This window comes from Coffea arabica, chromosome 10e, assembly GCF_036785885.1.
Source record: "Coffea arabica cultivar ET-39 chromosome 10e, Coffea Arabica ET-39 HiFi, whole genome shotgun sequence".
NCBI classification, from domain to species: domain Eukaryota; kingdom Viridiplantae; phylum Streptophyta; class Magnoliopsida; order Gentianales; family Rubiaceae; genus Coffea; species Coffea arabica.
Genome location: NC_092328.1, coordinates 22986306 through 23058394, shown reverse-complemented (window position 1 = coordinate 23058394; position 72089 = coordinate 22986306).

The following is a 72089-nucleotide window of genomic DNA, read 5'->3' as shown; positions in this document are numbered from 1 at the left end:
AGACTCCTCTTATCACCGAATTCCGTCCACCAAACACCCCTTTACCGGGCCCGCTCACCTCAAACGAACAAAAAGGGTAATACTCGAGTATACCCGGAATCAAGGGTCTCAATACCCAAAATCCCCGAACAGACTAACGTGGTTCGTTATCTAATCGTCCAGGCCCTTGCCGGCCCGACTCGAATAACTTAGCCATAGGATTGAGCTCATAGGTCATAGAAATCCGAACAGAAATCCGAACAGATGCAGACACAGATAACAGATTCAAATTTTTGCATAGTAAATTGGCATATGAGCAGACTAGAGAACGAGTGTGATAAAGTACACCCTCGTCTCGAACAAATAAACAGATTGCAGAGCAGAAATCAAGTTAAATAGCAATGGAGGGGAGTGGTACACTCACCGGCTTAACTTCAAAAGTTTTCACTTCAGATTGGCCTTAATCGCCAAGAAACCCTAAAATAATCAAAATAAATCAATTGAAGGTTTTACTTCCAGAATCGAGTAAACACAATGCACATGAGGCTCGACTACTAGTCGTATGCCTCGCCAAAATAATTACTAATGCAAGGGTGGAAAACATGATTTTCTTGGAAAAAAAAAAGTAACATGAAGACTTAGGCGCAAACAACCCAAAAGCCTTTCATTTCCACCAAAAGGCAAATCTACTTAAAGGAACCAAACGGCCTAGAAAATCGGGCAGCACCGTCCCTAAAATTCTTACTTTTCCAGCCATTAAGGCTTCATTATTTCCTCAAATTAGCCCCAACATTTCACACCAAAGGTCATCTCATTTCCCAAAAGCCGTACAGGGCTCAAAGTGGTACAAGTATAAAAGTTAGCTAGGAAACAACCAAAATGAAAGCAAGCCCTAAGAGAGACTCGACGACGAGTCATAAAACAATGCTGAACACAACCCCAATAGGGTCTCATATGCATAAATAAGCATGGTAGCAAACCAGCAATTAATATATGACCTTAACTTAAGCCTTAATAGAAAAACCGTGTTTGATCTTATAATGCGGTAATGGCGTCAATTTCACTACGGTTATCGGTTGGGGGTGTAAGACCCACCGATTCGAAGCTATGAAACAGGGCTACAACAATGTAGAAGGGCACTCAATCCAGTTCCTAGCTTAACTAGGTCGAAAGTGCCAAATACTATACCAGAATTACCAAAACAGGTTTGCAAAACACAGAAAACTGTAATTACTATAACTCAGTCTATACAAGTCCAAATGCCGAAATTCCAAAGGCATATGATAACTAAGACATCCAGTAACATTTCATCAGAAGACACCAACTTCAAAATCCAAACCAAATCCAGTCAAAATAGGCAATTACTATCGCAGTTCCGCACATTCTGTTCACCAAAAACAGCAACAGTAAAAACGGCATAACTCTCTCTATACTACTCCAAATTCCCTGAAATTTTGCAGGCACTTCTTACTCACCAATACCTACAACTTTCATGTTTTGAGAAAAGTCCAATTCGGCCTCTAGCTATGACCTAAAATTTCGGACAGAATAGGGGATTTAAGAACCCTAACTTTTCAATTTTCACACCAAATCCAAAATTGATTGCATTTAACCACAATTCACACTCACTAGAGTCATTTCCAACCATTACAATCCATCATACAAGCACCCAACATCAAGATCATATTAAACCAGAAAAATCATCAATAAAATGAAAAACTTCACCAAATCACTTCAAACCAAGATATAACCAGAAATTTCAGCACTTCAAGCACTACTAAGCATAATTTAAGCTTCATAGGGTGTAAGAGGGTGTTCAAGCTTCACTTACCAAGAAACAAGAGAGATGAGGTTGTTGAACACCTTAAACCTTCAACCAAGCTTCAATAAACAACTTACTAGCACTAGAAGGTAAGATTGTATGGAATGGAATTGGATGTAACCAATGTTGTTGGTTGATTTGCAACAAGTAGAAGCTTGAATGGTGAAGAAAGTTTCTTCCTTCCTTGCTCAAGGTGGCCGGCCAACAAGAGAAGAAAAATGGTGATTTTTTGTGCATTTTTTTGATATATAATCCTTTGGTCAAAAAAGTCAAAATTGGGAATAGTAATTCTTAAAAAAACTTCCAATCACTTCACACATTCTACTTATCTATTAACACCCGATAAATTTTAAACAGTATCCGAAACTTAACCTTATTGGCCGAATTTTTCCGAACTTTTCGCACTAGTGGGTCCCACGTCCACTATTTACTCTTAATTTTCTAAAAATTCTCCAATGCTAGAAAAATCATCTTAAAACTATAATTGCTCATAAAATCCACTAAGAAAATATTTCTAAACCAGAAAATGCAGAAAACATGCAATTAAAGGGAACTAAACCCTAAGAAAATAATTAGGGTTTTACGGGTTCTCACACTCTCCCCCCCTTAAAAGAATTTCGTCCTCGAAATTTCTTATTAACGGAATCTATCAAATCTAGAGTACCCAACGGACCATACCTTCTCCATCCTCAGACGAGTCAGGGGCCTGATGCTGCTCTAGAGAATATACTCGAGCTGGTGCCTTCGATCCCGTCCCTTCTCCTTTCGTCTGTCCAGGGTTGTTCTTGGCGGGTTGCTGAGAATTGGGCTTGGTCGGTGGCAGAATCCCTCTCCGCTCGCGCAGGCGAGCTGGACAGTTAGCAATCCGATGTTCAGCGCTTCCACAGCGCAAGCATTTTCCTTCTTTCTTCCAGCAATTTGTTTCCGTATGACTTGGCCCTCCGCAATATCCACAGGGACCACGAGTAGCAGAGACCAGTCCTCCCTGAGGGACATCACGCGACACCCCTGGTTGCCGTACTTCCCCGTTTCCCTTGCGAACTTTAGAGATTGTACTATTATCTGCTTGTTCTGAGCTGCTTCCCGGAAAACCCCTTTTTCTTGCTTGGAAGTTTCTAACTTGTAACCCTGCAGTTTCAACGCGCTGGGCTTTTTCCACCGCATCACTAAAGGCATTAAGTTGGGCTACCGCCAGATCTTTTTGAATTTCCACGTTCAAGCCCTGGATAAAACGCCTTATTCGCCGTTGCTCGGTCATGATGAGTTCGGGCGCAAATTTGGATAGGCGGGTGAATTGACTCTCATATTCCGCCACAGTCTGAGCCCCTTGCCGGAGCCGGATAAACTCGTCCTCCTTCCTCTCCTGGACTAGAGGAGGGAAAAACTTTACATTAAATTCTCGGATGAAGTTCACCCAAGTCCTAGGCGTCTGCTCCCGCTCCCATTTCTGTCTAATTACGTTCCACCAGGAACGGGCAGCTCCCTCCAGTTGGAACACGGCAAAAGTGACCTGCCTTTCGTCAGGGTAGTGTAGGGCCGCGAATATATCAACCATTTTCTCAAGCCACTTCTCAGCAACGTCGGGGTCGGGTCCCCCAATAAACTTTGGCGGGGAAAACTTTTGAAAACGTTCGAGAGCTCTATCCTCGCTCTCGACGTGGTTACCAGGGTTCCCGGGGTTAGGGTTTGGGTTTTGGCCCTGTTGTTGTACTACTTGTGCTAGTAGGTTTGTCATTTGCTGCATAGCGGCAGCTATCTGCACATTGGGGTCTATTTGGGATTCAGGATTGGGTCCAGTAGAGGTTTCCCCCGTTTCCCTAACCGGCGTGGGTTGTCTAGTTCCGCGCCCACGTCCCCGACCACTTCGTGTTCCTTCCATAAGTTTCACTCGGTCTAGGCAAGAATGCTAAACCAAAATAAGCACGATACATGTAAGTAACACTCAAAACTTTTATAATAACACACATTTATACATTCCAAACAAGATCAACGCATATATACAAGTCGGTCAAAATTAGGCCGCACACATACATACAGCCAGTTAAGTCAAGTACAAACATAGACGATCCACCGAGGAATGGCCTTTCTAGTTCACCAAATCCTTTCTAACCTAGGCCCTCATATCTTTCGTATCCGGGCGCAAGAATCCCATCTAAGATAATTCACAACTCGAGCCGGCCGGTCCCAAGAGTAAACCATCCTTATTAAAGATTCCTACCCGACATACATACCTAGCTTCCTCGAGTCCTATGATAATGATTCGTACACTTATCACATGCCCGGTTCATAACTTACGCTCAAACGAGCACTTAGACATATTCATGAAATTAGGACCACAACACCACTTGGCCCAGTCTCACTCCGCGCAGAGACCACGCGAAGTGGCTCTGATACCAATTGTAACAGCCCCACTTTCCCCTAAGGCGAACCAAAGGGGTTAGCGGACTGCCTGCCCAGCTCTCGCCAGGACTACGGATCAGATTAGAGCTATCTATTGCGATCCGGAACTTACAAACGAGCGTAAACAGGTCAAAATGGTAAAATAACCCAAAATAAAATGAGATGAAATCCGGAGCCGGCCATGAATAGTAACCGACCCGTCAGAACCCAACCGAAATAGCTAACAAACATTTTCATCTGATCTTTAGCGTTTACAAATCAAAATGACATACAAAAGCTTTCAAAAGATAATACATATACACGGTTTGCCAAATCAAAAGAGAAACGCCCCAAAAGTACACTTAGGGTTTTAATACATGAGCTATACAAAAGATATGTTCAACTAGCTCAAGTCGGCAACCGATTATCAAATCCAGTCCAAAAGTATTTATTTTTCCTGTAAGGAAAACAAAAGGAACAGAACGGGGTGAGCTTGCGCTCAATGAGGTACCAAACAGATAGCATTAAAATCATGGCATTTCACATTTAACAAATCAGATACACATGTCAGATGTAAAGCAAAGGAACCAATGATTCAAATCAGAAGGATACGGGTGGCTCTCAGGAGCCAAATTTCCAGCGCAATACTTGATCCTAACCGGTTGACTCTCCGTCAACGTATATAGAACCAATGCGTCCGTAGACTCCTCTTATCACCGAATTCCGTCCACCAAACACCCCTTTACCGGGCCCGCTCACCTCAAACGAACAAAAAGGGTAATACTCGAGTATACCCGGAATCAAGGGTCTCAATACCCAAAATCCCCGAACAGACTACCGTGGTTCGTTATCTAATCGTCCAGGCCCTTGCCGGCCCGACTCGAATAACTTAGCCATAGGATTGAGCTCATAGGTCATAGAAATCCGAACAGAAATCCGAACAGATGCAGACACAGATAACAGATTCAAATTTTTGCATAGTAAATTGGCATATGAGCAGACTAGAGAACGAGTGTGATAAAGTACACCCTCGTCTCGAACAAATAAACAGATTGCAGAGCAGAAATCAAGTTAAATAGCAATGGAGGGGAGTGGTACACTCACCGGCTTAACTTCAAAAGTTTTCACTTCAGATTGGCCTTAATCGCCAAGAAACCCTAAAATAATCAAAATAAATCAATTGAAGGTTTTACTTCCAGAATCGAGTAAACACAATGCACATGAGGCTCGACTACTAGTCGTATGCCTCGCCAAAATAATTACTAATGCAAGGGTGGAAAACATGATTTTCTTGGAAAAAAAAAAGTAACATGAAGACTTAGGCGCAAACAACCCAAAAGCCTTTCATTTCCACCAAAAGGCAAATCTACTTAAAGGAACCAAACGGCCTAGAAAATCGGGCAGCACCGTCCCTAAAATTCTTACTTTTCCAGCCATTAAGGCTTCATTATTTCCTCAAATTAGCCCCAACATTTCACACCAAAGGTCATCTCATTTCCCAAAAGCCGTACAGGGCTCAAAGTGGTACAAGTATAAAAGTTAGCTAGGAAACAACCAAAATGAAAGCAAGCCCTAAGAGAGACTCGACGACGAGTCATAAAACAATGCTGAACACAACCCCAATAGGGTCTCATATGCATAAATAAGCATGGTAGCAAACCAGCAATTAATATATGACCTTAACTTAAGCCTTAATAGAAAAACCGTGTTTGATCTTATAATGCGGTAATGGCGTCAATTTCACTACGGTTATCGGTTGGGGGTGTAAGACCCACCGATTCGAAGCTATGAAACAGGGCTACAACAATGTAGAAGGGCACTCAATCCAGTTCCTAGCTTAACTAGGTCGAAAGTGCCAAATACTATACCAGAATTACCAAAACAGGTTTGCAAAACACAGAAAACTGTAATTACTATAACTCAGTCTATACAAGTCCAAATGCCGAAATTCCAAAGGCATATGATAACTAAGACATCCAGTAACATTTCATCAGAAGACACCAACTTCAAAATCCAAACCAAATCCAGTCAAAATAGGCAATTACTATCGCAGTTCCGCACATTCTGTTCACCAAAAACAGCAACAGTAAAAACGGCATAACTCTCTCTATACTACTCCAAATTCCCTGAAATTTTGCAGGCACTTCTTACTCACCAATACCTACAACTTTCATGTTTTGAGCAAAGTCCAATTCGGCCTCTAGCTATGACCTAAAATTTCGGACAGAATAGGGGATTTAAGAACCCTAACTTTTCAATTTTCACACCAAATCCAAAATTGATTGCATTTAACCACAATTCACACTCACTAGAGTCATTTCCAACCATTACAATCCATCATACAAGCACCCAACATCAAGATCATATTAAACCAGAAAAATCATCAATAAAATGAAAAACTTCACCAAATCACTTCAAACCAAGATATAACCAGAAATTTCAGCACTTCAAGCACTACTAAGCATAATTTAAGCTTCATAGGGTGTAAGAGGGTGTTCAAGCTTCACTTACCAAGAAACAAGAGAGATGAGGTTGTTGAACACCTTAAACCTTCAACCAAGCTTCAATAAACAACTTACTAGCACTAGAAGGTAAGATTGTATGGAATGGAATTGGATGTAACCAATGTTGTTGGTTGATTTGCAACAAGTAGAAGCTTGAATGGTGAAGAAAGTTTCTTCCTTCCTTGCTCAAGGTGGCCGGCCAACAAGAGAAGAAAAATGGTGATTTTTTGTGCATTTTTTTGATATATAATCCTTTGGTCAAAAAAGTCAAAATTGGGAATAGTAATTCTTAAAAAAACTTCCAATGAGGAGGTGACACTTGTCACCTCCATAAATGCATTCTTATCTTTCTTTCCTCTCTCACATCAATCACTTCACACATTCTACTTATCTATTAACACCCGATAAATTTTAAACAGTATCCGAAACTTAACCTTATTGGCCGAATTTTTCCGAACTTTTCGCACTAGTGGGTCCCACGTCCACTATTTACTCTTAATTTTCTAAAAATTCTCCAATGCTAGAAAAATCATCTTAAAACTATAATTGCTCATAAAATCCACTAAGAAAATATTTCTAAACCAGAAAATGCAGAAAACATGCAATTAAAGGGAACTAAACCCTAAGAAAATAATTAGGGTTTTACGGGTTCTCACATCTTGAATACCTTAGAATTTCTCTAAGTGTTCATGACTTATCAATCTAGAATCGCACTAGGTTGTGGCATCTTCTACCTTTATACCAAGGTTAGTTAACCACGTGATTAATGGGTTGAGGTCATCCGCTCCAAGCTTGGTATCCTCTTGTCGATCCTGAGTCTAATCTCTTACGGGTTTCGTCACAAGATTGGCGACGTTAGTATCAAGGCTAAACATGACAAAGTTCCTACATTTTAGGAACTCTAAGTTCGGCTCTCCTAGGCTAACAAGCTGGCCGAATTATTCCTTTATTTATAATGACTAAACTCGACTCCAACATGACTAGAAGGACGGCTAAGCCACTACTCGAACCATGAAGCCTTCAATCGTGGTCTTCTTGGATTTGAATAACGTGGACAACTTTCATTCCTTCATGCTCAAGTCCCTCAATGACCTTGGGGACAATTTCTTGGCTTTGCACCTCACAAACAAGCCCTTGGAGTTCCTCTCTCATCTTCTTGGCTCGTGCTCGCATCACGGGTCCTAGAGGAACTCGAATTGTATTCAGTGGTGTCGCTTGGTTCGTATCATCCCCCTCCTCTTGAAAATGATTTGTCCTCAAATCAGCTTCGTCGTCTGCAAGAAAGGGAGATAGATCAGAGACATTGAAGGTAGCACTCACATTGTACTTGTAAGAACCTCGAAAAAATATATAGATATCAATGTATATTCCATTGCAATTTTAATTCTTTAATAAATTCTAGCATTATATCTACTTGTTTTTAAATAAGTACGTAGAAATAATTTTATGTGATAAATAATATAATTGTGCCAAAATATTAACATACTTGGTTTCGCTATGTTAAATTAATATTTCTTAAGTTAGAGTAATTTTATTGCCTTAATATAAATTCTTCGAAATTTCGATAGCTCATTTTAATCCCTAATAAGGTTAAGTGTTAATTGGAAACTTAGCATTATAACAAAATCATTATAAGTATACTAAGTATACTTAGGACATAAAAATTTCGATAATTGAACTCTCGTAAGATTAGTACATTATTAGGCATTCAAATTACATTTGGGGTAAACTTTGGAATTAGATTAGAATTGAGGACTTGAGTAGAAATTTGGAGGAAACGTGAAAAGACTAAAATACCCTCCACTATCCCAAAAATTTCCATGCAACCACAAAGTATCCTCGGCCAACTCTTAAAAACACTAACATTTCCATTTCTGCCGAAGTGCATTCCCTTCCCTCTACACACACACTCAACCTCCACTACCGCGAATCACTCCACTACATCAGCCTCAACCACAAACACTCCACTCCATCTCCATTCTCCACCTCGTGATCATCGACGAGAGCAAGAGAGGGAGAACTCCTCGGCTTGAGCAGGAGAAAGGTAAAGAGAGACAGCGAGCCGCGAGCTGTATTTCTGTTCTGTCCGAGGAAGTCAAGCGAGAGAGAGAGCAAGAGGCAGTCGAGCGAGCTACTGATCACCATCTTCACCAGTTCCAACCGAAACACCACAGCTTCAACCATCCGCAACCAGGACCAACACATCCAGTCGCGAGCGAGCCGAGAGGAGAGAAACATCAGCTTTCTGTCGCGTGAGTGAGCTTTCGGTGAGGTAATTTCTGGACTGAAACTAACTGATCAAGGGTAGATTAAGCTATCTATGGCCATGCATGTGAAGCTTAGGCGTTTGGATGATGAATTTAGGAAAAGAAAAATCTGATGTGCGAAGGAATGGGTTTGCCGAGAATTGAATGGGATAATGCAGAGTTAATTTGTTTATTTCTTGATAATCTGAGCTTATAACTGTGATTAGCTGGTTAATAACAAGATGATTAAGCTCTGCATGCAGTTAATTAGTTGGTATAAACCAGAAAAATAAAAATGAAATGGGATGAGCTGGCATGCAAGCCTTGCCGAGAACTTAATCTGGAATGTAGCTCTAATTTTGTCTCTTGGTAGTAATCTGAGCTGATAAACATGATTATCTAACTAAGAACAAGACAATTAAGCCTTGCATGAGGCTAATCAGTTCGGCTAAACAAGAAAAAAAAAATGAAACAGAAATCTGACGCATGCAAGTTCACTCGAGAATAGCTGAAGAAATTCTGGAAATTGTGGATGATTACAGGTGCTGTCCGAACTTTATTTGAACTAGAAATGATGGTAACTTCATTAAGTAGCCTTGCATGTTAGTTTTGGGTACTTAACACACTGATTCAGCCGAAGAAAAAAAATGGATTTAAGACCAATTAGCTGCTGGAAATTTTAGGAGTAACCGAGAGGTTGAGCTGGAAATTTTTTTTTAAATGGAAGCTACTTGGTTGAATTTTCAATTGAGTTGTCATGAGTAGGGATTAATTGATGCTAAGAGCTAATGATTGATGAAGCTCTTGGCTCATTTGTTTAATTTTTGATCAAAAATGAATCTGTTGAAACCTAGGGCTAATGATTGACGAAGCCCTAGTGAAATTGCTGGTTGAAATGTGATTTTACTATATTGGCAAATCTGAGATATAATGTGCATGTGAATCGGAGTCATGAAGTCCGTTTTGATCCTGTGAACTTGAGTATCTTTAGTCAAGCTATTTAAATATATTTTACCCTAGTATTGAACTATAAAATTTGGTATTGAACGCTAACGTTGAGAAACTCGTGTGTCGGGACTTTTAAACTTTGCCAAACCGATATTTCTTCCTTTAGCTTAAACTAACCTTGTTATTGTTAGAAAATGATTTCACTAGTTTTAAAACCCTAGGTTCTACTCTATTCCTTCTCTTTCCTTGAAATTGTCCCTGGTTAGTTGTTCCAGAGGAAATTGTCCCAAAAAAAAAACCAAGATTTTAATAACTTTAACTAAAAAGCGTGGGAAAACTTGTTCGGCAAGAAACCCTACGAAATATTTTAACACTTTTACTAGTTTTGATTTTAAGCAAATTGTTGATTCAGTTTCGAAAGGATAAACTAGTTATATACACAGACAACTTTTCCTACGTAACCCTAGAACTGGTATAGCCAACTTATAGTTTTTAAAATTTGATATTTTAGGGTTTAGCGAGGACGCGGATTTCGATTCTCAACTTAACCTCTGAACTTCACTCTTGGTGAGTGTCCCTGCTTGTTCTATGCTTATTTGGTTAAAGTGCTTTCGTGACTCGATATGCGATAATTGGAAAATGATTGCTGGTCCATCGAAGTGAGCAGTGTGTACTTTATCACACTAGCCTTTCGAGTGGCGACTTGCTTGAAGTGTTTTTCGTGAATATTTTGCTTGCGCTTGCTATAAGTGTTGGACGTAAAGTCGTTGGGTGAATCCCTCGACCAGTCTATAAGTGTTGGACGTAAAGTCGTTGGGTGAATCCCTCGACTAGTCTATAAGTGTTGGACGTAAAGTCGTTGGGTGAATCCCTCGACCAGTCTATAAGTGTTAGACGTAACGTCGTTGGGTGAATCTCTCGACCAGTCTAAGGTATACTCGAGTATTACCACTTTGGTGCTTGGCATGCGGGCCCGGGACAGGGGTAAGATTGGTGGTCGGAGTTAAGAAAAATAAAAAGATCTACACGGACATTAGGTAGTGAAAGTTGACGGAGGGTCGACTACGGAAAATTTTGATCAAGCTCGTGGAGAAATGGCTCCTGAGAGCCCCTGTATCCTATCTTGTGCTGTTAAACGCTTTCCTAATTGTTTACTTTAATTGAAGTTAATACTCGATATTGTTCTATGTGATTGCATGTTTTGGGGCACCACTGAGCTTTAGCTCACCCCACGTTATTTTGTTTTCCTTGACAGGTTCTGGCATGTGAGAAAGACCTGAAATCTACTTTACTTGTTATGAATGTAATTCGCATTAAACAGTGTAGTTTTGTTTTGGGTTGCCACTTGAAGCTGGAGAAGTGCAAACCCTGGTTTTGTTACTTGGCTTGTAAGAATGTATGTGGCTTGTATGACTTTGTTAAATGGGACTGTTTGACTTTATTCCGTGGTTTATAATGCGTAAGGTATTTAAGAATCGACGAGTCGTTATCTTAAGGTACTGTTATCTCTGAAGTTAATGTGGTCTTAGTTATTGGTCTATTTTTGGAGGATCAATATTGTAATAGTTTAGGCTATACTTTGGAAGGATTTGGGCTAGATTTATGGCGTGAGTCCTAGCGAGAGCTAGGCAGACGGCCCGCCAACCCTCTGGTTCACCTTAGGGGGAAGTAGGGTCGCCACAGGTGGTATCAGAGCCTAGGTTAGAAAATTTATTTGGAAGACATATTAGATATGTTAGAAACCCTAATCCTTTCTAGAAGTAAGAAATGAGGCCATTAGATATGTCTTAAGTGATATCTGAACCAGTTAGCCATTATGTTTTAACCTTTGGGTTTTGATTCTTTGGCAGGTATGGAAAATGGAAATGGACATGCTAATGGTAATGGAGCGACTAATGGACACGTAGAGCCGCTTAGATCCATCTCATATAGGCCACGAGGCGGAGGAGCTCGTGTGCGGTATACACCAGCTGATAGGTATCCACGATGCCAGTGTAGGGCTATATACGCATACCCTAATGAGTTAGTGCTATCTTTGGACGATGAGCGCCGCCAGCTGTGGGACGCTAATCATACCTTGACCCAGGATGCTGAGGAGTTGAGCATCATGGTTGATACCCAGTTCGACCGTATAGCCGACTTAGAGATGAGGCTAGCGGCTGAGCATGCTAGGTTGGAGGCTGCTCGTGTGGAGATTGAGCGACAGAGGTCTCGGGTGACTCGATTAGCTGAGGGGATACGTGATAGGAGTGCTGGTAGTAGGGCTGACGCCACTATGATGATGGATGAGGCCACGAGTATTCTTCAGGGTAATGCTCAGGCGAGTGGTGAGGAGGACCCGGAGGAGGACCCGGAGGAGGACGTTGCTCCTGGTAGCCCTGCTGAGGGTTAGGTTAGGTCTGACTTGATAGTACTGGATATGTAGGGATAGAAAGGGGGACATTTGTTAGGTCATCAAATTTTGTCTAGTTGGATGACTTACTTTTAAGGCACCACATCCTTAATTTTTTGTTTAAGGGATTATTTGTATGTATTTTTGTTAAACTCATGTGCCTTACTTTTGGAAAGTGTCCCAACCTGTTATTAAATGACTCTCACGTGGAAATATATGTTAAGCATTTTATTCTTCTTTTTCCCACTTTTGATGTTGATTTTATTTACAAAGAGAAAACCCAAAAAGAAAACTAATAACAAATAATATTCTCGCTTAATTGCCTTATTTCTCAATAATAGGCATAACTAGGCCATGGATCGACAAGTGATAGGTAGGGGACGTGGGAGACCAACTAGACAACACCCCGAGGCGGGTGGTGATAGGGAACCTGAGGTCAATCAAGACCAAGTGGCCACCGCAATTAATCGAATCACTGATGTCCTAGAACGCTTGACTGAGCACCAAGCCTCTGGACAAGTGCATCACCAAGAAGGCCCAACCGATACTGAGGATCGGGCACTGGAGAGATTTTTGAAGTTCGGACCTCCCAAGTTTTATGGAGGACCCGAACCGGAGGTAGCCGAAGGCTGGTGGGAGAGAATCTCCGACATTTTTGCAACGTTAAACTATGTGGATGAAAGACAAGTGACTTTCGCCGCATTCCAGTTTGAGGGAGCTGTTCGTTCCTGGTGGAACCTAGTTAGGGTTAACTGGGACAGGAATCATACTCCCAGGACCTGGGCGAACTTCACAAGGGAGTTCAACGCCAAGTTTCTTCCACCTCTCATCCAAGAGAAAAGAGAAGACGACTTCATCAAATGTAGGCAAGGGGCGATGAGTGTCGCCGAATATGAGGTCCAATTCACAAAATTGTCCCGTTTTGCTCCTGAATTGGTAGCCACGGAGCAAAGGCGTATAAGGAGATTTGTGCAGGGACTAAATGTGGAAATCCAGGAAGGACTAGCTGCTGTTCGGATTGACACATTTGCCGATGCTGTCGAGAGAGCTCAAAGGGTTGAAGTAGCCAGAGCTCAAGTAAAATCTTTTCAGGCTAGGAAAAGATTTGCCCCTAGTAGCAGTTGGGAGCCGACTTATGGAAGTGCTCCACCGGCCAAAGTGGGTCGAGGAACGGGTGGAGTGAATAGTCCTGGAGCACCACGAAGCGCTCTAGCGAGAGGAACTGGGGCAAGAAGTGTAGGGGGAAGAGATAATGGAGCTAGAGGGGGACCAACTGGAAGGGGTCAACCTAGGAACGCCTCGCAAGGAGGTCGTGCGATAATTATCTAGGTGACTTGCGCGTATTGCAAGAAAATTGGCCATACTGAGGACGGTTGCTGGAAGAAACAAGGAAAGTGCTTGAAGTGCGGAAGCAGTGAGCACCAAATTTTCGGTTGCCCAAAAATGCAAGACGGTGGTACCCTGAATGCTAGACCAGCCAATTCTGGAGGAAATAGGCCGAAAGTTCCTGCCAGGATGTACGCTATAGATGACCAACCTGTACCTGATTCCTCGGAAGTTGTGGAAGGTACTCTTCCAATTTTTCATCGATTAGCTAGAGTACTAATTGATCCTGGTGCAACTCATTCATTTGTGAATCCAGCTTTTATGTCCGGAATTGATGTGAAACCTGTTAGATTACCCTTCGATCTTGAAGTTAGGACACCTATGGGTAATAAGAATATAATCACTAGCTTAGCCTATAAGAATTACGAATTCTGGATTGGAGAGCATAAAATGCTAGTGGATCTAATCAGCTTGGACATAAAGGGGTATGATGTTATTATAGGAATGGATTTTCTAACCCATCATCATGCTAAGCTTGATTGCAGAGCAAAAGTGTTAGAACTTTGGATTCCCGGGAAAGCAACTCTGAAATTAGATGTGAAAGGTAGGTTAGCATCGTCTGCTATGATCTCGGGATTTCGGGCAGGGAAGATGTTGCATAAAGGAGCGCGAGTTTTCCTAGCCTTCTTGATTAACGCTCCTAATGACCAAGTGAAGTTAGAAGATGTACCAGTGGTACGGGAATTTCCGGACGTTTTCCCTAAAGAACTAAAGACATTACCGCCGGAGAGAGAAGTGGAGTTCAAGATTGACTTGGTGTCGGGAACGGCTCCGATTTCTAAGACTCCGTACCGAATGGCTCCTGCAGAGCTAAAAGAGTTGAAAATTCAACTGCAAGACCTACTGGAGAAAGGTTTCATTAGAGAAAGTGACTCACCATGGGGAGCACCCGTTCTATTTGTCAAGAAAAAGGACGGAAGCTTGAGGTTATGTATCGATTACCGAGGGTTAAACGAGGTTACAATTAAGAACAAATACCCTCTACTTTTGATCGATGGTTTATTTGATTAGCTGCAAGGATCTGTAGTTTTCTCTAAGCTGGACTTGAGGCAAGAGTATTACCAATTGAAAATTAAGAAGGAAGACATACCCAAGACTGCTTTTAATACAAGATATGGACATTTTGAGTTTGCAGTTATGCCATTTGGATTAACTAATGCACCAGCTGCTTTCATGGATTTAATGCAGAGAGTCTTTAAGAAGTATCTGGATCAGTTCATAGTGGTTTTCATTGATGATATTTTGATATACTCTAAGACTCGAGGGGAACATGTTAAGCACTTGGAGATAGTTTTGCAGATATTAAGAGAGCATAAGTTGTATGCCAAATTCAGTAAGTGCGAGTTTTGGCTGGAAGAGATATCTTTTCTAGGGCATAAAGTTTCTAAAGAGGGAATTGCCGTGGATCCGGCAAAAGTTGAGGCCGTTATGATGTGGAAACAGCCAGAAACTCCAACAGAAGTTAGAAGTTTCTTGGGTTTAGCAGGTTACTATAGGAAGTTTATCAAGGATTTTTCGAAGATTGCTGGACCTATGACCGAACTAACCAAGAAAGGTAACAAGTTTATCTGGGCTCCAAAGTGCGAGTCCAGCTTTCAGGAGTTAAAGAAGCAATTAACATCCGCTCCTGTTTTGGTATTACCTGATGGAGGAGAAGGTTATGCCGTATACTCTGATGCTTCTAGAGAAGGTCTAGGATGTGTTTTGATGCAAAAAGGTAAGGTGGTTGCCTATGCTTCTAGAAGATTGAAGCCTCATGAACAAAATTACCCAACGCACGACATAGACTGGCTGCAGTAATCTTTGCCTTAAAGAAATGGAGACATTACTTGTACGGCGTGACTTTTGAAGTTTATACGGACCATAAGAGCCTCAAGTACTTGTTCTCCCAAAAGGAATTGAATTTGAGACAAAGGCGATGGGTAGAATTTTTGGAAGATTATGATTGTTCAATTAACTACCACCCAGGAAAGGCCAATGTGGTAGCCGACGCTCTAAGTAGAAAAGCCCAAGTAGCGGGGTTAATGGTTAAAGAATGGGACATGCTGGAAGAGGTTAGTAGTTGGAACCCTCGCTTGGAAAGATTGAAGATTTTATTCGGGAATTTGTCATTAAAGTCACCATTATTAGAGCGTATTAAGGAAGCCCAGAAAATGGACCCTCTAATCCAGAAGAATGTACAGAAAGTGCAAAAAGGGGAAACCCTAGATTTTAAATTAGGGTTAGAAGGAGTGTTGAGGTTTCGAGATCGAATTGTGGTTCAGGCAGATGAAAAGTTAAGGAAAGAAATTTTAGAAGAATCACATTGATCGAAGTATACCATACATCCAGGAGTGAATAAGATGTATCACGATGTGAAAGGATTATACTGGTGGGACGGTTTGAAAAAGGACGTGGCGGAGTTCGTACAGAAATGTTTGACCTGTCAACAAGTAAAAGCTGAACATCAGAAGCCCTCTGGTCTATTGGAACCTCTAGAAATTCCCGAATAGAAATGGGAACATATAACCATGGATTTTGTAACGGGGTTGCCTCAACGCCAAAAGGGATTCGATGCGATTTGGGTGATAGTTTGTGACGCCCCGAAAAAAAATGAGTTTGAGAACCCGAAAATTTTCTAATTTTCTAGGGTTTATTTTTTTAAACGCCCGCCTTTTCTACATTTTCTTGATTAGAAAAATTCCCCAGATAAAGTTATGAGCAAAGATAGTTTTAAAATGATTTTTCTAGTATCGGTTAGTTTTTGAGAAATTAAAAGCGTATTTTGGACGTGGGACCCGCAAGTGCGGTAAATGCATTATATTTTTGACAACTTGTTGGAATTTTGTATTAAGTGATATTATTTTACAATGTGTTAAGATATTTGTATTGGAGAGACAAAAAGATAAGATTAAAACCCTAAAGGACCATTTGTCACAAAACCATTGGACCTTGACTTTTGACCAAGACTTTTCTAACTTTACTAAAACCAAATTGGACCCAATTTCTCTCCATTTTAGCTTGTCTTGGACGAAATTTTGAGAGAAAAAGAGGGAGAAAATCCATCATCTTGCACTTCAATTTCTTGTCCAAATATTGAGTTCCAACCGATTAAATTGCAAATCACTCCATAAAACTTGCTAGCTAAGGAAGATTGAAGCTCTTGGTGGAGTTGTTTTGGAAGAAAAATCCCTAAGTCATCACCTTTCTTGATATTTGAAGGTATCATGTCTAGCCATCCTTTCTTTGTTCTTGATTATGCTAAATTAGAGACTTGTGATGGCTAAAGAGATGGTTTGATGGATTATATTTTGAGTTGTGGTTGGATGGATGAACTTTTATTATTTTTGGGGATTTTTCTGTTTTAATATGAGTATGATTATGTAGTTATGTATGATGATTGGAAATGATGTTTAATGATTCTAGAAGGTGGAAAAAGTGGAAGATTGCAAGTAAATTCTGTTTTGGAAGAAATCTGGAAAATTAGGGTTCTTGGTTCTTCATTCTGTCCGAAATTTTAGGTCCTAGATATAGGCAGAATTGGCCTTTTCTTAACACATGAAAGTTGTAGGGAATGACATTTTAAAGGTGCCTACAAAATTTCAGGTCAATCGGAGTAGCGTAGAGTGAGAAAAGTCGAAATTACTATTGCTGTTCTGGTTTACCCGAAATTGGGATTTGCGACTGTAATTGGTTGTTTTGGCTGGAATTACTTACGAATTGGTTGTTGAGGTCTTCTGATGAAATTTATCCCTGTTTCTTAGATTTTATCTAGTTTTGGAATTTCTGGATTTGGACTTGGAGAGCCTGAGTTATGATGTTTCCGCTGGAATGCGTTCTGTGAATCTGTTTTTGTGATTCTGGTATAGTTTCTTGCATTTTTGACCTGGTTATACTCGAAACTGGGTTGAGTGACCTTCTGCGATATTGTACCCCTATCTCTTAGCTTCGAAACGGTGGGTCTTGTACCTTCATCCGACCATTGTAGTACCTTTGGTGCCATTACCGCAAAATGACGTCAAAACTGTTTTTCTGGTTTTGAGCTAAACTTTCATTTCCGGACTTTTCCCTAGCTTGACTTGTACTAGTACTACTTGGAGTTTGCTGAATGGCTATTGGATGAACTTGTTGTTGTGTGTGTACCTTTGGGTTGGAATGAGGAAATATGAAGCCATGATGGCTGGAAAAGTAAGCAAATTCAGGGGAAGTGCTGTCCGAACTTTGAAAGGACTTGATTGCATTGAGTTTGTGATCTAAGACTTGGGTTTGAGCAAGGCAATGTTATATGATGGATGATTTCTGAGCCATTGAGGTGAGTGACCTCAAACTATTTCTAAAGTTATTTATGAATCGTTTCCTGCATTATTTACTTTTGAATTGTTTCCAAAGTTACTTTCGAACCGTTTTCTTACATTATTTACCTTTAAACTGTTTCCAAAGTTACTTTTGAACTGTTTTCTTGCATATCATGCGTGCTTGCATATGAATGTTCCTTGTTGGCTGTATTCCTTGATTTATTGGCTTGTTATTATTGATTGATAATGTGTTAAGTGCTTTCAATGATTGTTAAAACGAGTTTTCTAGGCGAGTGTGTATTTTATCGTACTCGACCTAAATAAATATGAAATTTTCAATGATTAATGATTAAATGCTAGTTGCGCATGAATGTAAGCCGTTTGGCTGAACTGGCCACTGCCCTTCGTTACCGATCGACTCGAGCCAGAAGCGGACTCGGTCGGGCGATATGGTGACCCTGGGTGAATTTGGTATACTCGAGTATTACCTTGTAGTCCGGCTACGTCCGGATGGGTGGAGTCCGGCTACGTCCGGATGGGTGGAGACCGGCCAACGTCCGGAAAAAAAAAAGATGAACGAGGGATTATTTATAAAAAATGAACGTATCCTTTTCATGAATGTTACTATCGCTTTCCATTGTACATGTTTCTTGAATTATTGATACTCCATATTTAATGTTTTGTAAATGCTGTAATCATTTCTGGACTTATCATGTGATTTATGACATCACTGAAAAGAAATATTGTTAAACCGATTTGATTACTGATTTTCTGGTTACTCGCTGAGCTTCTATCTCACCCCAAAAATGTTTTATTCCCCTCCACAGGGCTCGAGTCGAAGGAAACGTTTGTATTAAAGTTCTCCGTGTGAATGGTTGGTATCAAGGATCAGAGTGGCACAGCGGAAGCGTGGACGCTTCGCTTTTGATATGTAATTCTTGGAGAATTTAATGTATATTTGAGATTTATGTTGTAATTTAATTGAGGACTTTAGTGAACGACTGAGTCCCGGCGAGAGCTGGGCAGGCGGCCCGCCGAACCCTCTGGTTTGCCTTAGGGGGAGGTGGGGCTGTCACATAGTTGACCGACTTACCAAGTCCGCACACTTTTTTCCTGTGAGCATGAGCTTTCCTTTGGAGAAATTGGCCCAGTTGTACATAGAAGAGATCATGAGATTGCATGGTATCCCTATAAGTATTGTGTCTGATCGAGATCCAAGGTTTGTCTCGCGTTTCTAGCAGAAATTTCAAGAGTCATTGGGGACCAAGTTGAAATTTAGTACTGCATACCATCCCCAAACCGACGGGCAGTCGGAAAGGACAATTCAAACTTTGGAGGATCTGCTGAGGTCGTGTATATTGGATTTTGGGGGAAAATGGAGTCAGTATATGACCTTAGTAGAATTTACGTATAATAATAGCTACCATGCCTCGATTCAAATGGCACCTTATGAAGCATTGTATGGGAGAAGGTGTCGATCTCCGATTCATTGGGATGAAGTGGGGGAGAAGAAAATTATAGATCCCACGGTTATACCTTGGATAGAGGAAGCTCATGAGAAAGTAAAACTAATTAGAGAAAGGCTTCAAGTTGCCCAGAGTAGACAAAAGAGCTACGCCGACACAAGGAGAAAAGATTTGGAATTCGAAGTAGGAGACAAAGTTTTCCTAAGAATTAAACCCTTGAAGAGCGGAATAGTGTCCAAAAAGGGTAAGAAACTAAAGCCGAGATATATCGGACCTTTTGAAATTTTGAAACGAATCGGGAAAGTAGCGTATCAGTTGAAGTTGCCGGCCAGCATGGCTAAGGTTCACGATGTATTTCATGTCTCTATGCTTAGGAAATATCACCCTGACCCAAGCCATGTGTTGCTATTGGAAGGAATTGAGGTGGAGGAGACATTAACCTATGAAGAAGGACTAGTTAGGATTTTGGAAAGAGAAATGAAGGAACTGAGAAATAAGAAAATTCCTTTGGTGAAGATTCTATGGCGAAATCACGGACTTGAGGAGGCAACTTGGGAATTAGAAGAAGAAATGCAGAAAAAGTACCCCGATTTATTTCTTTAGAAAGTGAGAATTTTGAGGACAAAATTCATTGTAAGGAGGGGAGGATGTGAGAACCTCGAAAAAATATATAGATATCAATGTATATTCCATTGCAATTTTAATTCTTTAATAAATTCTAGCATTATATCTACTTGTTTTTAAATAAGTACGTAGAAATAATTTTATGTGATAAATAATATAATTGTGCCAAAATATTAACATACTTGGTTTCGCTATGTTAAATTAATATTTCTTGAGTTAGAGTAATTTTATTGCCTTAATATAAATTCTTCGAAATTTCGATAGCTCATTTTAATCCCTAATAAGGTTAAGTGTTAATTGGAAACTTAGCATTATAACAAAATCATTATAAGTATACTAAGTATACTTAGGACATAAAAATTTCGATAATTGAACTCTCGTAAGATTAGTACATTATTAGGCATTCAAATTACATTTGGGGTAAACTTTGGAATTAGATTAGAATTGAGGACTTGAGTAGAAATTTGGAGGAAACGTGAAAAGACTAAAATACCCTCCACTATCCCAAAAATTTCCATGCAACCACAAAGTATCCTCGGCCAACTCTTAAAAACACTAACATTTCCATTTCTGCCGAAGTGCATTCCCTTCCCTCTACACACACACTCAACCTCCACTACCGCGAATCACTCCACTACATCAGCCTCAACCACAAACACTCCACTCCATCTCCATTCTCCACCTCGTGATCATCGACGAGAGCAAGAGAGGGAGAACTCCTCGGCTTGAGCAGGAGAAAGGTGAAGAGAGAGAGCGAGCCGCGAGCTGTATTTCTGTTCTGTCCGAGGAAGGCAAGCGAGAGAGAGAGCAAGAGGCAGTCGAGTGAGATACTGATCATCACCATCTTCACCAGTTCCAACCGAAACACCACAGCTTCAACCATCCGCAACCAGGACCAACACATCCAGTCGCGAGCGAGCCGAGAGGAGAGAAACATCAGCTTTCTGTCGCGTGAGTGAGCTTTCGGTGAGGTAATTTCTGGACTGAAACTAACTGATCAAGGGTAGATTAAGCTATCTATGGCCATGCATGTGAAGCTTAGGCGTTTGGATGATGAATTTAGGAAAAGAAAAATCTGATGTGCGAAGGAATGGGTTTGCCGAGAATTGAATGGGATAATGCAGAGTTAATTTGTTTATTTCTTGATAATCTGAGCTTATAACAGTGATTAGCTGGTTAATAACAAGATGATTAAGCTCTGCATGCAGTTAATTAGTTGGTATAAACCAGAAAAATAAAAATGAAATGGGATGAGCTGGCATGCAAGCCTAGCCGAGAACTTAATCTAGAATGTAGCTCTAATTTTGTCTCTTGGTAGTAATCTGAGCTGATAAACATGATTATCTAACTAAGAACAAGACAATTAAGCCTTGCATGAGGCTAATCAGTTCGGCTAAACAAGAAAAAAAAAATTAAACAGAAATCTGACGCATGCAAGTTCACTCGAGAATAGCTGAAGAAATTCTGGAAATTGTGGATGATTACAGGTGCTGTCCGAACTTGATTTGAACTAGAAATGATGGTAACTTCATTAAGTAGCCTTGCATGTTAGTTTTAGGTACTTAACACACTGATTCAGCCGAAGAAAAAAATTGGATTTAAGACCAATTAGCTGCTGGAAATTTTAGGAGTAACCGAGAGGTTGAGCTGGAATTTTTTTTTTAAATGGAAGCTACTTGGTTGAATTTTCAATTGAGTTGTCATGAGCAGGGATTAATTGACGCTAAGAGCTAATGATTGATGAAGCTCTTGGCTCATTTGTTTAATTTTTGATCAAAAATGAATATGTTGAAACCTAGGGCTAATGATTGACGAAGCGCTAGTGAAATTGCTGGTTGAAATGTGATTTTACTATATTGGCAAATCTGAGATATAATGTGCATGTGAATCGGAGTCATGAAGTCCGTTTTGATCCTGTGAACTTGAGTATCTTTAGTCAAGCTATTTAAATATATTTTACCCTAGTATTGAACTATAAAATTTGGTATTGAACGCTAACGTTAAGAAACTCGTGTGTCGGGACTTTTAAACTTTGCCAAACCGATATTTCTTCCTTTAGCTTAAACTAACCTTGTTATTGTTAGAAAATGATTTCACTAGTTTTAAAATCCTAGGTTCTACTCTATTCCTTCTCTTTCCTTGAAATTGTCCCTGGTTAGTTGTTCCAGAGGAAATTGTCCAAAAAAAAAAAACCAAGATTTTAATAACTTTAACTAAAAAACGTGGGAAAACTTTTTCGGCAAGAAACCCTACGAAATATTTTAACACTTTTACTAGTTTTGATTTTAAGCAAATTTTTGATTCAGTTTCGAAAGGATAAACTAGTTATATACACAGACAACTTTTTCTACGTAACCCTAGAACTGGTATAGCCAACTTATAGTTTTTAAAATTTGATATTTTAGGGTTTAGCGAGGACGCGGATTTCGATTCTCAACTTGACCTCTGAACTTCACTCTTGGTGAGTGTCCCTGCTTGTTCTATGCTTATTTGGTTAAAGTGCTTTCGTGACTCGATATGTGTGACAGCACCACCTCCCCCTAAGGCGAACCAAAGGGTTCGGCGGGCCGCCTGCCCAGCTCTCGCCAGGACTCAGTCGAGCCGTTAAAAGAAATCGAAAACGTTCAGGAAGGTAATAGCGCGCTCAAACGATTCAGAGTTGCCAAATGGCAAAACGAAAAGCAACACCACAATGAATAGTGGTTGCTACATCACCACCCAGCCAGGAGCCCAACGAATACAGATATGGCCATATGACTCGGGAAAACATTTCCAATCCAAATAGGATACATGAACAGGGTAAATAGTTTTATACTCATACGTTTGTAATTTACGGAACAAAAGAAAATAATTAGATCAAAATACATTTAGGGTTTTCGAACTATTGAGGAGCTTTACAAAACTATAATAAAACTAGCTTGACTCGTGCGTCAAAACATCTTAGCCCCAAAAGTGGTTCCCTGTAAGGAAAACAAAGATGACGGGAAGGGGTGAGCTTACGCTCAATGTGTGACAGCCCACCTCTCCCTAGGGCGAACCCTAGGGTATCAGCGGACTGCCTGCCCAACTTGTGACGCCCCGAAAAGTATAAGTGTGAGAACTCGAAAATTTTCTAATTTTCTAGGGTTTATTTTATTTAATCGCCCGCCTTTTCTACAGTTTCTTTATTAGAAAAATTCCTCAGATAAAGTTTATGAGCAAAAATAGTTTTAAAATGATTTTTCTAGTATCGGTTAGTTTCTGAGAAATTAAAAGCGTATTTTGGACGTGGGACCCGCAAGTGCGGTAAACGCAATATATTTTTGACAACTTGTTGGATTTTTGTATTAAGTGATATTATTGTACAATGTGTTAAGATATTTGTATTGGAGAGACAAAAAGATAAGTTTTAAACCTAAAGGTGACAAGTGTCACTTTCTTACTCAAGGGTGGACTTTGACCATTTTACTACCTTTACTAATTGATTAAAAACTTGACCCAAAATTCATCTTCTTCATAAGCTCCTTGGCCGAACCTCTTTGAGACAAAAAGAGAGAAAAGCTCTCAATTTCTTCCTTCTATTTCTTGCTCAATCTTCAAATCCAACCAATAAAACTCCAAATCATTCCATAAAATCTCTTTGCTAAGTGGTCTTGAGGTGTTTTGTGGAGTTGTTTGGAAAGCTAAGGTGACTAGTTGCTCTATCTCTTGTATTGCTAAGGTGAGTTGTGAAGGACCCCTCTCCTTCCTCTAATGATGTTCAATTCATGATTGGTGGTGGTATAAGATGCACTTTTATGGATTAAATCTTGATTTTGGTTGAATTGGTAATGTTTTATAATTATTGGGGATTTTTCTGTTCTCATATGATTGTTATTATGTGGTTATGTATGATGATTGGAAATGATGTTTAATGATTCTAGAAGGTGGAAAAAGTGGAAGATTGCAAGTAAATTCTGTCCGGTTTTGGATCATAGGGTTAGAGGCCGAATTGGACTTTGCTCAAAACATGAAAGTTGGAGGTATTGATGTTTTAAGGGTGCCTGTAAAATTTCAGGTCATTTGGAGTAGTGTAGAGTGAGAAATGTCGAATTTACTATTGCTGTTCTGGGTTCTTCAGGATGGCCGAACTGCGCCTGTAATCGTCTGTTTTGACTGGAATTGCTTTGGATTTGGTGGTTGAGGTCTTCTGATGAAATGTATCTTGATGTTCTAGCTACCATATGCCTTTGGAATTTCTGCATTTGGACCTGTTTAGACTGAGTTGTACTGATTACAGCATAGTGTAATTTGTAAACCTGCAATTACGGTTCTGGTTTGTTATTTGGCATATTTGACTTAGTTGTGCTGGGATTTGGACTGAGTGACCTTCTACATTGTTGTAGCCTGGTTCTTAGCTTCGAAACAGTGAGTCTTGGACCTCCATCCGATACTCGTAGTACCTTTGGTGCCATTACCGCAAAAGGACGTCAAAACTGTTTTTCTGGTTTTGAGCTTAACTTTCATTTCCGGACTTTTCCCTAGCTTGAATTGTACTAGTACTACTTGGAACTTGCTGAATGACTATTAGATGAACTTGTTGTTGTGTGTGTACCTTTGGGACTGGCTGAGGAAATAATGAAGCCTTGATGGCTCGAAAAGTAAAGAAATTTAGGGGAAGTGCTGTCCGAACTTTGAAGGGATTTGTTTGCATTGAGTTTGTGATCTAAGACTCGGATTTGAGCAAGGCAATGATATATGATGGATGGTTTCTGAGCCATGGAGGTGAGTGACCCTAAACTATTTCCAAAGTACTTGTGAAATGTTTCTTACATTATTTACTTTTGAACTGTTTCCAAAGCTACTTTTGAACTGTTTTCTTGCATATCATGCGTGCTTATATGAAAGTGTTCCTTGTTTGATATATTTCCTTGACTTCATGACTTGTATTATTGATTGATAACGTGTTACGTGCTTTGAATGATTTCCAAAACGAGCTTTCTAGGCGAGTGTGTATTTTATCGCACTCGACCTAAATCAATGTGAAATTTTCATGATAAATGATTAAATGCTACTTGCGCATGAATGTAAGCCTTTTGGGCTGAACTGGCCATTGCCCCTTGTTACCGGTCGTCTCGAGCCAGAAACGGACTCGGTCGGGCGATTAGGGACCTGGGTGAACGTTTGGTATACTCGAGTATTACCTTTGTAGGTTGGTGGAGGTTGGTGGAAAATGATGCAATTTCAAATGAAAAAAAAAAGAAAAGGAAATGACAGGAGAACGAACGTATCTTTTCATGAATGTTACTATCGCTTTCCATTGTACATGTTTCTTGAATTATTGATACTCCATATTTAATGTTTTGTAAATGTTGTAATTGTTTCTGGACTTATCATTTGATTTATGACATCATTGAAAAGAAATATTGTTAAACCGATTTGATTACTGATTTTCTGGTTACTCGCTGAGCTTCTAGCTCACCCCAAAAATATTTTATTCCCCTCCACAGGGCTCAAAGCGAAGGAAGGCTTGTAGTACTTGTGCGCATGATTGGATGGCCTTTATGTTGTACAGTTTGGATTTGGAATCATTTTATGTATAGTTGGGAATTGTTTCCGCTGCATTTGTGACATGTAATTATTGGAGACTTGGATGTATATTTGTGGACCATGTGATGTATATTTGAGGTTTATTCTTGTAATTCGTTTGAGGACTTTAGTGAACGACTGAGTCCCGGCGAGAGCCGGGCAGGCGGCCCGCCGAACCCTCTGGTTCGCCTTAGGGGGAGGTGGGGCTGTCACACAACTCTCGCCGGGGCTCAGTTGATCAAAGTACTAATAACTCAAATGAAGCGGACGAAACATCTTCCATGCAAGGGAGTGTAACCCAAAATAAAATTTAATCACTTCACCAATTCTCCAAAAACTTAGTATACATTTAGCCAAAAGTCAACTTACATAACAAGTGTTGAACTTATAGGTTTAAGCTTACAGGAGTCAAAAGTAAGGTCTACTTAAGTAAAAGGTTACACTCTCAAATACAAGTCCAAAACAATGTAAAGCTAAGAAAGCTCTTGATCAAATCCATCCCTAATCTGTTAAGGAAAACAAAGGGAGTGGGGTGAGCTAACGCCCAGTGAGGTTCCAAGTAAAATGATTAAACACATAGCCAAATAAGGTCACAAAATAATCAAATAAACTCCGTACAATAAGACAGTAATTTAATCACAGTTCAATTAAAGGATACGGGTGGCTTTCAAAAGCCAATAACCACTGGAGCTTGATCATAACTGGATCCGTTGACTCTCCGTCAACGTTTGTATTCATAAAATGCAAGTCCGTAGAACACCGCTTTCACCAATCTCCGTCCACCAATCAACCCCCTACCGGGCCCGCACGCCACAAACAGTAGTTTGGTAATACTCGAGTATACCAGGAATCCAAGATTCCAAAGAAACAGGATCAAGTCGAGGATTTTACCACTGGTGGTGCTGGGCAACACAACAAGCAAGCTCAATGGCTATACTTCACCAGGGACCTCCAAACATCAGTCCCCAAGGTTTATCGGCCTTCTCGACCAAGCCCTTGCTGGCTCGATACAACCGACTCACCTAAGAGGTTGGGTACCCAAACAGTAGCAGTAGTTGATGGGATATCACCCAAACAACTCAAACACAGTCATGTATATAGCGAAATCTCATCTCATAATAACAGTATACAGAGGCTCATTGGAAAACAAGGGAGGTCGAGTGCGATAAAGTACACGCTCGCCTCTATTTTATCAAAACAGTATTTGGCTCCAACAGTCATAAATCAAGTATTTCAAATATTCAGATATTTCACATAACGGGTAGCAGGTAGTGGAACACTCACCAAAGATGTAGTGCCTTTATGGATCACGGTCAGGTATTACCCTTTGTGTGGAGTTCAACTCTGCGATAAAAACGTCATTTAAGAACTTGAAATCAATTAGGGTTCAAGTTTCTTTTAAAGAAAATCAAGTAATTGAAACTCATTTTGGAAATATTCGTAAAACTCATGCTCGCTTTTAAAACTTTGAAACTTTGAAGCGATTAAACTTTGAAATTCCCATTTGAGTCGAAGAGAGGAGGAAAACGTATTTCTATTAGTCGTTACTTTCATTTTTCCAAGGTTACAGGGTTCGGCCGAATTCTAACTTATATACCTCTATGAGCGAAGACTTGAATACCCTAGACGATTCGAGTTCAATTCGACCTCAAATCTTCGGTCAAACTGCGAGTATACACGTCTCACCTTCGAGTGAAAATTTAGGCAGCATATCCCTTTGTATTTTGCTATTTTCCAGCCATTTATGGCTTCATTATTTTTCTCAATTCAGCCCTAAAATCACACACAAATAATCTTACCACAATAGCCTTTCACTAGGCTCAATGTCATTCACACACAAGACAATTTTAGCATGTAAGCTTCACTTGGAAATTCGGAAATGGTGGCTAAAAGCTAAGTACAAGTCTTGACCGCTTTAATTAAGGTAACTTGTTAAAAGAGTAAAACTTTGAGGAAATGAGAGATACATTAGCGAGAGAAGTTCAATAGGGATATATTTGATGTCAAGGAAGTGGAAAAATCAAGGTGAGAGGTTGGAAGTAGGCCGTCTGAGGTTTTAAAGTCAAGAAGCCCGTTTCTATGCTTCAGGAATCTACGGAGATGAATAGTAACAGTAAACTTTAAAATTCGCAACTCGAGTTCCACAAATCAAACAATTATGAAAGTTATACTGTTGTAAAATAGATTTTTAGTACTATCACATCCCAGAAGACACTTTTCAGAGATTCAAATCACAAATAGGCCAAATATTCGATCCAAGTCAAAAATTCATTTTCCTGAAGAAACAGGACATTCAAGCAGGACAACCTACTTTGAGGAGTCACGGACAGCAGTACACATGGTGGAAAAATATGAATTTTTTACAGAACAAAGGCCCATGATTCTAATTTCAAATGCCATTGATGGAACCTCAATCGGATTTTCCTACACCAAGATATAAGCATTTTACTGAGACTGGTCAGTGAAATCCGAAAATCTGGAAACTCATTTTTCACTTGTGAAAAACTCCTTTTTCTCTTTTAAAACCACAAGACTTTTATTCAAACCATCCATACATTTAAGTATGACATTCATACCAGCAATTTTAACATAATTTAAGCATCAAATTTTAACAGAAACCAAAGAAATATACATATATTCCAAGTTTATAAACTTGTATAATGTTTAAACTAATATACTTTCTCAATCCAGTATTAATTATGGCTTATAGATACTCCATTTTCCCTTTTAAGACTAACTAAGCTCTAGGTTGTTTGTGAATTAAATTTTGTTTCACAACCTTAACTTCTCAAGTTTTATAGTCTCTTAAATATTATAAAAACTAAATTAAGTGATTAGGAGCCATTTCGTGTATATAACCATAACAAATTACCTTAGAATTTCTAAAACAGTATATAAGTCTTCATCTCATTACCAATTCAACCATCCAACATAATTCAGCCATATTACTTCAAAATCCATTAGGTTTGGTAGCTCTAAAACAAGGTTAACGTACATTTATAAATTTTAAGATCTTATAAAATATTTGAGCTAAGATTAAATCATTTCATTCTAATCTTAATAATTAAAGCTGATGGAACTTTTATTTCTTCCCTTTTAGACTGAACTAGACTCTAGTTTGCATGTTATTCTTATTTGTTCCACTTCACTAGCCCTTCAAGTTTTAAATTCTTTAAAGTATTCAAAACAAGGTTAAGATGCTACAAACGGATATATATATATATATATATTTATATGTATAGTTACAACAAACTATATTAGGCTTTTGTTCAAAAACTTCAAGGAAAGTTCGTCTCTTCCCTGTTTCGGCCAACAAGTATAAGTTCCAGCAATATCATTCAAATTGTTCAACAAATCTCCATCTTATACTTGCTTGAAATGCTAAACACATAGCTCATAATTTGCCCACTCAAACTAGAACAAATAACACACAATTCTAGAAAAGAATCCCACCTAAAGCCTCAACTAATTCGGCCAGCAACACATTACAATTTCCAGCAGTATAGCAATTTAACATATGGTGGTTTCTCCATAATTTTCTTCAGTTTTAACTCCAACTCATCATGCAAAAGATGATTCTCCAACTACAGAGTAAACTTGATCATCAATATAAAATTTTTCAGCCAGAATTTCAAAGGAAAAACTGATCTGAAGTCTATTTCTCTCTCTCGGTCAAGCTGTGATTGTTTTTGGACAGCAATTAGTTTTTAAACAAGAAATTTCTCCATTAACTACTTCAGTTCCCATTCAACTCCAACATGCATGCTAAAACTAAAAAAATTATGCAAGGTATTCAGCTTCAACGTAGGAATTTGGAACCAAAAAATCTGTCAAGAAAATTGGAAAATTTCCTTATTTCATCTCTCGGCTAGCTAGACAGAACCACCGGTTAATTCTTGCAAATATTCTCACTTAAGTTGTCAACTCTGCTTTAGTTTCTCAGATAGCACAAGAGTGTAAACAAATAGCTTGAATTCTTAAATGAAAATTGTTCCATAATCTCAAATGATAAGCTACATATCCAGTCCCTTTCTCTCGGATGATGCTATAAGAATTCCAGCAGGTTTCTTTCTTTGTTTTCAACTCAAAGTTCCAACTTTCACAAGTTCCTATAGCTAAATTTCACTTTATGGGAGATTTAAACATTGTCATGCATTTACTACAACATTCTTCCATTTTTCCATTGACAACAGGTTGTAACTTAATCAATCATCTCTCGGTTCCAACAGGTTCAGTCCAGTTTCAATTTTAATCTTAAACCAGAACTTTTCTTCAGTTGAAACTCATTTTCCCTTGCTAAAACTTAACTTGCGGCTTATATATATTCATTTATACTCAGTAAATAAGGACTGATCACAGAAAATTTACCTCTGTCTTTCAAGATTTAAAAGTTGCAGACCGGGCAGATTTCTTAGCTTCGGTTCCTCAAGGTCGGCACCAGCTCTCCTTCTTTTTTCTATTTACTTCACTCTCATTTGGTTGAGGCTGGTAGGTGAAGTGTACCACCAAGATTTCACTCCCTCTCTCTCACTTTTGGCTCATGGTTTTGAGGTTGCAAGCTGGAGAAATGAAGCTAGCAAATGTCTAACTCTCTCTCCCTCACTCTCTCTCGGTTGCAAGCTGAAACAGAAAGGAACCAGAAATATTTTCCTCTTATACTCACTTATCTCTCTGTTTAGAAGGCTTAAGAATTAGAAGAAGGAAATGCTATTCGGTGGTCAACTTTTCCAATTGGTACTACACAATACTAGACTGGCCTGAGTAATTCGGTGGTCAACTTTTCCAATTGGTACTACACAATACTAGACTGTTCCACTCAGGCCAACTGTCCAATTATATTTGGCAGCTGATTTCTCTTCGGTTTTTCTCAATCACCGCCCAAGCTTTGGTTAGCATTTGATTGCCTTACTTCCACTCGGTTCCTATTGTAAAATTGCTGATAACTTATTTTGCTTGGCTGCCTGGTTAATTCTTTAGGTTCCAAGGGTAACTTCGTCTTTTAACTTTAATTTATTTGCTTACTAAGGCTATAGTTCTATTATTTTATACATTAGCTCCTAACTTTATTTGTATTTCCTTAATCCATTAGATTCTCACACATTTGGTTTTGTAGGAAATTAACTAGACATGTAGCTCGTTCAACTATAATATATTCAAATCACACAAATTACGGTACGCATATCATATGTTTATTTGATTCATATAATTTTTTAAATTTTAATTTTAATTTATTTTATTATTATTATTTTTTGACATCATTCTAGGATATTTCTAAACTCCCAATTTCTAGAATAACTAAATTTAGTGATTGAATTTGACCAATTATTTGTTATCTATAATATTTCAAATTACGAAATAAGGGTAATAATGGCTAAGTCTATTCAAGATTTTCTCGAGTTATCACACAATGAGGTACCAAAAATAATAGCAAATAAGAAACATAGAACTTCATATTCAATTAATCACATATGTGCATGAAATAAAGAAGTGAACAAACACCATAGACAGAAAGGATACGGGTGGCTCTCAGGAGCCAAATTCGCATTTGCTTCACCGAAACTTGATCGAAATAACAGTTGACACTCCGTCAACGTTACAGAAGTAACCAATACCGTAGACTCCACTTTCTTCGACTCCTTCCACCTCACATACCCCCACCAGGCCCGAAATCCAATCAGATCAGAAATGGTAATACTCGAGTATACCGGAATCAAGGGTCTCAATACCCAAAGATCCCAAAACAGACTACCGTGGTTCGTTATCTAATCGACCAGGCCCTTGCCGGCCCGACTCGAGTAACTAGCCACAGGGGTTGAGCTCAGAGGTCCCAGAAAGGTCATTGGATACAAGCTTCCAAACGACGTCAGAACAGATATAGATACAGATACCAGATACAGATAGCAAATTCAGATACGCACTCAAAATTGGCATATGAACAGACAAGAGAACGAGTGTGATAAAGTACACCCTCGTCTCAAATAGAATAAACAGATAGTTCAGTCGTTCATATCACAGATTGCATGTACAGAAGCCGAGTTAAACAACAACAAGTGAGGGGAGTGGTACACTCACCGGTGTCAGTACAGATACCTCAAAAGTTTTTGCCCGCAAGAGAGCTTTAATCACCAAGAAACCCTAAAATAATCAAAGTAAAACAATTGAAGGTTCCACTTTAAAAAATCGAGTATACAGAATGCACATGTGAGGCTCGACTACCAGTCGTATGCCTTGCCAAATAATTACTGATGCAAGGGTGCCAAACATGATTTTTGGAAACGAAAAGGTAACATGAAGACCTAGGCTCAAACAACCCAAAAGCCCTTCATTTCTACCAAAAGATAATTCAAACTTAAAGGAACCGAACGGCCTAGAAAATTGGACAGCATTTCCCCTAAATTTGCTTACTTCTCCAGCCGTCATGGCTTCATTATTTCCTCAAATCAGTCCCAACATCACGTACAAAAATAATCTCATTTCCAAAAGCCGTTCATTAGGCTTCAAGTCAAGTACAAAATTTAGCTAGGAAAATGACCGGAAAGGAAAGTCAAGCCCTAAAATATTCCAATAAGCACAATAAGACTCGATTACAAGTCATAAACCAATGCCAAATACTACCGAAATAGGGTTCCATAAGCATACATAAGCATTAGAGGAAACCAGAAAAATCCGGAAATGGAGTTAAGTGTTAACCCAAAAAAAACAGTTTTTGACATCATTTTGTGGTTTTGGTACCAATAGCACTATGATTATCGGATGGAGGTACAAGATACACCGTTTCGAAGCTAAGAGATAGGGATAAAATGTTACAGAAGGTCACTCAACCCAGTTTCGAGTGTAACCAGGTAAAAAATGCAAGATACTACACCAGAACCGGAAAAACAGATTCACAGAATGCATTCTGGTTCAAACATCATATGTCAGCCTACCTAATTCCAAATCCAGAAATTACAAAGCCATTTGAAAGATAAGAAACAAGACTAAATTTCATCAGAAGACCTCAACAACAAATTCGGAAGCATTTCCAACCAAATTAACCAATTACAGACGCAACTATCAAATTCGGGTAAAACCAGGGCAGCAAGGGTAATTCTGTCTTTTATCAAGTTACGCTACTCCGATTCACCTGAAATTTTGTAGGAAACTCTATAATATCAGTCCCTACAACTTTCATGCTTTAACCCAAGGCCAATTAGGCCTCTAACTATGAGATACTGTGCCGGGCAGAATGTACAATCATAAAACCCTAACTTTCCAAATTTCTTCCAAAACAGAAATTGCTTGCAATTAACCACTTTTTCCACCTTCTAGCTTCCTTAAATATCATTTCCGATTATCATACATGACCACATAATCATATTCATATGAAAACAGAAAAATCCCCAATAATTACAAAACTTCACCAATTCAACCAAAAATCAAGATATAATCCATAAAAGTGCATCTTATACTACCACCAATCATGAATTAAGCATCATTAGAGGGAGGAGAGGGGTCCTTCACAACTTACCTTAGCAACACAAGAGAGAGAGCAACTAGTCACCTTAGCTTTCCAAACAACTCCACAAAACACCTCACTATCACTCACTTAAGGTTTTCTATGGAGCAAAAACAAGATTCAATGGTTGATTTGGTATATTGGAGCAAGATTGAAGCAAAACTTGGAGAGCTTTTCCCTTTCTTTTTTTCTTGAAGTGGCCGGCCAAAGAGAAGAAGAAAATGGTGAAATTTTGGTAATTTTTGTGATTTATTTGGTCAAATGGAAAAAGGTGAATAGTGGTCTTCAAGTCCAACCAATCACTAAGTGACACTTGTCACTTTATTTAATGCATCCCTATCTTTTTGTTTCCTCTCACACCAATCCAAATAGCACCCTCTACTTATCTCTTAACACCCGGTAAATTAATTCCAGTATCCAAAACTTAACCTAGTTGGCCGAATTTTTCCGAACTTTTCGCCCTAGTGGGTCCCACGTTCGGTATACGCTCTTAATTTCTCAAAACCTATCAGATACTAGAAAAATTATCTAAAAACTATATTTACTCATAAAATTGATCTAGAAAATTTTTCTAATAAAGAAAATGTAGAAAAACGTGGAATTAAATAAAAATAAATAAAACCCTAGAAATTAAGAAAAATACGGGTCCTCACACTCTCTCCCCCTTAAATAAATTTCGTCCTCGAAATTTTCTATGAGCGGAATCTATCAAATCTCAAGTAACCAGTAGCCTGTACCTTCTACGTCCTCGGAAGAAACGAGACTCTTCATTCCAGTCCCTTCTCTAGTTGACGGTCCAGGGTCGGTCTGGGTTGGCTGCTGGGTTCCTTTCTTTTCGTGCAATAATCCCGGGCAATTAGCAATCTGATGCTCGGCGCTCCCATAGCGCAGACATCTCCTCCCCTTTCTCCAACAATCCACTTCAATATGATTAGATTTCTTACAATAACCACAAATTGTCACACCACCCGCTCCACGACCCTTCTTAGCAAATGGTCTACCTTGCTTATCTTGTTCTGGCTTCTGACTCTCAAGAAATGCGCTCCTTTTCTTTGCATGGAAGGTCTTCACTTGTGGCCTTGCAATTTCTGTCCTTTGAGTTTTCTCTGGAACCCTCATAGAAGTAGTGCTTTGTGCCATTGCTAAGGCCTCCTCGGAAATCCCTTCGTATTTCCTTTTTAACTCTAAGTTCTTGTGCAAGAGCTCAATTTTCTCTGAATACTCGTGCTTCCATCGCCCTTCCCAGTATGCGACTAGTTTCTTTTGGACTTCTATTTCGTCTCGAAGAACCGCGATTTCCTTATACATCTCAACCCAATGTGCCATCTCACAGAATTGCTGGAACTCAGATGGTAGCCTGTCGGGCAAAACAATGGGTCATAATAAAGTCTTGAATACAAGTGGCACTCTCGGTCCATGTTTTGTTCAGCTGTTGTTTCCTCCCTTTCTTCTCTTGACTCTCGGTCTCGTTTTGTTCCACAGCTATGACCATGTCCGCGACTACGTCTTCCCTCCATATATATATATAGTTTTTTTTTCCTCCCTCTCTCTTTTCTTTCTGAAAGGGTACTTTAATGAATGAATGCAGTAAATTGACTAAAATAACAAAATCCATCATACCAATTACACAAATAACATATCGTACATAACACGCCACATCAAAAGACGGATAAGCAAGTACACAAATACATATCAAGTTGGACAGATAACCATGTACATAAACACATATACTAACGTCAGGTGGTAGTAATATACGGGCGAACCAAAAGGAAAAGGTGAAGTCGTCCCAGTATCAGCCCGTCTGGTCTCTCACGTCACTTACTATCCAAACTAGATGTCCATTGACCTCTTGTGCTCATTCTAGTCAGACAAAGCCTGTTCATGTTTCCAAAATAAAAATTCCAAGTACTTAACGCCGCCTCAACTTTAGAGTACTCGGGCACGAGAATCCGAAATAAGATAATTCACATCTCGAGCTGGCCAGTCCCAAGAGTAAACTATCTACAATCAAAATTCCTACCCAACGTACCTATCTATGATCCTCCAATACCACGGGAAGGATTAAAGGCCCATAACACTCGCAATTCATAGTTTATGCTCGAACGAGCACTTAGTCCTTAACTGTCAAATCAAATCAAATCCCACAGTCCGGCATCCTAAACTTTAGCCTAGGATACACTACAGAGATCGGAAGCCTAAGCTCTGATACCAACTGTGACAGCCCCACCTCCCCCTAAGGCGAACCAAAGGGTTCGGCGGGCCGCCTGCCCAGCTCTCGCCAGGACTCAGTCGAGCATTTAAAAGAAATCGAAAACGTTCAGGAAGGTAATAGCGCGCTCAAACGATTCAGAGTTGCCAAATGGCAAAACGAAAAGCAACACCACAATGAATAGTGGTTGCCACATCACCATCCAGCCAGGAGCCCAACGAATACAGATATAGCCATATGACTCGGAAAAATATTTCCAATCCAAATAGGATACATGAACAGGGTAAATAGTTTTATACACATACGTTTGTAATTTACAGAACAAAAGAAGGTAATTAGATCAAAATACATTTAGGGTTTTCCAACTATTGAGGAGCTTTACAAAACTATAATAAAACTAGCTTGACTCGTGCATCAAAACATCTTAGCCCCAAAAGTGGTTCCCTGTAAGGAAAACAAAGATGACGGGAAGGGGTGAGCTTACGCTCAATGAGGTACCAAAAATAATAGCAAATAAAAAACATAGAACTTCATATTCAATTAATCACATATGCGCATCAAATAAAGAAGTGAACAAACACCATAGACAGAAAGGATACGGGTGGCTCTCAGGAGCCAAATTCCCATTTGCTTCACCGAAACTTGATCGAAATAACAGTTGACACTCCGTCAACGTTACAGAAGTAACCAATACCGTAGACTCCACTTTCTTCGACTCCTTCCACCTCACATACCCCCACCGGGCCCGAAATCCAATCAGATCAGAAATGGTAATACTCGAGTATACCGGAATCAAGGGTCTCAATACCCAAAGATCCTAAAACAGACTACCGTGGTTCGTTATCTAATCAACCAGGCCCTTGCCGGCCCGACTCGAGTAACTAGCCACAGGGGTTGAGCTCAGAGGTCCCAGAAAGGTCGTTGGATACAAAATTTCAAACGACGTCAGAACAGATACAGATACAGATACCAGATGCAGATAGCAAATTCAGATACGCACTCAAAATTGGCATATGAACAGACAAGAGAACGAGTGTGATAAAGTACGCCCTCGTCTCAAACAGAATAAACAGATAGTTCAGTCGTTCATATCACAGATTGCATGTACAGAAACCGAGTTAAACAACAACAAGTGAGGGGAGTGGTACACTCACCGGTGTCAGTACAGATACCTCAAGAGTTTTTGCCCACAAGAGAGCTTTAATCACCAAGAAACCCTAAAATAATCAAAGTAAAACAATTGAAGGTTCCACTTTCAAAAATCGAGTATACAGAATGCACATGTGAGGCTCGACTACCAGTTGTATGCCTTGCCAAATAATTACTGATGCAAGGGTGCCAAACATGATTTTTGGAAACGAAAAGGTAACATGAAGACCTAGGCTCAAACAACCCAAAAGCCCTTCATTTCTACCAAAAGGTAATTCAAACTTAAAGGAACCGAACGGCCTAGAAAATTGGACAGCATTTCCCCTAAATTTGCTTACTTTTCCAGCCTTCATGGCTTCATTATTTCCTCAAATCAGTCCCAACATCACGTACAAAAATAATCTCATTTCCAAAAGCCGTTCACTAGGCTTCAAGTCAAGTACAAAATTTAGCTAGGAAAATGACCGGAAAGGAAAGTCAAGCCCTAAAATATTCCAATAAGCACAGTAAGTCTCGATTACAAGTCATAAACCAATGCCAAATACTACCAAAATAGGGTTCCATAAGCATACATAAGCATTAGAGGAAACCAGAAAAATCCGGAAATGGAGTTAAGTGTTAACCCAAAAAAAACAGTTTTTGACATCATTTTGCGGTTTTAGTACCAATGGCACTACGATTATCGGATGGAGGTACAAGATACACCGTTTCGAAGCTAAGATATAGGGATACAATGTTACAGAAGGTCACTCAGCCCAGTTTCGAGTGTAACCAGGTCAAAAATGCAAGATACTACACCAGAACCGGAAAAACAGATTCACAGAACGCATTCTGGTTAAAACATCATAAGTCAGCCTAAATAAGTCCAAATCCAGAAATTCCAAAGCCATCCGAAAGATAAGAAGCAAGGTTAAATTTCATCAGAAGACCTCAACAACCAATTCGGAAGCATTCCCAACCAAATTAACCAATTACAGACGCAACTATCAAATTCGGGTAAAACCAGGGCAGCAAGGGTAATTCTGTCTTTTATCAAGCTACGCTACTCCGATTGACCTGAAATTTTTAGGCATATCTAAAATATCATTCCCAACAATGTTCATGTTTTAACCCAAGGCCAATTAGGCCTCTAACTAAGAGATACTGTGCCGGACAGAATGTACAATCATAAAACCCTAACTTTCCAAATTTCTTCCAAAACAGAAATTGCTTGCAATTAACCACTTTTTCCACCTTCTAGCTTCCTTAAATATAATTTGCAATCATCATACATGACCACATAATCATATTCATATGAAAACAGAAAAATCCCCAATAATTACAAAACTTCAGCAATTCAACCAAAAATCAAGATATAATCCATAAAAGTGCATCTTATACTACCACCAATCATGAATTAAGCATCATTAGAGGGAGGAGAGGGGTCCTTCACAACTTACCTTAGCAACACAAGAGAGAGAGCAACTAGTCACCTTAGCTTTCCAAACAACTCCACAAAACACCTCACTATCACTCACTTAAGGTTTTCTATGGAGCAAAAACAAGATTCAATGGTTGATTTGGTAGATTGGAGCAAGATTGATGCAAAACTTGGAGAGCTTTTCCCTTTCTTTTTTTCTTGAAGTGGCCGGCCAAAGATAAGAAGAAAATGTTGAAATTTTGGTAATTTTTGTGATTTATTTGGTCAAATGGAAAAAGGTGAATAGTGGTCTTCAAGTCCTACCAATCACTAAGTGACACTTGTCACTTTATTTAATGCATCCCCATCTTTTTGTTTCCTCTCACACCAATCCAAATAGCACCCTCTACTTATCTCTTAACACCCGGTAAATTAATTCCAGTATCCAAAACTTAACCTAGTTGGCCGAATTTTTCTGAACTTTTCGCCCTAGTGGGTCCAACATCCGGTATACGCTCTTAATTTCTCAAAACCTATCCGATACTAGAAAAATTATCTAAAAACTATATTTACTCATAAAATTGATCTAGAAAAGTTTTCTAATAAAGAAAATGTAGAAAAACGTGGAATTAAATAAAAATAAAAAATAAAACCCTAGAAATTAAGAAAAGTACGGGTCCTCACAATATGCGATAATTGGAAAATGATTGCTGGTCCATCGAAGTGAGCAGTGTGTACTTTATCACACTAGCCTTTCGAGTGGCGACTTGCTTGAAGTGTTTTTCGTGAATATTTTGCTTGCGCTTGCTATAAGTGTTGGACGTAAAGTCGTTGGGTGAATCCCTCGACCAGTCTATAAGTGTTGGACGTAAAGTCGTTGGGTGAATCCCTCGACCAATCTATAAGTGTTGGACGTAACGCCGTTGGTAAATCCCTCGACCAGTCTAAGGTATACTCGAGTATTACCACTTTCGTGCTTGGCGTGCGGGCCCGTGACAGGGGTAAGATTGGTGGTCGGAGTTAAGAAAAATAAAAAGATCTATACGGACATTAGGTAGTGAAAGTTGACGGAGGGTCGACTACGGAAAATTTTGATCAAGCTCGTGGAGAAATGGCTCCTGAGAGCCCCTGTATCCTATCTTGTGCTGTTAAACGCTTTCCTAATTGTTTACTTTAATTGAAGTTAATACTCGCTATTGTTCTATGTGATTGCATGTTTTGGGGCACCACTGAGCTTTAGCTCACCCCACGTTATTTTGTTTTCCTTGACAGGTTCTGGCATGTGAGAAAGACCTGAAATCTACTTTACTTGTTATGAATGTAATTCGAATTAAACAGTGTAGTTTTGTTTTGGGTTGCCACTTGAAGCTGGAGAAGTACAAACCCTGGTTTTGTTACTTGGCTTGTAAGAATGTATGTGGCTTGTATGACTTTGTTAAATGGGACCGTTTGACTTTATTTCGTGGTTTATAATGCGTAAGGTATTTAAGAATCGACGAGTCGCTATCTTAAGGTACTGTTATCTCTGAAGTAAATGTGGTCTTAGTTATTGGTCTATTTTTGGAGGATCAATATTGTAATAGTTTAGGCTATACTTCGGAAGGATTTGGGCTAGATTTCTGGCGTGAGTCCTGGCGAGAGCTAGGCAGATGGCCCGCCAACCCTCTGGTTCGCCTTAGGGGGAAGTGGGGTCGCCACAGTACTCACCGGGTAAATCCAGCTTGTAAGCATGTCATTGATGCGCTTGATGATTTGAAACGACCCATCTCCTCAGGGGAGTAGTTTATTGCGCCTTTGGACTGGGAACCTCTCCTTGCACAGGTGCAACCACACCCAATCACTAGGCTCGAAGACCACGCATTGGCATCCTTTGTTAACCCATTGAGCCACTTGATCCATCCTTCGCTCAATGTTTAAGCGGACCTGCTCATGCAATTTCTTCACAAAATCTGCTCGTTTAGCACCATCTAAGTTAATGCGCTCAGAAGAGGGTAAAGGTGATAAGTCTATTGGTGTTAAAGGGTTAAAACCATAGATCACTTCAAATGGTGAAAATTGAGTAGAACTATGAACTGTGTTGTTGTATGCAAACTCAACATGGGGTAAGCACTTTTCCCAAGTTCGAATATTTTTTCTAATGATGGCACGTAAGAGTGTAGACAAGGTGTGGTTGACGACCTCAGTTTGGCCGTCAGTTTGTGGGTGACTAGTAGTAGAAAAGAGTAATTTATTACCCAATTTTCCCCACAAATTTTTCCAAAAATAACTCAAAAATTTGACATCCCTATCAGAGACAATTGTCCTAGGCATGCCATGCAATCTTTTTTTTTTTTTTAGTAGCTTCCACAATAAATATTATTAATTACTTCAATTTTTTTTTGAACAATGGAGAATTTATTGTGCTGTGAGAAAAAGGAAGTACACTGGGGGGAAGGAGGGGTTACCCCTGGAAACAATGTTGGGGACAAACCATGCAATCTAATGATTTCTTTGAAAAACAAATCAGCAATGTGAGATGCATCATCTGTTTTGTGACATGGTATAAAATGTGTCATTTTTGAAAATCTATCAACAATAACAAAGATGCTATCATTACCCCTCTTTGACCTACGTAACCCTAAAACAAAATCCATGGAAATGTCAGTCCAAGGTTCCTTAGGTACAGGTAAAGGACTATAGAGGCCATAGGGTTGAAGTTTGGACTTAGCTTTGTGGCAAGTGATGCACTTGGCCACCATTTCGTTCCACATCTCGCTTCATCCTTGGCCAATGGAAGTGCTCTTGAAGGATAGCCAAGGTTTTAGCCACACCAAAATGTCCCATCAAGCCACCTCTGTGTGCTTCCCTAAGAAGTAAAGAGCAAATAGAGTAGTTAGGTATACACAGTCGATTAAGATAGAAAAGAAATCCATCAAGGATATAGAATTTACCTTGGGTTGCTGAACCACAAGAATCATAAATACCTAAGAAATCTGGGTCATTAGAGTATAGCTCTTTAACTAACTCAAATCCTGACAACCTTGCATCAAGTTGAGTGAACAAAGAGTAACGTCGTGCTAACACATCAGCAACAACATTAGTTTTCCCAACTTTGTACTTAATCACATAAGGGAATGTCTCAATAAATGCAATCCATCTAACATGACGCGTGTTCAATTTGTTGTGAGGACCCGAAAATTTTTCGAATTTCTAGGCTTTATTTTATTTAATTGCACACTTTTTTACCTTTTCTTTATTAGAAAATTCCCCAGATAATTTTTATGAGCAAATATAGTTTTTTTAAATCATTTTTCTAATATAAGTTAGTTCATGTGAAATTGAGAGTGTATATCGAATGTGGGACCCACTAGTGTGGTAAGTTCGATGAAATTCGGCCGATTAAGTTGCGTTTAGTATCCAGGGATTAATTTACTAGGTGATAAGAGATAATTAGAGGTTACCTAGATGGAGGATCATTGGAGAGACAAAAGGATAACTCTAAGTCTAAAAGGTGACAAGTGTCACTTTCTTACTCAAGGGTGGACTTTGACCATTTTATTACCTTTACTAAATCACCAAAACAATTGACCCAAAATTCATCTTCTTCACAAGCTCCTTGGCCGAATTCCATGGTGAGAGAAAAGAAAGAAAACTTCAACCTTCAACCTCCATTTGTTGCATAAATCTTGCGATCCAACCATCCAAACTTGAACTTATTCCATACAAACCTCTAGCTAGGTAGGATTGAGGTGTTTAGTGGAGTTGTTTGGAAGGCTAAGGTGATTAGTTGCTCTCTCTCTTGTATTAATACGGTGAGTAGTGAAGGACCCCTCTCCTCCATCTAATGATGTTTAATTCATGATTTGTGGTAGCCTAAGAGGGAATTTTGTGGATTATATATTGATTTTGGTTGAGTTTGGTGAAGTTTTATAATTATTGATGATTTTTCTGTTTTAATATGATTGTTATGGTGTGGCTATGTATGATGATTGGAAATGATCTAGAATGAAGCTAGAAGGTGTATGTGGTGGATAATTGCAGGAAATTTCTGTTTTGGAAAGAAAGTTTGGAAGTTAGGGTTTCATGTTATTACATTTTGCCCGGCACTGTACCTCATAGTTAGGGGATGAATTGGCCTTGGGTTAAAACATTAAAGTTGTAGGGAATGATATTTTAGATATTTCTACAAAATTTCAGGTCAATCGGAGCAACGTAACTTGAGAAAAGACTGAAATACCCCTGCTACCCTGTTTCTACCCGAATTTGATATTTGCGTCTGTAATTGGTTATTTTCGTTGGGAATGCTTCTGATTTGGTTGTTGATGTCTTCTGATGAATTGTAGCCTTGTATCTTAGATTTTGTATGGCTTTGGAATCACTTGATTTGGACTTAGGTAGCCTGATTTATGATGTTTGAACCAGAATGCGGTTGGTAAACCTGTTTTTGCCGTTCTGGTTTAGTATATTGAATTTTTGACCTGATTGCACTAGAAACTGGTCTGAGTAGCCTTCTTCAACATTGTAGCCTTATCTCTTAGCTTCGAAAAGGTGTATCTTGCATCTCCATCTGATTATCGTAGTGCCAATGGTGCCAAAACCGCAAAATAATGTTAAAAACTGTTTTTATGGTTAGAGCTTAACTTTCATTTCCGGACTTTTCCCTAGCTTGAATTGTACTTGTACTACTTGGAGCTTACTGAACGGCTATTGAATGAACTTATTTTGTGTGTGACTTTGGGACTGATGAGAAAGATAATGAAGCCATAAATGGCTGGAAATAGGAAAATACAAAGGGCGTGCTGCCCAAATTTTCGCTCGAGAGCTAAGTTTCTATTTCAACTTGTCTATTTTTCGTTTGGCAAATACTATGACCGTTTTCCATCTTAAAACATGATACCTTTTTCATTTGAACCTTCAAATGTTTAGTTACTACTTCATACCAAAATATAGAGGTATGACCTAAGGTTTTCTCAGTCAAGACATGTAGGCTATAATACCTACTTGAATGTATATCGATTTTGAACCACATACACGATTCCGGAAAATAATATTTCTGAGCCTATCTGGTTGGATTCCGACTTGACTTTGATTCAAGTGTTTTCCATTGGAACTGTTATAACCCTTTGAGTTTGGTTTATGACACCCTAGTTGTTTCCGTCCACAGATCCAAATGGCTTTATTTTCACTTTAAAGTCACCTTTATCCGTTTTACTCGTAACTAGTCGAGTTCCTTGATTCCACTTACTTGTTTTGCTAGATGAATTGTAATATTCTTTCTCGTTGAATCATAGGTTTTCTCGGTGACCGAGGGTAAGATTCGATAGGACATTTTGGACGTTATTTTGCATAATTCGGTGAGTATTCCTTGTTTGTTATATTTCCTTGACTTATTGGCTTGTTATTATTGATTGATAATGTGTTAAGTGCTTTCAATGATTGGCCAAAACGAGTTTTCTAGGTGAGTGTGTACTTTATCGGACTTAGCCTAAATGATTGTGAACTTTTCAATGATTGAACGATTGAAATGCTACTTGTGCATGAATGTAAGCCTTTTGGCTGAACTGGCTACTGCCCTTTGTTACCGATCGACTCGAGCCAGAAGCGGACTCGGTCGGGCGATATGGTGACCTGGGTGAACGTTTGGTAGACTCGAGTATTACCTTGTAGGTTGGTGGAGGTTGGTGGACCCTGGCCAATGCCCAGGAAGGGTTGAATGGAATGAACGAATGAACGAACGAATGAGGGTTTTATGTATAAACGAAAAATGCATTTTCAAATGAATGAAGGAAAGGGGAATGACAGGAGAACGAACGAACGAATGAACGAACGAACGTATCCTTTTCATGTATAGTTTATTGTACATGTTGTAAATGTTTCTTGACTTATGGTTTGATTTATGGCTTGATTCTATGTTCGGAACCTCATTGAGCTTTTAGCTCATCCCTTTAGTTTTGTTTTCCTTAACAGGGTAAGGCGAGCAAGGGCGAGAGCTCTGTATCGACTGGCTGGGTCTAGTTTTGGTTTTATTTTGGTTCTCGCCCTAGTGCTTGGCACGGGCTGGTTGTATGGTGACTTGAGAACTTTTGTATTCTCGACGGTTGTACTTCTTTCTGAGATAGCAATGTATATAAGCTTTGTTTTAAGTTTTGGATCCTCGTTTTGCTCTTTCTTGTGGTTCTATTTCTGATTTGTGTGAGTGAACGACTGAGTCCCGGCGAGAGCTGGGCAGGCGGCCCGCCGAACCCTTTGGTTCGCCTTAGGGGGAGGTGGGGCTGTCACATTTGTGCTGTGACTTAATGTGCTTAAGCGATTCATGGTCAGTGCGTATAACAAATTCCCTTGGCCTCAAATAATGTTGCTAAGTCTCTAAAGCACAAATTAAAAAGTACAACTCTTTATCATAAGTAGAATAATTCAAAACTGCCCCATTAAGTTTCTCACTAAAGTATGCAATTGGTTTGCCCTCTTGCATTAAGACAGCTCCAATACCCACCCCAGATGCATCACACTCTATTTCAACATCTTGTCAAAGCATGGTAATGCAAGTAGTGGTGCATCTGTGAGTTGGTGTTTAAGCATTTGAAAAGCACGTTCTTGAGCATCACCCCACACAAATGGCTCATTTTTCTTAATTACAACAGTTAAAGGTGCATCAATGGTGCTAAAATCTTTAACAAATCGTCTATAAAAACTAGCAAAACAATGAAAGCTGCGTACCTCACCCACCGCGCTTGGAGTAGGCCACTCTCGAATTGCTTTGACTTTCTCCTTGTCCACTTTGATTCCCTATTTACTCATAACAAAGCCTAGGAAGACAAGTTGATCAGTACAAAAGGAGCACTTCTTAAGGTTAGCATAGAGCTTTTCCCTTCGAAGTACATCAAGAACAAGTTTCATATGCTCAACATGCTCATCTAGGCTCCTACTATAAATCAGGCTATCATCAAAATATACAACTACAAATTTTCCTAGAAATGGATGAAGTACATGGTTCATCAACCTCATGAATGTACTAGGTGCATTAGTTAGACCAAATAGCATAACTAACCACTCATACAAGCCATGTTTTGTTTTAAAGGCCGTTTTTCATTCATTGTCCTCTTTCATCCTAATTTGATGATACTTGCTTTTTAAATCAATTTTAGTGAAAATCACAGCACCATATAGCTTATCTAACATATCATCAAGTCTAGGAATAGGGTGACGATATTTTACCGTTATTGCATTGATGGCCCTACAATCATTCACCAACTTTCATCCTTTTTAGGCACCAAGATGATGGAACCGCGCATGGACTCAAGCTTTCCCACACCCATCCTTTTGTTAGAAGCTCATCGATTTGGCATTGGAGCTCCTTGGTGTCATCTGGTCCCATTTTGTAAGCTGGTTTGTTAGGAAATGGGGCACCTGAAACCAAGTCGATTTGATGTTCAATTACCCTTATTGGTGGTAGTCCATTTGGAATCTCTTCGGGGAAGACATCATCGTAATCCTGCAAGAGAGAGGCAATACTAGATGGTAAAGTGTTAGTAAGATCACTTGTGACAACCAACATCTCTTTGCACAAAAGTACAAAGATAGGTGTATTAACACTCAAAGCTTTTCTCACTATATTGGCTTTTATCAGTAGATTTTGCCTTTTCTCTTTCTTTTCCATTTTGGTCGGCTCACCATATGCCTTTTTCCTCTCAATTTTCTCGACCTTATCATTTTCTTTTGAACTCTTGGCTTTTTCTATCTTTTTCTTTTCATTCTCGAGCTCACTCTCCTTCATCAAGCTTTCTTGATCTTCACGAACTTGGCTAGGAGTAAGTGGCACAAGAACAATCCTCTTCTCCCCTTGTTTGAAGGAGTATTTATTGGTAATGCCATTGAATGTAACTCCCTTGTCAAATTGCCACGGTCTCCCCAATAATATGTGGCATGCTTGCATAGGGACTACGTCGCATAATACCACGTCCTCATACTTCCCAATTTGGAAAGGTACTTGGACTTGCTTGGTGACACGTACATCCCCACTATTGTTCAACCATTGCAAACGATAAGGTGTTGGATGTCGTAGAGTGGGTAGTGCTAGTTTCTCCACCATCAAGGCACTAGTAACATTAGCACAACTACCCCCATCGATGATTAAGCTACATACCTTTCCTTTGATATAGCATCGGGTGTAGAAGATGTTCTCCCTTTGGCATGGTTTGATAAGCCCCTCAATCAACGCGTTTCGAGACACGTAGCACATTTGTCCAAGGATCTAGTGAGGTTGTCCCACGTTTGGTTTGCGGAACCTCAAAACCAAGATGGACGACACGGCTTGATTGAAGGTGGTAGAACAACGACTCCAAATGAGGTGAATATTCAAGTGGATAGGTCGGATGAACAATCAAGGAAAATCATGAGATTGCTCAAGAACTCTTGCCAAAGCAAGTAAAGGATTCGAATCTCTCAATAATTGAAGAAAAACACAACAGAATTTTATTATCAAAAGTGTGTAACCCTTAACCCGTACAAAGTGAGCTTTTTATAGGCTAAGGACTACGAAACCCTAATGACTAAGTAGGAGAAAGGGTCGGCCACCCTTGGCTTCAAGTAGGCCGAGTTTACCTTCAACTAAGGACAATACTAAACGCTAAAAGCTAAAAGCCTGGTCAGCCATCCCCACAAGTGTGGCCACTTGACTCTTCATGGGCTTGGATCATCGAGTAGACAACTTGATTACCACCTTCCAAACCCTCAATGTCCCTATGGACTCCTTGTTGATCTTGAACACTACGAACAAGGGCTTGAAGAGACTCCTTGAAGCGCTTGGTCCATGCTCGTGTAACCAGGCCCAATGGGACTCGAACTAGGTCATTACTTGGGCTAAGGTCCGTGCACACATCAGTCCCCTCCACTTGAGAAGGATTTGTCCTCAAATCTGGGTCCTCCTCGTCAAGGAATGGGCTCAAGTCCGCGACATTGAAAGTCGCGCTAACATTGTACTCCCCAGGTAGCTCCCAGTTGTAGGCATTGTCATTGACTCGTTGGAGCACTCGAAAGGGTCCATCGCCCCTTGGGAACAGCTTGCTTTGGCGTTACTTGGGAAATCTTTCTTTTCTCAAGTGTAGCCACACCGAATCTCTAGGTTCAAAGTTCATCTTGCGACGGTGCTTGTTAGCTTTCTGGACATATTGCTGCGTGCGCTTCTCAATATTGGCTCGAATAGCTTCATGCAACCTGTGCACAAAATTAGCTTTCTTTTTCCCATCTAAGCTTGTGTGCTCAGATGAAGGTAAGGGTGCCAAATCAAGGGGTGTCAGGGGGTTAAAACCATAAACAATCTCAAATGGTGAGTAGTGTGTCGCACTATGAACAGTTCGATTATAAGCAAATTCAACATGTGGCAAACACTCTTCCCAAGATTTAAGATTCTTTTTAATCAACGCCCTGAGTAAAGTACCAAGTGTGCGATTGACAACCTCAGTTTGGCCATTGTTCTGGGGATGACTTGTGGTCGAAAATAACAATCGAGTGCCAAGATTTGACCACAAAGTCTTCCAGAAATAGCTCAAAAACTTCACATCTCTATCACTAACAATGGTTTGAGGCATTCCATGCAGACGAACAATTTTTTTTAAAGAACAGGTTAGCAATATAAGATGCATCATCAGTTTTATGACAAGGTATGAAATGAGCCATCTTTAAGAATCTATCAAGGACCACATAGATGGAGTCATTACCCCTCGGTGACCTAGGTAGTCCCAAGACAAAGTCCATAGACAAGTCTACCCAAGAATAATGTGGAATGGGTAATGGGGTATACAAGCCATATGGGTTTGTTTTAGACTTGGCCTTGTGACAAGTGGTACATCTACCAACCATGTGCTCAACATCCCTACGCATATGAGGCCAGTAAAAGTGTTCTTGCAACATTGCTAAGGTCTTAACAATGCCAAAATGACCCATGAGACCACCACTATGTGTCTCTCTAACCAAAAGATCACAAATAGAAGAATTAGGCACACATAACTTATCCACATAGAATAGAAATCCATCATGCAAAAAGTATTTTCCATGCGGACTCTTAGCACAAGAAGCATATATGTCACCGAAATCAAGATCATGTGCATAAAGTTCCTTAATCATCTCAAACCCTAGTAACTTAGCATCAAGGAAAACAAGCAGAGAATGTCTACGAGATAGTGCATCAGCCACCACATTCGTTTTGCCAGTTTTGTACTTGATGACATAAGAGAAGGTGTCAATGAATCTTACCCATTTGGCATGTCTCTTGCTCAATTTCGGTTGCCCCTTGAGAAACTTCAATGACTCGTGATCAGTGTGTATCACGAACTCCCTTGGATGGAGGTAGTGTTGCCAGGTCTCCAAAGCTCTCACCAGTGCGTACAACTCTTTGTCATACGTGGGGTAGTTCAAGGCAGCACCTCCCAGGTTCTCGCTAAAGAATGCACAAGGCCTCTTGGCTTGCATGAGAACAGCTCCAATCCCTACACCAGAAGCATCACATTCAATCTCAAAAGTCTTGTTAAAGTTAGGTAATGCTAAAACAGGTGCATGTGTGAGTTTGTCCTTGAGGGTAAGAAATACTTGTCTTGGGCTTCACCCTAATGGTGCTGAAGTCTTTGACAAATCGCCGATAGAGCCCGCTAGTCCATGCAAACTTCGCACCTCAGGAACAGATTTTGGGGTTGGCCATTGTTTGATGGCCTCAATCTTGGATTCGTCTACTTTGATGCCCTGCGAACTCACAACATAGCCTAAAAACACAAGCTCATTAGTACAAAAGGTGCACTTCTTAAGGTTAGCGTATAGATGCCCCTTTCGAAGTGTATCAAGAACCAATCTCAAATGCTCCATGTGCTCATGCTCGTTTCGACTATATATCAAGATATCATCAAAGTAAACAATGACAAATTTACCAATGAATTGTCTCAAAACATGGTTCATCAATCTCATGAACGTACTAGAGCATTAGTCAACCCGAAGGGCATGACTAACCACTTATAAAGTCCATGTTTTGTTTTGAAAGCTGTTTTTCACTCGTCTCCCTCTTTCATTCTAATTTGACGATAGCCACTTCGTAAATCAATTTTGGTGAAAATCGCAGCACCATGGAGTTCATCAAGCATGTCATCTAATCAAGGAATTGGATGACGGTATTTAACTGTTATAGCATTAACAGCTCTACAGTCAGTGCACATGTGCCAAGAACCATCCTTTTGGGGACAAGTATCACAGGCACTGTGACGGCCCCACCTCCTCCTAAGGCGAACCAAAGGGTCGGCGGACCGTCTGCCCAACTCTCGCCAGGACTACGGATCAAATCATTCATAAACCTTACCAAACGGTCCAAAGAACTTCGAGAAAACGAATCATCGGAATGCGCAAAGGACCGCGGCCACGTCAAAATCCGACCAAAATGTTTTGTTCCTCGTGCAAGGTTCGTACTCGTTCGATTTCCCCAATGGATACAAGAAAGTTCACATAACTATAGAAACGTACAATCTCAAATGAATACGCTGGAAACACTTGATTAAACACTTATATACATATATACATCAGAGTCTTCAACAAGTTAACTTGAAATACAAGCCATAGTAACCATACGTATACAAAATACAATTAGAATTTTTGTTACAAAGGAGCATGATCAAAAGAATGTCTACACTAGCTTGACCCTTTCTTCAAAAATCATAGCTCTCAAAATATTGAACCCTGTAAGGAAAATAAGGATAACGGGAACAGGGTGAGCTTATGCTCAATGAGGTATCACAAGCACAGGTAGTCAAGGATCATGGCATTTCACTTTTAAGGCACATATACACAACATATAAGGAAATGAATGAACATCTCAAATAAAAAGGATATAGGTGGTTCTCAGGAGCCAAAATTCCCATTGCAGTACTTGATCCCAACTCGTTGACGCTCCGTCAACGTCCGAAGAAACAAACATGACTGTAGACCCCACTTGACATCAAATTTCATCCACCGAACATACCCCTTGCCGGACCCGAACACCACACACAGAACACCACACACAGAAACAGACTACCATGACTCATTATCTAATCGACCAGACCCTTGCCGACTCGACTCGAGTAACTAGCCACAGGATTTGAGCTCAGAGGTCACAGAAGAGTCGTTAGATACAAGCCTCCAAACGACGTCAGAACAGACACAACTAAACAGAGTTCATAGTCATTCATGTCATAGATTTCAAGTACAAATAAACCAGTTAAGCAACAAATCAGGGGAGTGGTACACTCACCAGTTCAAGCAAAGATAACTTCAAAAGTTTCCTCCCAAATGATGGCTTTGGTCACCGTCACGTCCTAACAACAACCAATGTAAAACAATTATGGTTTCCCCATCCACAAACCCAGGAAACAGAATGCACAAATGAGACTCAATTACAAGTCGTAGGCCGAGTCAAGTTAACTAATAGGGTAAAGAAATAACAATGTGGCTTTGGAGTAAAAAGGTAGCGGTTGGTCTTAAAACATGAACAACCCTAGACCCCTTCATTTTTAGCCAAAATCAACCCAACCTCAAAGGAGTCAAGTAGCCCTAAAATTTTGGACAGCATGCCCCTTGTATTTCTCTATTTACCAGCCATTTATGGCTTCATTATTTTTCTCAATTCAGCCCCAAAATCACACACAAATAATCTTATCACAATAGCCTTTCACTAGGCTCAATGTCATTCAATTACAAAACAATGCTAGCAATACGACCGGAACTAATGTTCAAGACAAATAACAAAATAACAGATTTGACGTCTCTTGGCGTTTTGGTCACAACCGAAGCTACGTTTATCGGATTGGGGTACACTTTATGCCGTTTCGAAGCTAAGACAGAGAAATACATTTCTTATGAAGACATCAACATCCAACTCGTGCATTTTCAATATCAAAAGGTGACATCTCAGAGGAAAACAGAAAACTGTCCGCAAAATAGTACATTTGGCAGTCAAGGGTATTTTTTGTTATTTCACATGATACAGTGTTCCGATTGAGCTAAAATTTTGTAGGCAGCTTAACACCATTTTCTACAACTTTCATGTTTTGACCTAAGCCTGATTCGGCCTCTAACATGGATGAATTAACCAGGTCAGAAACAGGACAGGTTGGTTTCAGATTTCTGAAATTGATGATTCAATGCTTGAAATTCACATTTATGCCTTAAATCAGCACCCCAAGCCCCTAGCCAAGCTTATTAACATCATATACTAGATAAAAATAATAACCAAAATTGAAACTATCAAACCCTAGCTAAACATTCCAACATATCATACAAAACTCGCTAATTAACCGTCATAAACCAAGATTAAGAGATTCTATCCAAACTTTAACAAGATTAAGAAGAGGAAGAGGAAAGGCAGCCATGATACCTTCCTAGGATACTTGTAGGAGAAAACCACAACCTTTCCTTCCAAAACTTTACCACACAAAGCTCCCTAAGTTCCCAAATAAGAGTTTAATCGGTTTGGTTTTTAGTTTCAATCTCAAGCAAGGCAAAAATCAAGATTGAAATGGAAGTGTTTCTTCACTCTTTTCTCTCCCTAAGAGCTCGACCAAGATGGTGGAAAATGAGGAAGAAATGAAGCTTCAAGAAGGTCAAGATGATAGGAATTAGTTTGGGTCAAAGTTGGTTGATGACTTCCAAGTGTCACTCTAAGATCAAATCTCCAATTTTTCTTCTTTTCTTTTTTCTTTTGGTCAGAAATTTCAGCTGTTTAGAGGAGATATTTAGGGCCAATTTTGCTGAAATAAAAGTAAGAAGATTAAGGTAATAAATAGTGTTCAAGTGGTGCACTCACTCGGTAACAAACGGTACACATCGGTTCACACCGTTTTTCTTTAACTCGCACGTACTAGGGTTTTCACTTATAATTCACTAACTTATTATTAACACTTCTAATCACACACTTTTTCTTATATAAAACTCACTCTTAACCACCAAATTGAGTACACACTCCACACCGATTAATCACACTACCAAAAGACGTAAAAACCCTAGTTTACCTTAACGATGAAAGTAAAGGGAAAAGCCTTGGTTCTATGATTAATTGTAACTATTGAGGAAGTGAATGAGTAGTAAAACTATTGTAAAACATTGGATTCCAAATAAAAGGGAGTATTTTAAGAAAATATGAGGGATTTTACAAGTCTTCACAATCACACTACCAAAATGCACACAAAAACACACACCAAAACCCTAGTATGCACAAAAATCCTAACTTATACCCTTCCTTTAGAAAAAATCATAAATTGAGTTATAAATATAAAAAATTCATACAACTTGGCTTGTTAAAAACTAGACTTCAAATACTAAGAATCTTTAGAAGACACCTCAAAGAGATTTAGTTTATAAGTTGGTCCAAATCGAACCATAAACTACTACAGCATTCCTATGTTTACTTGTGCAGGGCAGAATTTGCAGCCAACTTTACCAATTTCCTAGAATTTATAGACATTGAATCAAACTCTAAATTTTACACCGTAGGAAGCCCCTTGAGTCTAGTTTCAAACGCAATAAACGGAACTCAATTCCGACTTTCCTAAACGAAGTTGTAGCCAATTTCCCAAAGCTGCGCAGAGCCTCCTGCGAAAATTCTAGATTTTCTAACAACTTGAGATTATGAAAATTTTCTTTACAAAATTCACTCCCTTGGCTCAAATTCAACCATTAAAACAACCAAGAATTTAAGGCAAGTAAGTTCAAATATGAGCTATAAAGACAAGTAAAATTTCGGGGTCTCACAGCCATAGCACAAGGATTTAGACTTTCCTTTACCCAACCCTTACCTAATAGGCCATCAACTTGCCTTTGAAGCTCCTTTGTTTCCTCAGGACCCATGCGGTAAGCTGGGTTGTTGGGTAGTGGTGCTCCAGGAATTAAGTCTGTCTGGTGCTCGATCCCTCGAATGGGTGGTAAGCCATCAGGGACCTCGTCAGGGAACACGTCCTCGAATTCCTATAAAAGAGTAACTACACTCGAAGGCAATGCCTTATCGAGCTCATCAATATTTAATAGCACGTGTTTGCAAATCATGAGTAACACAGGCTGATTAGAATTCACAATCTTTCTAACATCCTTAGCCTTAATGATCATGTTTTGCTTCCTAGTGTTGGATTTAATTAATGCATCATCGTGTGTGACACTAGGTGTGCTCACTTGACCCTTGGTCGATTGCTCACTTGTAGAAGTGGAGCATTTTCCAGGGTCGGCCGGCTTTTGTTTCCTCTTTTGGCGGTCCAAGTCACACTCACTTTGCAATTTCAATTGGTCCTCATATACTTGTGCAGGTGTGAGGGGTGTTAGGACCATGCGTTTACCATTGTGCAATATAGTGTACTTATTAGCTCTACCATCAAATGTGACATGTTTATCAAATTGCCAAGGTCTTCCTAAGATGACATGTGTCGCATGCATAGGAACAACATCACACACAGCTTCATCAATGTAGTTGCCAATTGAAAAGGAACACGTACCTGTTTGTAGACACGCACCTCACCTTCTTCACTTAGCCATTGGAGTCGGTATGGATGTAGATGTCTAGTTGTAGGAAGGCCCAAGCTTTCAACCATTAGTAAGTTTGCCACATTGGTGCAACTCCCACCATCAATGATGAGGCTATACACCTTATCACTTACTTTACATCGGGTGTAAAATAAGTTCTCCCTTTGCAATTGCTCGTCCTTCTTGACCCGGGCGGTTAGCACGCATCGTGCCACCAAACAACCGATTTCCCCTTGAGTAGGAGAGCATTTTTCCTCAGCCGAGTCATCCTCCACGAGTATGCCAAGCAAGATCTCTTAATAGATCAAGCTTTTGTTTTCTCATGGTTCACCAAGGAGCCCGACCAAACCCATGCCGACTCGAGTCCAAGGTTAGTCAGTGAGATTTGGGCGTCCCCCCACTTACACGTAAGAGTCGAGGAGATTCACTCTGATCGACTTATGCAGCCATAGCATAAATAATCACTTAAATTCACTTAACAAATCACTTCAAGCAATTCAAGTATTTCATGTTACGAAATTCAAGTATACATCATGTATATGAGAATGAGTACGATAAAGTACACACTCGACTCAGCATTTTCGAAATCTCTATTTTTTATAACACTTAACACTCATCACGTATATCACATAATTCACACACTTGGCACTCACCAAGTAACCAAAAGAAGAAGTTTCACTGGAAGTTTAGGTGTCCACCGCGGGATCCTCTTGAAGGTCCTCGTGCGAGCCTGAGTAATTAATAATGAACAATCACTTATAAACCCCCAATTATTAAGGAAGATTGCACTCTTGTGCGATCTCAGAAAATTTCATGAAAATGAGTCTTAATTATTCATAAATCGAGACTCAAAAGTGGGGTTTTAAAACACAAGCGAAATCTGATTTCCATCTTTGAAATCGAGTGTAAAACGATTAAGTGATATCAAAGGAAAAGAGAGAGTTTGAAAAACTCCATTTCCTTTAAGTTATGAATTTTTCAGATTTATTACACTTATTTGAAAAATCGTATCTCACTCTCTACAAGTCCAAAATTGGAAAATTTGGTACCGTTGGAAACTACTTCCAAAGTACTAAAAGTTCCTAGAATACACTTTTCCATGATTCCAAATGGAAGATACTCAAAATTTGGCTCAAAGTTATTGTTTTAGGCTATCGAGGCAGTTTCGGGATTGGTTTTTCGCCAAATTTGGAAATTCGGTAAAATTCACAGAATTGGAACTAGCCTCTCAGATTTGAAACTCAATTAGAGTTGTAATCAAAGTTTAAAACACAATAAGCGGAACAAGAATTGGAGTTTTGAGCACCAAGATATAGTAGCTCAAAGTTGCTGAAAATTTGAGACAATTTATGAAATTTCCAGGTTTAAAGTACCAACTTTGGGATTTTGTTCGAGTATCGAAATGGACTCGGAATGCCACAAAAATTATGAGTATTACAGTACCATATAAGGGCTATTCCTCTGCCAAATTTCATAGGAAAATTCATTCGGGAAGTTGGTTAACAAAACCATCAAAGTTTATAAATCTCCAAGGCAATGCTGCCTTGCACCACTAGTTTTCTTTTTCTCAAACCTTTGGCCAATAAAATGCTTAAAACATGTCTCATTTATGCTAACCAGGTCTGATAAGGATCCAAGATACATTTGGTAGGTGATTTAAACCAAGAATTTCGAAGAGCAAGTCTCAAATCAAAATTGGTTACAAATCTGTCCAACATGAGGGTTTTCTCCCACAAAGTCAGTTTTGAATTCTGGTCATAAATCACTCAATTCAACTTGAAATTGAGCGTGGTTGGTGGCATTGAAAACTAGATTCATAAGGCTACAATTTCTTAGAACAAGTCATTTTCAAAATCTGTCCACAACTAGCTCACATTTGAGCATCAATTTGCTGCTCAAAACAGAGCTCTCAGTGTAGACGTGAAACAGGACAGTCATGTTTAAACAATTGGTACAGACTGCTCAGGTGGAATCAGAATGTGAATTTTATACCGTTGGAAATCTGGGAATGTCTAGTTTCCATTGCTACAAACAGAAATCGATTTTGACATCAGGGTAAAAAGTTATAGCCAAAACAAGAACACTGCCAGAGCAGTTACGGGAAAAATTTCCAGTTTTGCTGATTTCCGAAAACACATCATTTGGCCAACCAAATCACGTTATTTTTTGATGAAACTTTCTACACAACCCACACAACATATATACATAATAACCAAGTCATTAGAATGACGAAAAATCACTCTAAAGGTCACGGACAACACAGGGTCAGAAATGAAAAATTTTCACCTTCACTCCCCTTTGAGTTTCCACCAACAACACAACATTATTCCACTAAATTAAGCACTAAACCAACATTAATATCATCAAAACATAACAAATCAGTCCATCCAATCATAGTGGGAGTTCATAGAGCCCACACAACATTTTCCAACATAAATATGGATACCCACATGCATGCATGAGCTTATAAATGCTATACTACTTCCATAAGACAAGATTTGAGTAGTGGATCATCACTTACTTCCTTACATGAACCAAGCAGAAATTTTTGGTCCTAAGGTGCTCAAGAAAACCATGGAAAGAAGCCCCCTTTTGTAGCTTAAAATGATCACCAAGTGATTAACTAAGTGTAGGTGAAATTTGAGGTGAATTTGAGGAAGTTTGATGATGATTTGATGAAGGAATTTGAAGAACTCTTGAGTTGTTTTTCAAGCTTGATGGCCGGCTGTCTTAGTGAGGAGAGAGAGAGTGTTTGATCAAAAGTGAGGCTTCCTTGAGAAGCTTTAATGTGTGGCCCAAAATTAAGCAAAAGTCAACTCTCTCCCCACGCGCGCACGCGCGCGTTTTTGCTCGATTCCTCTCAAGTTTGTTTCACTTGTACACTAAACCTCTAATGCACTTATATTCATACTATTATTATTCACTCTTAATGGTCAAAAAATGAAGGTCTAAAGTCCCTCAAATAATCGCGCGCGTAAAACGCGTCCTTTCGATTTAAGCGCGATAAAGTGAAACTTCCAAGAAATTCTTATAACGATAGCTTCACTAATTAATACTTGAATACTTAAGTATAAAATTACATATTTTAAGACTAATGTACAAGTCTTCAATTTTCCAAGCTTATTGTACTCTCAAAACGGTTATTGCTTCCAAACGCGCATTCGCTATTCTCACTTAACGAGCTTCCAAAAATTAAATTTTGAAATGAGTCACTTTAAAAATATAATTAAGTTATAGACCCATGTAATTAGGTCTAAAGAGTTTAGAAAATAATATTCGGAGTAAATGGCCAAGTAAATAATTAAATAAGCTGGAAATAGGAAATTAAATAAGTAAATTTTGCGATTCCTCACAAGTTCAGTTCAGGTAATTCAGTTCAGTTCAGGCAATTAAATTTCAATTCATTTAAATGAGAACGAGTACGATAAAGTACACACTCGACTCAGCAGTTATCAATTTTCAGTTCATGAGAAGCAATTCACATAATTGCAACAAAACATGCACTTGACACTCACCTAATCAAAATAAGAGAGTGGTGCACAATTCAAGTGTTTAAACGTCCGTTGTGAGGTCCTCTTGAAGGTCCCCTTGAATACTTGAGCAAACAATAATTATCTATCACACACTATCGCTTAAAATCCCCAATTATCAAGGAAGATTGTACTCTTGTACAATCTAAGAGAATATCATGAAAATGAGCCTTAAATACTCGTAAATCGAGGCTCTAAAGTGGGGTTTAATAATACAAGGAAAATTTGATTTTCCTCTTTGAAATCAATGTTATTCTTGGTTTTGATGATCACAAAAGTTCGTTGAAATGTTTATACAGACCAAGAAAGTGAACACTTTGATCAGGCCTGATGGAACAAAGTAAGCATATGTTCGATTAACTCCAGACTACGATGCTTTGGATGTGGCAAACAAGATTGGAATAATATAAACAAATTTAGTCATTGTTTTGTTCCGATCAAAGATACTGTCTTTTAAGTATGACAATTTTGTTAGTCTTGGTTCCTTGAAATGTTTTATCTAACTTTCTTCAAATATAAGTGTTGTTGCCTATCAAAGAATCAGGTACGAATATGTCGTGAGCAAAAACAGGACACTCATGTCGGACGGCCGAAAGGAATCTGTCGGACGTCCGAAGGGATAAAGAACATCAGGAAGGAGTTTCTGTCGGACGCACATCGATCGTGTCGGACGTCCTAAAAATTCCACAAAGCTTTGATGACTCTCTGCCAAGACACTGTCGGACGCTCGCAAGGAAGCATCGGACGTCCTGAAGGATCGGACGCATGCTTCGGACGAACATCAAGATCATCGGACGTCCTAAAAATTCCTCGAAGATTTGATAACTCTCTGGACGACGTTCAGACACTGAAGCTCGGACGATAAAATTCCATCGGACGTCCGAACTTCAATTTGGCTGTTTTTCGGACGATTGGTTCGGACGATAATTTGATCGTCGGACGTCCGAAAGCCCCAACGGCTAGCTGACTCTTCATCTGCCTTCTATCCGTTGGAAGCTTTAATGAAGCCCATTTCTGTTCCCCTTTAAAAACAAACTGTTCTGAACGAAGTAAGAACTTTTGCACACTTGGTCTACAAGATCTCAAGAGATATTTTAGCTAGAAAATAGTCTCCAAAGTTAGATTTGTTCTCTAAGTGGTGTGAACTTCTGGTGAGCTTTTCTCTTGTGGTTGAAAGTTTCATTAGTGTAGCTTTGTTGAGGGTTATCTGAGTGTTTGTAAAACTTCTTAGCTTGACTAAGTGAGTCTTAGGGCAAGGAGGAAGTGCTCCCTCCATTGTACATCTAGTTGATCATATTTCATCAAAGAGAAGTTGCTCAACCTTGTGATTGGTCTTCAAGTTTGAGGAAAGCTTGGTAGACAATTGGTTTGATTTCCTATTATACTTTTTGTTTAATAAAATTCTCATTGCTTATATAAACTTGTTTTTCTGATCAATATTGCTATTGTCTTCTAATCTACTTGGTTGATCTTTACTAGAAAAGAAGGTAAATTTTTATTAAAGAAAAAGTTCATAAATTTGGTTAAGATTTTAATCAACCCAATTCACCCCCTCTCTTGGTTGTCTTTGGGACTTACAATTGGTATCAGAGCTTGGTCTCCTTGAGATTAAGCTCTAACGGCTTGGAGTAAAGATGACAACCAGTCATGCTATGTTTGTTGAGGGGCAATCTGTTACTAGGCCTCCCATGTTCAGTGGCTCCAACTATGTTAGCTGGAAAGAACGGATGATTATCTTTTTGCAATCTATTGATATTGAACTATGGTTTATTGTGAGTGAAGGACCGCATGAAGCTAACTTTCTTGATGCAGATACAGGGTTGCTTCGGCCAAAAATGAGAGCTGAAATGAATGCTCAAGATAGGACTAACCTCACATTGAATGCCAAGGCCATGAATGTTCTTTATAGTGCCCTAGATTCAAATGAATCAATTAGAGTAAAAGGCTGCAAATCGGCCAAAGAAATGTGGGATAAACTAAGAGAAATCCATGAGGGTGGTGACAACGTTAAAGAACAGAAAAAGGCTATCTTGGTCACAAAATATGAATCATTTAGAATTGAACCTCTTGAGGATATTGACAAAATGTATTGCAGGTTCACTGACTTGATCAAAGATCTCGAGGTGTTGGGCAAAGAGTACACCTTGGGAGAGAAGAACAGGAAAATTCTCAATGCGTTGGGCAAAGAATGGGAAAATAAAGTGACTGCAATAGAGGAGGCTAAGGATTTAAGTTCTGTGCCTATTGAATCTATCATTAACTCACTAACCTCTTATGAGTTGAAACTGAAATCTAAAGTGCAGGAGGAAGAGGAAGCTAGAGCAAAGAGAAACATTGCTCTAAAGACTACTCAAGGTGAAGATGATACAGCTCACTTGGATGATGAAGACTCGGATGGTGATGATAATGATCTTGCTCTCATCACCAGAGGCTTCAAGAGAATCTTGAATAAAAGAAAGTTTAGAAGGGGAGGACCTAGCAATCAATTCCAGAATCAGCCATCTATCGCAAAGTACAAAGGAAAACAGGATTTCAACAAGAAACAGTTGGACAAATGCTTCGAATGTGGACAGCTTGGACACTATGCAAACGAATGCCCCATGAAGAAGATGAAAGATGGAAAAGCTGATCGGAAGCCAAGATTCAACAACTTTCAGATTACTTGGAATGAATGCAACTCCGAAGGGGAAGTAGAAGAAGAAGAAGAATCAGCTCAAATGGCCTTCATGGCTATTGGAAATAATGAGGTAACTTCCACACACTCTCAATCTGAAAGTGATGATGATGAAGATGATGATCTTGAATCCTTTGTTGAAAAACTGCATAATGCCTTGAAGGAATCTTATGATAAAAACAAGCAGTTAAAACAGAAAATGGCTTTTCTCATTCAAGAAAATGCAAGTCTTTTTCAACAAAATAAACAACTAAAGACTGACAATGAAAGTCTTGTAAGAGCCGGATGTAATGTTCAAAATGAGCTTGATAGAAAGACAAATATTTGTGAAATGCTGAAGGAAAGACATGGTGATTTGAAAAAAAGAATGGACAACTTGGATGAGACTTTGAAAGCAAGAAAGCAGGAGTTTATCAAAAGGAACATGTCATCTACACATCCTACTACTTTTCAAAGAACATTTGCACACAACAAAAATGCACATGGTTTCACAACATATAGAAGAGGTGGATTGAGATATGTCAAACCAGTACATGTTAAGGACTCTTCCATTATGTGTGGTTTTTGTTGTCAAAGAGGGCATTTGAAAGGTGATTGCTATGTGAAAAGAAATCTGAACAAAGGGATGAAATGCATGTGGTTAGTTAGATACAATGCTAACTATTGCGGACCCAAAAATTAAAATGGGTACCAAACACTTTCTCTTTTCAGGAAAAATGCTCAAACAAGTCCAAATGGTTTATTGATAGCGGTTGCTCAAGGCATATGACCGGTGATCCCTCTTTGTTCATAAAGCTGAAATCAAAGTCAAGTGGAAAAGTGACATTTGGTGATGATGTGAAAGCTAAGACAATTGGAATAGGTGATGTTGGTAAGGATGGTGATACTTTTGTCCATAATGTGCTCTTAGTTGATAACTTAAGTTATAACTTGCTTAGTGTTAGTCAATTGTGTGATAAAGACTTGAATGTGTTGTTTAAAAAACATGAATGCATTGTGCTTGATTCCAAATATAATATTGTGTTCAAAGGTAAGAGGTTCAACGACATATATATTGTGGTTCTTGATAAAATTGATTCTTCTAGCTTAAAATGTCTTAAAGCTTCAAATGAAGATCCTTGGTTGTGGCATAGAAGACTTTGTCATTTTAACATGGATTTACTAAAGGAAATTTCGAAAAAGGAGTTGGTTAGAGGCTTGCCAAAAATCAATTTTGATAAGGACAAAATATGTGATGCATGTCAATTTGGGAAGCAAACAAAAAATTCCTTTAAACCTAAGATGTGTGTATCTACTTCTAAACCTTTGGAACTCTTGCATCTTGATTTATTTGGTCCCACTCAAATTACTAGCTTGGGAGGTAAAAGATATTGTTTTGTAATTGTTGATGATTATTCTAGATACACTTGGGTGATATTTCTTGCTCATAAAGATGATGCCTTCAAGAATTTTACTTCATTGTTTGCTAAAGTGCAAAATCTGCTTGGGTTAAAAATTGTTAGGATTAGAAGTGATAATGGGACGGAATTCAAGTATTGTGGTTTTCCAGAATTTTGTGATCATAATGGTATAACACATGAGTTCTCTATTGCAAGGACTCCACAGCAAAATGGTGTTGTAGAAAGGAAAAACAGGACTCTTCAAGAGGCTGCTAGAACTATGTTGAATGAATGTAGGTTGCCTAAATATCTTTGGGCTGAAGCGGTAAACACTGCATGTTATGTGATGAATAGAATACTCTTGAGACCTATTTTAAAGAAAACTCCTTATGAGCTGATTTTTGATAAGAAACCTACGGTTGGTTATTTCAAAGTATTTGGTTGTAAATGCTTTATTTTGAATCTAAAGGAACATCTTGGTAAGTTTGATAAAAAATCTGATGTAGGAATATTTTTGGGGTATTGTGAGAATAAAAGAGGATATAGAGTTTTTAATAGAAGGACTCTTGTGATTGAAGAAGCTATACATATAACATTTGATGAAACCAATGATGATAATTCCAAAAGTTCGTGTGAGGATGATGATGTAGGTGTTCGAGAAGGAATGGAAAAGCTATCAATTGGAAATGAAGGAAGCTCTAAACCAGCAGCAACTGAAATGGAAAATGAAGTTCATAATGATCAAGAAGAGGAAGATGAAGACAGAAATGATGATCCACTCAAAGATCTTCCCAAGGCTTGGAAATTCAGCCAAAATCATCCAAAAGAGCTTATAATTGGTGATCCATCCGAGAAGGTAAACACTCGTTCCTCATCTAGAAAATTGGTTGACAATTTTGCTTTAGTTTCTCTTTTTGAACCCAAAAATATCAATGATGCTTTAAAGGATGAAAACTGGATTTTGGCATGCAAGAGGAACTTAATCAATTTGAGAGAAATGAAGTTTGGACACTTGTTAATAGACCTCAAAATCAACCTATCATTGGCACAAAATGGATTTTTAGAAATAAGTTGGATGATAAAGGTGTTGTTGTAAGAAATAAAGCCAGATTAGTTGCTAAAGGATATGCACAAGAAGAAGGAATTGATTTTGATGAAACATTTGCTCCCGTAGCAAGATTAGAATCTATTAGAATGCTTCTTGCTTTTGCATGCTTTAAAGGCTTCAAATTGTTTCAAATGGATGTTAAAAGTGCTTTTTTAAATGGTTTTATTGATCAAGAAGTATATGTGGATCAACCCCCCGGTTTTGAAAATACAAAATTTCCAAGTCATGTGTTTAAACTATCTAAAGCTTTATATGGTCTAAAACAGGCTCCAAGAGCTTGGTATGAAAGACTAAGTGGTTTTTTGATTGAAAATGGTTTCAAAAGGGGTGTTGTGGACACCACACTTTTTACTAAGCAAGTGTTGAATGACCTTCTTATTGTGCAAATATATGTTGATGATATTATTTTTGGTGCTACTAATGAATATCTATGTAAGGAGTTTTCAACCACTATGCAAAGTGAATTTGAAATAAGTATGATGGGAGAATTAAATTTCTTCCTTGGACTTCAAATACATCAAGCTCTTGAGGGAATTTTTATAAATCAAGCAAAATATACCAAGGAATTGCTGAAAAGGTTTGGCATGGAGGACTCAAAGCAAGTTGGAACTCCAATGTGCACTTCTACAAAGCTTGACAAAGATGAAGAAGGTAATCATGTGGATGAAAAGCATTATAGAGGTATGATCGGAAGCCTACTCTATTTAACCGCAAGTAGACCTGATATTATGTTTGCTGTTTGCTTGTGTGCTAGATTTCAATCTTGTCCAAAAGAATCACATTTGAATGCTGTAAAAAGGATTTTTAGGTATTTGAAAGGTACATTAGACTATGGTCTTTGGTATGCTAGATCTAATGAGTTTGCACTATATGGTTATTCGGATGCTGATTTTGGAGGTTGTCGTGTGGATAGAAAGAGTACTAGTGGAACTTGTCATTTTCTTGGAAATTGTTTAGTCTCTTGGTTTAGCAAGAAACAATGTGCAATCTCTCTGTCTACAACCGAAGCGGAATATATTGCCGCTAGTGCATGTTGTGCTCAACTTTTATGGATGAAGCACACCTTGAATGATTTTGGATTGTTGTATGACTGCATGCCTGTATTCTGTGATAATACTAGTGCTATAAATTTGACCAAAAATCCTATTCATCATTCTAGGACAAAGCACATAGATATAAAGCATCACTTTATTCGTGATCTTGTTCAAAAAGGTGAAATATGTGTAAATTATGTTTGTTCTAAAGATCAATTTGCGGATATTTTTACAAAAGCTTTGCCATTAGATCAGTTCATTCATCTAAGATCAAAATTAGGAATAATCGAAAAATCATCTTAATTTTTGGGTCTTCGGACGTCCGAAAGAAGATGAACGGACGTCCGATGATGTTCTTCAGCCATTTTCCAGATTGCGCCTGTTCGGACGCAGCTGTCGGACGCACAACGTCGTTCGGCCGTCCGACAGTGCAACGGATCAATTTTTTAAATAACCTTCTTTCTCATTTGCTTCAGACTCTTCCTATTCTATTTCCTCTCGGACGAAAACTCTCTCTTCCCTCACTCTCAAATTCGTACCATTTTGAAGCTCTCATTCTCAAATTGACTCAAACAAAACTTTTTCTGACTGATTGCGATTCATTTCTCCTGATCATTTCCCCGAATCGCATAATATTTCACAAATTCCCAAATTTCCTTCAAAACCCTACTTTCTCATAACCGCTCTGCCAAATCTTGTTTAAGGCCTTTTTGTCCCAAAATTTATGTGTAAATCACTTCCCTACCACTGTGTGCATCATTTGCATTCTTCATTCCACACATTTCACACAATGGTGAATCTGAGAGGAGGAAAGGTTACTGCCGGACGCAAGCATCCACTCAGGGATGAGGATGAGGATCTTCCTACGGTCACACGTTCATCCAAACGCTTCAAGAGAGGAGCCATAAAGGGTCAAATGTCACGGCCTACTCCACAACCCACCTCTCAGCCTGAATCTGGACAGGGAACCTCTGCTCAACCGCCTCCAAAATCAGCCCCACTCCCTACATTCTTTGATGATACAGCAAGAGACAAACACTCCTTGATATCTCAGAAAGGTGTCATCCCTTAACGTACTGTAAACCCTTCTGAATTTCGTCTCATAGGTTTAGAAACCATTCTGAAGTTGTTTTCTTTTCAGAAATGGTCGCATATCATTTCTATGCCAAATGTTTACTATCCTGAAATGCTGCATCAATTTTTTGCTAATCTTAGGAAAGGCTCTGACCAAACTGAAATCTTTTCCAGGGTTAATGGGGTAGACTTAATCTTTGACTCTGAAATTGTGAATTCCATTTTAAATACTACCATTGAACGTGGGTGCAAGGATAAAATTGCAAATTTCTTTTCCTATGAAGAGCACCCTAATGCTGATAATCATTTTGATGGGGCTAAAATGATGACCTATTTTAAAAGAAGTTTTTCCTCCCCTGCTGATGCTAAACTGAATGATCTTGCCCCTGTGAATTTAATTGCTTTTTCTATCATTTCAAACCTGCTTGTGCCTACTGATGGCCATAGAACTGATGCAAACAAAATGGAGTTGTACCTCTTTTATTATTTTCGAGAAAAAATTCGGATTGATTTTGGTTTTGTCATGTGCAAGTTTTTACTTCGCTATACCACTGACTCTCGCAGAAAACTATCCTATGGAAAGTTTCTTCAAAAGATTTTTGAGTTTTTCAAAGTTCCAATTTTAGGTGTTTGTCCCAAAGAAGCATCTTCTTATGCCTTTACCAAAGGATACTTTGAAAGGAAAAATCTTGTTTTTAAAGATAATATGTGGTCTTATAAAGAGGCATCGTCCAGTGAACGTAGGTCTAAGGCTGCACATGATCCTTCATCTATTCCACTCACTCCCATTCATCCTAGGAAATCTGCCACTAAGGCATCTTCCTCCTCCAATGATGGAGTGATTGAGCTTCTTCATGAACTCAAACAGCATGTTCTTCTTCTAGAACATGGCCTAATGCTCACCATGTCCTCTGAGCAACAAACTGCCTTTCTAGATAAAAAGAACCTTCTCTTTCCCCCACCTGTGGTTGAGGAAGTGTCCCATGACAAAGAGCCACACCCCACTGATCCAAGCTCATCAATTCCAGACCCTGGTTCATCAACTCCTGTGACTCCTCATGGTCCTTCCACAACAGATAAAGGCAAGGAACCAGTTGAAGTGGATGCTGAAGCTGATGAAGAAACTGAAGAGGAGGACCTCTCCCAATATCAGCTCTCTCGAAGAACTCCTGGATCCACATAGTTCACTACTTAGGACATTTGCATTCTGTTTGTCTATTTTATGTGTTTTTAATGGTCAACATTTGTAACCTTCTTTTATTGTTTCTCTTGTTGGTACTGTATGTTTATGTTAAGTATTTTGAATGATGACTGTGTTTATGGATGTTTAAGTATTTTGGTGCAATGAATTTGGTTTTCATTGATGAATGTGTTTGTGGATGTGTTGATGTGATTGGTTGCCCTTTTGTGATGACAAAAAGGGGGAGAGGACTGGATTGATTGATGATTGGTGATGTTGGATATGTTGGATTGATTGTTTAAATTTGGATTGGCTGATATGCTTAATTGTCATATTTTTGGAAAATTGTTTAACTCGGATGGGCAGCCAAGTGAGGGGGAGCTTTTTCAAAATTTTCAAAATTTTATGATTCACTAAATAAGGGGGAGTTCGTGAGAAAGGGGGAGCTTATAATGCAATCATCAAATTTCATTTCAAACTTTTGTTTTGTCATCATCAAAAAGGGGGAGAATGTTATTCTTGGTTTTGATGATCACAAAAGTTCGTTGAAATGTTTATACAGACCAAGAAAGTGAACACTTTGATCAGGCCTGATGGAACAAAGTAAGCATATGTTCGATTAACTCCAGACTACGATGCTTTGGATGTGGCAAACAAGATAATATAAACAAATTTAGTCATTGTTTTGTTCCGATCAAAGATACTGTCTTTTAAGTATGACAATTTTGTTAGTCTTGGTTCCTTGAAATGTTTTATCTAACTTTCTTCAAATATAAGTGTTGTTGCCTATCAAAGAATCAGGTACGAATATGTCGTGAGCAAAAACAGGACACTCATGTCGGACGGCCGAAAGGAATCTGTCGGACGTCCGAAGGGATGAAGAACATCAGGAAGGAGTTTCTGTCGGACGCACATCGATCGTGTCGGACGTCCTAAAAATTCCACAAAGCTTTGATGACTCTCTGCCAAGACACTGTCGGACGCTCGCAAGGAAGCATCGGACGTCCTGAAGGATCGGACGCATGCTTCGGACGAACATCAAGATCATCGGACGTCCTAAAAATTCCTCGAAGATTTGATAACTCTCTGGACGACGTTTGGACACTGAAGCTCGGACGATAAAATTCCATCGGACGTCCGAACTTCAATTTGGCTGTTTTTCGGACGATTGGTTCGGACGATAATTTGATCGTCGGACGTCCGAAAGCCCCAACGGCTAGCTGACTCTTCATCTGCCTTCTATCCGTTGGAAGCTTTAATGAAGCCCATTTCTGTTCCCCTTTAAAAACAAACTGTTCTGAACGAAGTAAGAACTTTTGCACACTTGGTCTACAAGATCTCAAGAGATATTTTAGCTAGAAAATAGTCTCCAAAGTTAGATTTGTTCTCTAAGTGGTGTGAACTTCTGGTGAGCTTTTCTCTTGTGGTTGAAAGTTTCATTAGTGTAGCTTTGTTGAGGGTTATCTGAGTGTTTGTAAAACTTATTAGCTTGACTAAGTGAGGTTTAGGGCAAGGAGGAAGTGCTCCCTCCATTGTACATCTAGTTGATCATATTTCATCAAAGAGAAGTTGCTCAACCTTGTGATTGGTCTTCAAGTTTGAGGAAAGCTTGGTAGACAATTGGTTTGATTTCCTATTATACTTTTTGTTTAATAAAATTCTCATTGCTTATATAAACTTTTTTTTCTGATCAATATTGCTATTGTCTTCTAATCTACTTGGTTGATCTTTACTAGAAAAGAAGGTAAATTTTTATTAAAGAAAAAGTGCATAAATTTGGTTAAGATTTTAATCAACCCAATTCACCCCCCCTCTTGGTTGTCTTTGGGACTTACAAAGTACTTTTTTGTGGAAACTTTCCACACAACCTATAATACATATCTACAACAAATTCAAAGTCATTTGATCACCAAAAAATCAAACCAAGGGCTCGGCAAGAACAGGGCAGAATTCGGCCCTTCTTAGCTTCAACTTTCCTTTGATTTTCCTTCCACTCTTTCAACTTATATCCACTTGTTTAATACTTAATCAACATAAATAACACCCATAATCATCATATCAGTCCAACATGTCCATTGTGGGATTTCATAGAGCCCACTCAAATGATTTTCAACCAAATAAAGATACCCACATGAAGCTACAAGCTTCCAAGTCAAATTTAACTCACTAGAACCAAGTTTAAAAGGTTAGATGATTACCACCTCTTGGATGATGAAAAATCAGAAATTTTGGGTCACTAAAAGCTCCAAGAAACCGTGAGAAAGATGCCCTCTTCCTAGTCCAAGTGAGTCTCCAAGTTGTTGTGAGTTTGTGTGATGAATTTGGAGTGAAAAGGTGCAAGAAATGAAGTGAGATGATGAAGGGTTTTGCTCTTCTTCTTCCTTTGGAGTTTCAGCCAGCAAGGGGTGAGAGAGAGAGTGGAAAAATCTGATGGTGAAGCTTCTTGGAGAAGCTTGGTAGTTGTAGTTCAAATTTTGGCACAAAAGTCAACTCTCAATAATGCGCGTATGTGCGTGTTTCGTGCCTGTTTCCTCTCGGGTTTGTTTCACTTGTGTACTAAACCTCTAATGCACTTCCTTTAACACTATTATTATCCACTCTTAGTAGTCCAACAATAATTTTCTAAAGTCCTTCAATTAGTCGCGCGCGCAAAAATGTAAACTTCCGACTTATGCGCGATAAAGTGCAATTTCTAATAAATTCTTGTAACGATAGTATAACTAACTAATACTTGGGTAATTAATCATAAAAATAAATATTTTAGGGTAAACCAATAAATAAAGAAATAAATCGATAAAATAAATAAATAAAATAAAATAAATTACGAGTCCTCACAATCTGGGTGTACAACTTCAGCTTCAGTTGCCATATTAATCACTGGGATGTGTTCATAAGAAGAAATTTGGTCATAAGAGGATTTTGGAGATGATTCTCCTTCAGAATTTGGAGAAGATTCTCCTTCTTTTTCAGATGTTTCCTCTTGTTCGGTTGTTTGAATTTCTACTAATGAATCTTCGTTATCAGACAGCTGAGAGTCTGATAATTCTGTCTGGTCTGATTCAAAGGAATCAGATACTTGACAATATGTTGATATGTATGGAACTGATTCATCATGAAGAGCTTTTAGCATAGATGAGAGGGGATTGTCATAGATCTTTGTAGCTTTATTCGCTTTCTTTTCCTGTTCAAGAGAAAAAGTAGGATTAGTATGTACAGTATACATTAATGAAGAATCAGGTTCTTGTACAATTTCCTTTGCTTTTTTTTTTCTTTCTTCCTCAATTCTTTTTTTCTCTTTTTCAGCTTTTCTTTCTTCTTGTTCTTCCTCCTTTTGCTTTTGTTTGTTTTTGCGATATTCCCGCAGAACCTGTGCAATATCAAAAGTATTAGAAGATTGTTGTGGCTGGTCAGGAAAAAATATTGAAGGATTAGGAGTAGTAACTCCTCCAAAATAAAAAGGTGTTGGCCAGTTTCTAATGGGTGTAGCACCAAATCCTGGACTTACCTTTGCAACTAGTTCGCTTGGTCCAATGTCAAATTTAGGAACTTCTCCTGTAGTTCTTAAAGTAGCAATTTGGTTCTGAATAAATTGAGTTTTCTTTTCTTTATTCAAAACAAAATTAGCTAAAGAAGATGAATTAGATGGTAATTCATATTTGAGTCCTTCAAGTCTTTCTTCAAGAACTTTAATCATATGAGATACCTGAGAATTCTGAGTCTTGACGGTGGTATCAATATGATCAACTTTACCTCTTACTTCCGTAACATTTTTGTGAATAGAAGTAAGTGCAGAGTTTTGAACCAAGGAGTTTTCTGTCTGCCAATTAAGGACTTCTTCAGTAGGACTGGGACCTACTATTTCTCCTGATGGTAAAACCGTAGGAACAGCATTTTGAATCTTTGGAATATGCCTAGAACCATTTTTGACAAATGATTCTAACTTTGGGAAATCTTCTTCTTTGAACATAAAACACTCGTCAACTGGATTGAGAGAAGATTCAAGCTTTTGGTTCAAGCATCTGATTGGTTGGACCAGTTTGGGTTTCCATTCTTGTCTTTTTGTTTGATCCCTAGCTTCCTTTTCTAAAATATTAAGGCATTTTTGGTAGTAAGGATGAAAGGATTTTTGGTCCTTTTTTGGTGGTCGATAAACCCATGAGGATGGAATTTGGTAACCATTAAATCGGCTTCTGATTGATGTAAAATTGTCAGTATCTGGCTCTTGTGGTTTAGGACCTGGTTTACAGGGTGAAGGATGATCAATTGGTTGGGGATCAACTGCAGTGGATTTTTTATTTTTTGAGCTTATTGGATCAGATGTTCCATATGTATGTTCCCACCAGCAATCATCACACTTTGTACAGACATCAAAATATATATGACCGGAGATGGGATCCTAGAAATGATAGACAGCTTCTCCTTTTGAATTAAAATGAGCAATAATATCTTGGAGAAAACCTTTCTTATCATTATAATCATATTGACCCCATAGTTTGTCTTCTTCACTGGGTAATTCCATTGAGACATTTGCAAGCATTATAGAGGGTACATTAGCCTTTGAAGATTTCAGATGAGAATGATCAAAAGAAATAGAAATTCCTCCTTCTGAAGTTTGAGAAATTCTTGAATTTGAGGATTCAAGAGGTTCATTGACCTGGGTATGAAGAGATTCATAGTCAGTAATCCAACTATTGGGTAATAGTGAGATTAGATCTGACTTAGAAATCTGTCTTGGAACATGAGTACAGGAAGCTGTATTTTTCTCATCTACACAGATAAGAAGAGCATCTTCTCCACCAGGTATGGCAAGATCAAGGGCATGATTCTGGACTCGATACACCATTTGATAGTGTAGAGTTGCTGCAATAGCATCTGTAACTTGATCTGCACCAATAATTTGAACCTGTACTTTCAAAGCATCAAGTAAGTGAGGATATGCCAAAGACATATTTATTAACCACAACAATAACCACAAATAACCAAAACAACAAGAACACAACAAGAACACAATGCTTTGATGCTTTGATGCCAAAGACTATCTACAAATAACCACAACAAGAACACGATGCAATAAATCTGGAAAATTAACGGACAACAATCTAAACACGAAAACAGAATTTTTGGAAACACAAACAGAATTTTGAACTTGCTAGAATAGAAACCCTAGCGACCTAAACATGAATTGGCACGATAAACTTGACTCAAAATAAGAAATAAGAAGGGGATATAATGTGATACCTCTTAACTAGCTCTGATTACCAACTGATACCTCTTAATAAGGGGAATAAAGGCTAATGTCATGTTGACCATAGTTAAGCCAATTTGAGTTAGTTAATTTGTTATTCTAGTTGAGTTAGAGTTTTAGGAAGCAGTTAATTGCTTCCAAATTTATTTAGGAAATTGTGTCAAGTTTAGAAACCAAGTCAAATAAGGAAACTTGTATTGTTTCCAACTTAGATTAGGTTTTTGAGTCTTGTAAGGCTATAAATAGCCAAGCTAATGATATTTTCAATGGTCAGACAATTATGAATTAATAAAAAGAGAGTTGTCTCCTTTTGTGGAGTTCCTTGATGGAACTTGAGTTTCTTCTTGAACTGTATCAAGTATTTAGAATGACAAATAAGCCCTCGGCTTTGACTATGGGAACAAGCAAGACTAATCTTCACTTGACTCTTCAACTTGGAGCAAGGTATATATTGTTGAATCTTCATTCTCCAAGCCTTCAATGACCTTCAAATCATCACCAACTCTCTCTTGGATCGTGCATACAAGAGCTTGAAGGGATTCGTGCATTTTCTTGGCACGAGCTCTTGTAACCAATCCTAGTCGGGCTTGAACCTCATCCGATGGCATAGCTTGACTCGTATAAATTGGTTGCCAACTTTACTTCTAAACAGATTGAGTTTAATCTTTAGGAGACCAAAGTTTGATATCAATTGTAAGGCCTTAAGGAACCTAAGAGGAGGGTGAATTAGGTTCACTATGAATCAAATAAATAATGGCAAATAGTCACCCAAATTGATACGAACCAAGAAACACCATTGAGTACAATTCGAGTTCCTCTAGGACCCGTGATGCCAGCTCGAGCAAAGAAGATGAGAGAGGGACTCCAAGGGCTTGTTCATGAGGTGCAAAGCCAAGCAATTGTCCCCAAGGTCATTGAGGGACTAGAACATGAAGGATTGAAGGTTGTCCATGTTGTCCAAGTCAAGGAGGACCACGATTGAAGGCTTCCTAGTTCGAGTTTTGTGTTAGCCGTTTAATTAGTTAGTTTGGAGTCTTGTTTTGTCATTTTATTCAAGGAATAAATTCGGCCAGCTTGCTAAAATGTAGGAGCCAATTCTAGGGTCCTAAAATGAAGGAACCTTAGTCATGTTTAGCCTTTTCCATTTCACTTTAGGTTTTCTATTTGTATGGCTATAAATAGCCTACCTTGGGTCATGTTTTATTCATTCAATCAATAAATCAGATTTTGAAAGTTTGCTTGGTTTCTCCAAGGCTTCTTGAATAACTTAGAATTTCTGTAAGTGTTCGTGACTTATCAATCTAGAATCGCACTAGGTTGTAGCGTCTTTTACCTTTATACCAAAGTTCGTTAACCACGTGATTAATGGGTTGAGGTCATCCGCTCCAAGCTTGGTATCCTCTTGTCGATCCTGAGTCTAATCTCCTACGGGTTTCGTCACAAGGTTGGCGACGTTCGTATTAGTTGGTATCAGAGCTAGTTAAGAGGTATCACGTTATATCCCTTTTCCTTATTTTGAGTCAAGTTTATCGTGCCAATTCATGTTTA